This window comes from Uranotaenia lowii, chromosome 2 (genome assembly GCF_029784155.1).
Source record: "Uranotaenia lowii strain MFRU-FL chromosome 2, ASM2978415v1, whole genome shotgun sequence".
NCBI lineage: Eukaryota > Metazoa > Arthropoda > Insecta > Diptera > Culicidae > Uranotaenia > Uranotaenia lowii.
In genome coordinates, this window is record NC_073692.1 from 178,718,437 (window position 1) to 178,789,426 (window position 70,990).

Here is a 70,990-nt window from a genome sequence, read left to right on the forward strand (position 1 = left end):
TTGTGATCCCAAATTAAGCTCAGAATCCCGAAAAACGGCTTCTAAAGGCCAGAAAACGCATTTTAAAGTAGTGATCCCAAATTAAGCTCAGAATCCCGAAAAACGGCTTCTAAAGGCCAGAAAACGCATTTTAAAGTTGTGATCCCAAATTAAGCTCAGAATCCCGAAAAACGGCTTCTATAAGCCAGAAAACGCATTTTAAAGTTGTGATCCCAAATTAAGCTCAGAATCCCGAAAAACGGCTTCTAAAGGCCAGAAAACGCATTTTAAAGTTGTGATCCCAAATTAAGCTCAGAATCCCCAAAAACGGCTTCTAAAGGCCAGAAAACGCATTTTAAAGTTGTGATCCCAAATTAAGCTCAGAATCCCGAAAACGGCTTTTATAAGCCAGAAAACGCATTTTAAAGTTGTGATCCCAAATTAAGCTCAGAATCCCGAAAAACGGCTTCTAAAGGCCAGAAAACGCATTTTAAAGTTTGATCCCAAATTAAGCTTAGAATCCCCAAAAACGGCTTCTAAAGGCCTGAAAACGCATTTTAAAGTTGTGATCCCAAATTGAGCTCAGAATCCGGAAAAACGGCTTCTAAAGGCCAGAAAACGCATTTTAAAGTTGTGATCCCAAATTAAGCTCAGAATCCCGAAAAACGGCTTCTAAAGGCCAGAAAACGCATTTTAAAGTTGTGGTCCCAAATTAAGCTCAGAATCCGGAAAACGGCTTCTAAAGGCCAGAAAACGCATTTTAAAGTTGTGATCCCAAATTATGCTCAGAATCCGGAAAAACGGCTTCTAAAGGCCAGAAAACGCATTTTAAAGTTGTGATCCCAAATTAAGCTCAGAATCCCGAAAAACGGCTTCTAAAGGCCAGAAAACGCATTTTAAAGTTGTGATCCCAAATTAAGCTCAGAATCCCGAAAAACGGCTTCTAAAGGCCAGAAAACGCATTTTAAAGTTGTGATCCCAAATTAAGCTCAGAATCCCGAAAAACGGCTTCTAAAGGCCAGAAAACGCATTTCAAAGTTGTGATCCCAAATTAAGCTCAGAATCCCGAAAAACGGCTTCTAAAGGCCAGAAAACGCATTTTAAAGTTGTGATCCCAAATTAAGCTCAGAATCCCGAAAAACGGCTTCTAAAGGCCAGAAAACGCATTTTAAAGTAGTGATCCCAAATTAAGCTCAGAATCCCCAAAAACGGCTTCTAAAGGCCAGAAAACGCATTTTAAAGTTGTGATCCCAAATTAAGCTCAGAATCCCGAAAAACGGCTTCTAAAGGCCAGAAAACGCATTTTAAAGTTGTGATCCCAAATTAAGCTCAGAATCCCGAAAAACGGCTTCTATAAGCCAGAAAACGCATTTTAAAGTTGTGATCCCAAATTAAGCTCAGAATCCCGAAAAACGGCTTCTAAAGGCCAGAAAACGCATTTTAAAGTTGTGATCCCAAATTATGCTCAGAATCCGGAAAAACGGCTTCTAAAGGCCAGAAAACGCATTTTAAAGTTGTGATCCCAAATTAAGCTCAGAATCCCGAAAAACGGCTTCTAAAGGCCAGAAAACGCATTTTAAAGTTGTGATCCCAAATTAAGCTCAGAATCCCAAAAAACGGCTTCTAAAGGCCAGAAAACGCATTTTAAAGTTGTGATCCCAAATTAAGCTCAGAATCCCGAAAAACGGCTTCTATAAGCCAGAAAACGCATTTTAAAGTTGTGATCCCAAATTAAGCTCAGAATCCCGAAAAACGGCTTCTAAAGGCCAGAAAACGCATTTTAAAGTTGTGATCCCAAATTATGCTCAGAATCCGGAAAAACGGCTTCTAAAGGCCAGAAAACGCATTTTAAAGTTGTGATCCCAAATTAAGCTCAGAATCCCGAAAAACGGCTTTTAAAGGCCAGAAAACGCATTTCAAAGTTGTGATCCCAAATTAAGCTCAGAATCCCGAAAAACGGCTTCTAAAGGCCAGAAAACGCATTTTAAAGTTGTGGTCCCAAATTAAGCTCAGAATCCGGAAAAACGGCTTCTAAAGGCCAGAAAACGCATTTTAAAGTTGTGATCCCAAATTAATTCTAAAGGCCAGAAAACGCATTTTAAAGTTGTGGTCCCAAATTAAGCTCAGAATCCGGAAAAACGGCTTCTAAAGGCCAGAAAACGCATTTTAAAGTAGTGATCCCAAATTAAGCTCAGAATCCCCAAAAACGGCTTCTAAAGGCCAGAAAACGCATTTTAAAGTTGTGATCCCAAATTAAGCTTAGAATCCCCAAAAACGGCTTCTAAAGGCCAGAAAACGCATTTTAAAGTTGTGATCCCAAATAATGCTCAGAATCCGGAAAAACGGCCTCTAAAGGCCAGAAAACGCATTTTAAAGTTGTGATCCCAAATTAAGCTCAGAATCCCGAAAAACGGCTTCTAAAGGCCAGAAAACGCATTTCAAAGTTGTGATCCCAAATTATGCTCAGAATCCGGAAAAACGGCTTCTAAAGGCCAGAAAACGCATTTTAAAGTAGTGATCCCAAATTAAGCTCAGAATCCCCAAAAACGGCTTCTAAAGGCCAGAAAACGCATTTTAAAGTTGTGATCCCAAATAATGCTCAGAATCCGGAAAAACGGCCTCTAAAGGCCAGAAAACGCATTTTAAAGTTGTGATCCCAAATTAAGCTCAGAATCCCGAAAAACGGCTTCTAAAGGCCAGAAAACGCATTTCAAAGTTGTGATCCCAAATTAAGCTCAGAATCCCGAAAAACGGCTTCTAAAGGCCAGAAAACGCATTTCAAAGTTGTGATCCCAAATTAAGCTCAGAATCCCGAAAAACGGCTTCTAAAGGCCAGAAAACGCATTTTAAAGTTGTGGTCCCAAATTAAGCTCAGAATCCGGAAAAACGGCTTCTAAAGGCCAGAAAACGCATTTTAAAGTTGTGATCCCAAATTATGCTCAGAATCCGGAAAAACGGCTTCTAAAGGCCAGAAAACGCATTTTAAAGTTGTGATCCCAAATTAAGCTCAGAATCCCGAAAAACGGCTTCTAAAGGCCAGAAAACGCATTTTAAAGTTTGATCCCAAATTAAGCATAGAATCCCCAAAAACGGCTTCTAAAGGCCTGAAAACGCATTTTAAAGTTGTGATACCAAATTAAGCTCAGAATCCCGAAAAACGGCTTTTTAAGGCCAGAAAACGCATTTCAAAGTTGTGATCCCAAATTAAGCTCAGAATCCCGAAAAACGGCTTCTAAAGGCCAGAAAACGCATTTTAAAGTTGTGGTCCCAAATTAAGCTCAGAATCCGGAAAAACGGCTTCTAAAGGCCAGAAAACGCATTTTAAAGTTGTGATCCCAAATTAATTCTAAAGGCCAGAAAACGCATTTTAAAGTTGTGGTCCCAAATTAAGCTCAGAATCCGGAAAAACGGCTTCTAAAGGCCAGAAAACGCATTTTAAAGTAGTGATCCCAAATTAAGCTCAGAATCCCCAAAAACGGCTTCTAAAGGCCAGAAAACGCATTTTAAAGTTGTGATCCCAAATTAAGCTTAGAATCCCCAAAAACGGCTTCTAAAGGCCAGAAAACGCATTTTAAAGTTGTGATCCCAAATAATGCTCAGAATCCGGAAAAACGGCCTCTAAAGGCCAGAAAACGCATTTTAAAGTTGTGATCCCAAATTAAGCTCAGAATCCCGAAAAACGGCTTCTAAAGGCCAGAAAACGCATTTCAAAGTTGTGATCCCAAATTAAGCTCAGAATCCCGAAAAACGGCTTCTAAAGGCCAGAAAACGCATTTCAAAGTTGTGATCCCAAATTAAGCTCAGAATCCCGAAAAACGGCTTCTAAAGGCCAGAAAACGCATTTCAAAGTTGTGATCCCAAATTAAGCTCAGAATCCCGAAAAACGGCTTCTAAAGGCCAGAAAACGCATTTTAAAGTTGTGGTCCCAAATTAAGCTCAGAATCCGGAAAAACGGCTTCTAAAGGCCAGAAAACGCATTTTAAAGTTGTGATCCCAAATTATGCTCAGAATCCGGAAAAACGGCTTCTAAAGGCCAGAAAACGCATTTTAAAGTTGTGATCCCAAATTAAGCTCAGAATCCCGAAAAACGGCTTCTAAAGGCCAGAAAACGCATTTTAAAGTTGTGATCCCAAATAATGCTCAGAATCCGGAAAAACGGCCTCTAAAGGCCAGAAAACGCATTTTAAAGTTGTGATCCCAAATTAAGCTCAGAATCCCGAAAAACGGCTTCTAAAGGCCAGAAAACGCATTTCAAAGTTGTGATCCCAAATTATGCTCAGAATCCGGAAAAACGGCTTCTAAAGGCCAGAAAACGCATTTTAAAGTAGTGATCCCAAATTAAGCTCAGAATCCCCAAAAACGGCTTCTAAAGGCCAGAAAACGCATTTTAAAGTTGTGATCCCAAATAATGCTCAGAATCCGGAAAAACGGCCTCTAAAGGCCAGAAAACGCATTTTAAAGTTGTGATCCCAAATTAAGCTCAGAATCCCGAAAAACGGCTTCTAAAGGCCAGAAAACGCATTTCAAAGTTGTGATCCCAAATTAAGCTCAGAATCCCGAAAAACGGCTTCTAAAGGCCAGAAAACGCATTTCAAAGTTGTGATCCCAAATTAAGCTCAGAATCCCGAAAAACGGCTTCTAAAGGCCAGAAAACGCATTTTAAAGTTGTGGTCCCAAATTAAGCTCAGAATCCGGAAAAACGGCTTCTAAAGGCCAGAAAACGCATTTTAAAGTTGTGATCCCAAATTATGCTCAGAATCCGGAAAAACGGCTTCTAAAGGCCAGAAAACGCATTTTAAAGTTGTGATCCCAAATTAAGCTCAGAATCCCGAAAAACGGCTTCTAAAGGCCAGAAAACGCATTTCAAAGTTGTGATCCCAAATTAAGCTCAGAATCCCGAAAAACGGCTTCTAAAGGCCAGAAAACGCATTTTAAAGTTGTGGTCCCAAATTAAGCTCAGAATCCCCAAAAACGGCTTCTAAAGGCCAGAAAACGCATTTCAAAGTTGTGATCCCAAATTAAGCTCAGAATCCCGAAAAACGGCTTCTAAAGGCCAGAAAACGCATTTTAAAGTTGTGGTCCCAAATTAAGCTCAGAATCCGGAAAAACGGCTTCTAAAGGCCAGAAAACGCATTTTAAAGTAGTGATCCCAAATTAAGCTCAGAATCCCCAAAAACGGCTTCTAAAGGCCAGAAAACGCATTTTAAAGTTGTGATCCCAAATTAAGCTTAGAATCCCCAAAAACGGCTTCTAAAGGCCAGAAAACGCATTTTAAAGTTGTGATCCCAAATAATGCTCAGAATCCGGAAAAACGGCCTCTAAAGGCCAGAAAACGCATTTTAAAGTTGTGATCCCAAATTAAGCTCAGAATCCCGAAAAACGGCTTCTAAAGGCCAGAAAACGCATTTCAAAGTTGTGATCCCAAATTATGCTCAGAATCCGGAAAAACGGCTTCTAAAGGCCAGAAAACGCATTTTAAAGTTGTGATCCCAAATTATGCTCAGAATCCGGAAAAACGGCTTCTAAAGGCCAGAAAACGCATTTTAAAGTTGTGATCCCAAATTAAGCTCAGAATCCCGAAAAACGGCTTTTAAAGGCCAGAAAACGCATTTCAAAGTTGTGATCCCAAATTAAGCTCAGAATCCCGAAAAACGGCTTCTAAAGGCCAGAAAACGCATTTCAAAGTTGTGATCCCAAATTATGCTCAGAATCCGGAAAAACGGCTTCTAAAGGCCAGAAAACGCATTTTAAAGTAGTGATCCCAAATTAAGCTCAGAATCCCCAAAAACGGCTTCTAAAGGCCAGAAAACGCATTTTAAAGTTGTGGTCCCAAATTAAGCTTAGAATCCCGAAAAACGGCTTCTAAAGGCCAGAAAACGCATTTTAAAGTTGTGGTCCCAAATTAAGCTCAGAATCCGGAAAAACGGCTTCTAAAGGCCAGAAAACGCATTTTAAAGTTGTGATCCCAAATTAAGCTCAGAATCCCGAAAAACGGCTTTTAAAGGCCAGAAAACGCATTTCAAAGTTGTGATCCCAAATTAAGCTCAGAATCCCGAAAAACGGCTTCTAAAGGCCAGAAAACGCATTTTAAAGTTGTGGTCCCAAATTAAGCTCAGAATCCGGAAAAACGGCTTCTAAAGGCCAGAAAACGCATTTTAAAGTTGTGATCCCAAATTAATTCTAAAGGCCAGAAAACGCATTTTAAAGTTGTGGTCCCAAATTAAGCTCAGAATCCGGAAAAACGGCTTCTAAAGGCCAGAAAACGCATTTTAAAGTAGTGATCCCAAATTAAGCTCAGAATCCCCAAAAACGGCTTCTAAAGGCCAGAAAACGCATTTTAAAGTTGTGATCCCAAATTAAGCTTAGAATCCCCAAAAACGGCTTCTAAAGGCCAGAAAACGCATTTTAAAGTTGTGATCCCAAATAATGCTCAGAATCCGGAAAAACGGCCTCTAAAGGCCAGAAAACGCATTTTAAAGTTGTGATCCCAAATTAAGCTCAGAATCCCGAAAAACGGCTTCTAAAGGCCAGAAAACGCATTTCAAAGTTGTGATCCCAAATTAAGCTCAGAATCCCGAAAAACGGCTTCTAAAGGCCAGAAAACGCATTTCAAAGTTGTGATCCCAAATTAAGCTCAGAATCCCGAAAAACGGCTTCTAAAGGCCAGAAAACGCATTTCAAAGTTGTGATCCCAAATTAAGCTCAGAATCCCGAAAAACGGCTTCTAAAGGCCAGAAAACGCATTTTAAAGTTGTGGTCCCAAATTAAGCTCAGAATCCGGAAAAACGGCTTCTAAAGGCCAGAAAACGCATTTTAAAGTTGTGATCCCAAATTATGCTCAGAATCCGGAAAAACGGCTTCTAAAGGCCAGAAAACGCATTTTAAAGTTGTGATCCCAAATTAAGCTCAGAATCCCGAAAAACGGCTTCTAAAGGCCAGAAAACGCATTTTAAAGTTGTGATCCCAAATAATGCTCAGAATCCGGAAAAACGGCCTCTTAAGGCCAGAAAACGCATTTTAAAGTTGTGATCCCAAATTAAGCTCAGAATCCCGAAAAACGGCTTCTAAAGGCCAGAAAACGCATTTCAAAGTTGTGATCCCAAATTATGCTCAGAATCCGGAAAAACGGCTTCTAAAGGCCAGAAAACGCATTTCAAAGTTGTGATCCCAAATTAAGCTCAGAATCCCCAAAAACGGCTTCTAAAGGCCAGAAAACGCATTTTAAAGTTGTGATCCCAAATAATGCTCAGAATCCGGAAAAACGGCCTCTAAAGGCCAGAAAACGCATTTTAAAGTTGTGATCCCAAATTAAGCTCAGAATCCCGAAAAACGGCTTCTAAAGGCCAGAAAACGCATTTCAAAGTTGTGATCCCAAATTAAGCTCAGAATCCCGAAAAACGGCTTCTAAAGGCCAGAAAACGCATTTCAAAGTTGTGATCCCAAATTAAGCTCAGAATCCCGAAAAACGGCTTCTAAAGGCCAGAAAACGCATTTTAAAGTTGTGGTCCCAAATTAAGCTCAGAATCCGGAAAAACGGCTTCTAAAGGCCAGAAAACGCATTTTAAAGTTGTGATCCCAAATTATGCTCAGAATCCGGAAAAACGGCTTCTAAAGGCCAGAAAACGCATTTTAAAGTTGTGATCCCAAATTAAGCTCAGAATCCCGAAAAACGGCTTCTAAAGGCCAGAAAACGCATTTCAAAGTTGTGATCCCAAATTAAGCTCAGAATCCCGAAAAACGGCTTCTAAAGGCCAGAAAACGCATTTTAAAGTTGTGATCCCAAATTAAGCTCAGAATCCCGAAAAACGGCTTCTAAAGGCCAGAAAACGCATTTTAAAGTTTGATCCCAAATTAAGCATAGAATCCCCAAAAACGGCTTCTAAAGGCCTGAAAACGCATTTTAAAGTTGTGATACCAAATTAAGCTCAGAATCCCGAAAAACGGCTTTTAAAGGCCAGAAAACGCATTTCAAAGTTGTGATCCCAAATTAAGCTCAGAATCCCGAAAAACGGCTTCTAAAGGCCAGAAAACGCATTTTAAAGTTGTGGTCCCAAATTAAGCTCAGAATCCGGAAAAACGGCTTCTAAAGGCCAGAAAACGCATTTTAAAGTTGTGATCCCAAATTAATTCTAAAGGCCAGAAAACGCATTTTAAAGTTGTGGTCCCAAATTAAGCTCAGAATCCGGAAAAACGGCTTCTAAAGGCCAGAAAACGCATTTTAAAGTAGTGATCCCAAATTAAGCTCAGAATCCCCAAAAACGGCTTCTAAAGGCCAGAAAACGCATTTTAAAGTTGTGATCCCAAATTAAGCTTAGAATCCCCAAAAACGGCTTCTAAAGGCCAGAAAACGCATTTTAAAGTTGTGATCCCAAATAATGCTCAGAATCCGGAAAAACGGCCTCTAAAGGCCAGAAAACGCATTTTAAAGTTGTGATCCCAAATTAAGCTCAGAATCCCGAAAAACGGCTTCTAAAGGCCAGAAAACGCATTTCAAAGTTGTGATCCCAAATTATGCTCAGAATCCGGAAAAACGGCTTCTAAAGGCCAGAAAACGCATTTTAAAGTTGTGATCCCAAATTATGCTCAGAATCCGGAAAAACGGCTTCTAAAGGCCAGAAAACGCATTTTAAAGTTGTGATCCCAAATTAAGCTCAGAATCCCGAAAAACGGCTTTTAAAGGCCAGAAAACGCATTTCAAAGTTGTGATCCCAAATTAAGCTCAGAATCCCGAAAAACGGCTTCTAAAGGCCAGAAAACGCATTTCAAAGTTGTGATCCCAAATTATGCTCAGAATCCGGAAAAACGGCTTCTAAAGGCCAGAAAACGCATTTTAAAGTAGTGATCCCAAATTAAGCTCAGAATCCCCAAAAACGGCTTCTAAAGGCCAGAAAACGCATTTTAAAGTTGTGGTCCCAAATTAAGCTTAGAATCCCCAAAAACGGCTTCTAAAGGCCAGAAAACGCATTTCAAAGTTGTGATCCCAAATTATGCTCAGAATCCGGAAAAACGGCTTCTAAAGGCCAGAAAACGCATTTTAAAGTAGTGATCCCAAATTAAGCTCAGAATCCCCAAAAACGGCTTCTAAAGGCCAGAAAACGCATTTTAAAGTTGTGATCCCAAATAATGCTCAGAATCCGGAAAAACGGCCTCTAAAGGCCAGAAAACGCATTTTAAAGTTGTGATCCCAAATTAAGCTCAGAATCCCGAAAAACGGCTTCTAAAGGCCAGAAAACGCATTTCAAAGTTGTGATCCCAAATTAAGCTCAGAATCCCGAAAAACGGCTTCTAAAGGCCAGAAAACGCATTTCAAAGTTGTGATCCCAAATTAAGCTCAGAATCCCGAAAAACGGCTTCTAAAGGCCAGAAAACGCATTTCAAAGTTGTGATCCCAAATTATGCTCAGAATCCGGAAAAACGGCTTCTAAAGGCCAGAAAACGCATTTTAAAGTTGTGATCCCAAATTAAGCTCAGAATCCCGAAAAACGGCTTCTAAAGGCCAGAAAACGCATTTCAAAGTTGTGATCCCAAATTAAGCTCAGAATCCCGAAAAACGGCTTCTAAAGGCCAGAAAACGCATTTTAAAGTTTTGATCCCAAATTAAGCTCAGAATCCCGAAAAACGGCTTCTAAAGGCCAGAAAACGCATTTCAAAGTTTTGATCCCAAATTAAGCTCAGAATCCCGAAAACGGCTTTTATAAGCCAGAAAACGCATTTTAAAGTTGTGATCCCAAATTAAGCTCAGAATCCCGAAAAACGGCTTCTAAAGCCAGAAAACGCATTTTAAAGTTTTGATCCCAAATTAAGCTCAGAATCCCGAAAACGGCTTTTATAAGCCAGAAAACGCATTTTAAAGTTGTGGTCCCAAATTAAGCTCAGAATCCCGAAAACGGCTTTTATAAGCCAGAAAACGCATTTTAAAGTTTTGATCCCAAATTAAGCTCAGAATCCCGAAAAACGGCTTCTAAAGGCCAGAAAACGCATTTCAAAGTTTTGATCCCAAATTAAGCTCAGAATCCCGAAAACGGCTTTTATAAGCCAGAAAACGCATTTTAAAGTTGTGGTCCCAAATTAAGCTCAGAATCCCGAAAAACGGCTTCTAAAGGCCAGAAAACGCATTTCAAAGTTTTGATCCCAAATTAAGCTCAGAATCCCGAAAACGGCTTTTATAAGCCAGAAAACGCATTTTAAAGTTGTGGTCCCAAATTAAGCTCAGAATCCCGAAAAACGGCTTCTAAAGGCCAGAAAACGCATTTTAAAGTTTTGATCCCAAATTAAGCTCAGAATCCCGAAAAACGGCTTCTAAAGGCCAGAAAACGCATTTTAAAGTTTTGATCCCAAATTAAGCTCAGAATCCCGAAAAACGGCTTCTAAAGGCCAGAAAACGCATTTTAAAGTTTTGATCCCAAATTAAGCTCAGAATCCCGAAAACGGCTTTTATAAGCCAGAAAACGCATTTTAAAGTTGTGGTCCCAAATTAAGCTCAGAATCCCGAAAACGGCTTTTATAAGCCAGAAAACGCATTTTAAAGTTTTGATCCCAAATTAAGCTCAGAATCCCGAAAAACGGCTTCTAAAGGCCAGAAAACGCATTTCAAAGTTTTGATCCCAAATTAAGCTCAGAATCCCGAAAACGGCTTTTATAAGCCAGAAAACGCATTTTAAAGTTGTGGTCCCAAATTAAGCTCAGAATCCCGAAAAACGGCTTCTAAAGGCCAGAAAACGCATTTCAAAGTTTTGATCCCAAATTAAGCTCAGAATCCCGAAAACGGCTTTTATAAGCCAGAAAACGCATTTTAAAGTTGTGATCCCAAATTAAGCTCAGAATCCCGAAAAACGGCTTCTAAAGCCAGAAAACGCATTTTAAAGTTTTGATCCCAAATTAAGCTCAGAATCCCGAAAACGGCTTTTATAAGCCAGAAAACGCATTTTAAAGTTGTGGTCCCAAATTAAGCTCAGAATCCCGAAAACGGCTTTTATAAGCCAGAAAACGCATTTTAAAGTTTTGATCCCAAATTAAGCTCAGAATCCCGAAAAACGGCTTCTAAAGGCCAGAAAACGCATTTCAAAGTTTTGATCCCAAATTAAGCTCAGAATCCCGAAAACGGCTTTTATAAGCCAGAAAACGCATTTTAAAGTTGTGGTCCCAAATTAAGCTCAGAATCCCGAAAAACGGCTTCTAAAGGCCAGAAAACGCATTTCAAAGTTTTGATCCCAAATTAAGCTCAGAATCCCGAAAACGGCTTTTATAAGCCAGAAAACGCATTTTAAAGTTGTGGTCCCAAATTAAGCTCAGAATCCCGAAAAACGGCTTCTAAAGGCCAGAAAACGCATTTTAAAGTTTTGATCCCAAATTAAGCTCAGAATCCCGAAAAACGGCTTCTAAAGGCCAGAAAACGCATTTTAAAGTTTTGATCCCAAATTAAGCTCAGAATCCCGAAAAACGGCTTCTAAAGGCCAGAAAACGCATTTTAAAGTTTTGATCCCAAATTAAGCTCAGAATCCCGAAAACGGCTTTTATAAGCCAGAAAACGCATTTTAAAGTTTTGATCCCAAATTAAGCTCAGAATCCCGAAAAACGGCTTCTAAAGGCCAGAAAACGCATTTCAAAGTTTTGATCCCAAATTAAGCTCAGAATCCCGAAAACGGCTTTTATAAGCCAGAAAACGCATTTTAAAGTTGTGGTCCCAAATTAAGCTCAGAATCCCGAAAAACGGCTTCTAAAGGCCAGAAAACGCATTTTAAAGTTTTGATCCCAAATTAAGCTCAGAATCCCGAAAAACGGCTTCTAAAGGCCAGAAAACGCATTTTAAAGTTTTGATCCCAAATTAAGCTCAGAATCCCGAAAAAACGGCTTCTAAAGGCCAGAAAACGCATTTTAAAGTTTTGATCCCAAATTAAGCTCAGAATCCCGAAAAACGGCTTCTAAAGGCCAGAAAACGCATTTTAAAGTTTTGATCCCAAATTAAGCTCAGAATCCCGAAAACGGCTTTTATAAGCCAGAAAACGCATTTTAAAGTTTTGATCCCAAATTAAGCTCAGAATCCCGAAAAACGGCTTCTAAAGGCCAGAAAACGCATTTTAAAGTTGTGATCCCAAATTAAGCTCAGAATCCGGAAAAACGGCTTCTAAAGGCCAGAAAACGCATTTTAAAGTTGTGATCCCAAATTAAGCTCAGAATCCCGAAAAACGGCTTCTAAAGGCCAGAAAACGCATTTCAAAGTTTTGATCCCAAATTAAGCTCAGAATCCCGAAAACGGCTTTTATAAGCCAGAAAACGCATTTTAAAGTTGTGGTCCCAAATTAAGCTCAGAATCCCGAAAAACGGCTTCTAAAGGCCAGAAAACGCATTTTAAAGTTTTGATCCCAAATTAAGCTCAGAATCCCGAAAAACGGCTTCTAAAGGCCAGAAAACGCATTTTAAAGTTTTGATCCCAAATTAAGCTCAGAATCCCGAAAAACGGCTTCTAAAGGCCAGAAAACGCATTTTAAAGTTTTGATCCCAAATTAAGCTCAGAATCCCGAAAACGGCTTTTATAAGCCAGAAAACGCATTTTAAAGTTTTGATCCCAAATTAAGCTCAGAATCCCGAAAAACGGCTTCTAAAGGCCAGAAAACGCATTTTAAAGTTGTGATCCCAAATTAAGCTCAGAATCCGGAAAAACGGCTTCTAAAGGCCAGAAAACGCATTTTAAAGTTGTGATCCCAAATTAAGCTCAGAATCCCGAAAAACGGCTTCTAAAGGCCAGAAAACGCATTTCAAAGTTGTGATCCCAAATTAAGCTCAGAATCCCGAAAAATGGCTTCTAAAGGCCAGAAAACGCATTTTAAAGTTGTGATCCCAAATTAAGCTCAGAATCCGGAAAAACGGCTTCTAAAGGCCAGAAAACGCATTTTAAAGTTGTGATCCCAAATTAAGCTCAGAATCCCCAAAAACGGCTTCTAAAGGCCAGAAAACGCATTTTAAAGTTGTGATCCCAAATTAAGCTCAGAATCCGGAAAAACGGCTTCTAAAGGCCAGAAAACGCATTTCAAAGTTGTGATCCCAGATTGAGCTCAGAATCCCGAAAAATGGCTTCTAAAGGCCAGAAAACGCATTTTAAAGCTGTGATCCCAAATTAAGCTCAGAATCCCGAAAAACGGCTTCTATAAGCCAGAAAACGCATTTTAAAGTTGTGATCCCAAATTAAGCTCAGAATCCCGAAAAACGGCTTCTAAAGGCCAGAAAACGCATTTTAAAGCTGTGATCCCAAATTAAGCTCAGAATCCCGAAAAACGGCTTCTATAAGCCAGAAAACGCATTTTAAAGTTGTGATCCCAAATTAAGCTCAGAATCCCGAAAAACGGCTTCTAAAGGCCAGAAAACGCATTTTAAAGTTGTGATCCCAAATTAAGCTCAGAATCCCGAAAAACGGCTTCTATAAGCCAGAAAACGCATTTTAAAGTTGTGATCCCAAATTAAGCTCAGAATCCCGAAAAACGGCTTCTAAAGGCCAGAAAACGCATTTTAAAGTTGTGATCCCAAATTATGCTCAGAATCCGGAAAAACGGCTTCTAAAGGCCAGAAAACGCATTTTAAAGTTGTGATCCCAAATTAAGCTCAGAATCCCGAAAAACGGCTTCTAAAGGCCAGAAAACGCATTTTAAAGTTGTGATCCCAAATTATGCTCAGAATCCGGAAAAACGGCTTCTAAAGGCCAGAAAACGCATTTTAAAGTTGTGATCCCAAATTAAGCTCAGAATCCCGAAAAACGGCTTCTAAAGGCCAGAAAACGCATTTCAAAGTTGTGATCCCAAATTAAGCTCAGAATCCCGAAAAACGGCTTCTAAAGGCCAGAAAACGCATTTTAAAGTTTTGATCCCAAATTAAGCTCAGAATCCCGAAAAACGGCTTCTAAAGGCCAGAAAACGCATTTTAAAGTTGTGATCCCAAATTATGCTCAGAATCCGGAAAAACGGCTTCTAAAGGCCAGAAAACGCATTTTAAAGTTGTGATCCCAAATTAAGCTCAGAATCCCGAAAAACGGCTTCTAAAGGCCAGAAAACGCATTTTAAAGTTGTGATCCCAAATTAAGCTCAGAATCCCGAAAAACGGCTTCAATAAGCCAGAAAACGCATTTTAAAGTTGTGATCCCAAATTAAGCTCAGAATCCCGAAAAACGGCTTCTAAAGGCCAGAAAACGCATTTTAAAGTTGTGATCCCAAATTAAGCTCAGAATCCCCAAAAACGGCTTCTAAAGGCCAGAAAACGCATTTCAAAGTTGTGATCCCAAATTAAGCTCAGAATCCCGAAAAACGGCTTCTAAAGGCCAGAAAACGCATTTTAAAGTTGTGATCCCAAATTAAGCTCAGAATCCCGAAAAACGGCTTCTAAAGGCCAGAAAACGCATTTCAAAGTTGTGATCCCAAATTAAGCTCAGAATCCCCAAAAACGGCTTCTATAAGCCAGAAAACGCATTTTAAAGTTGTGATCCCAAATTAAGCTCAGAATCCCGAAAAACGGCTTCTAAAGGCCAGAAAACGCATTTTAAAGTTTTGATCCCAAATTAAGCTCAGAATCCCGAAAAACGGCTTCTAAAGGCCAGAAAACGCATTTTAAAGTTGTGATCCCAAATTAAGCTCAGAATCCCCAAAAACGGCTTCTATAAGCCAGAAAACGCATTTTAAAGTTGTGATCCCAAATTAAGCTCAGAATCCGGAAAAACGGCCTCTAAAGGCCAGAAAACGCATTTTAAAGTTGTGATCCCAAATTAAGCTCAGAATCCCGAAAAACGGCTTCTATAAGCCAGAAAACGCATTTTAAAGTTGTGATCCCAAATTAAGCTCAGAATCCCGAAAAACGGCTTCTAAAGGCCAGAAAACGCATTTTAAAGTTGTGATCCCAAATTAAGCTCAGAATCCCGAAAAACGGCTTCTAAAGGCCAGAAAACGCATTTCAAAGTTGTGATCCCAAATTAAGCTCAGAATCCCGAAAAACGGCTTCTAAAGGCCAGAAAACGCATTTCAAAGTTGTGATCCCAAATTAAGCTCAGAATCCCGAAAAACGGCTTCTAAAGGCCAGAAAACGCATTTTAAAGTTTTGATCCCAAATTAAGCTCAGAATCCCGAAAACGGCTTTTATAAGCCAGAAAACGCATTTTAAAGTTGTGGTCCCAAATTAAGCTCAGAATCCCGAAAAACGGCTTCTAAAGGCCAGAAAACGCATTTTAAAGTTTTGATCCCAAATTAAGCTCAGAATCCCGAAAAACGGCTTCTAAAGGCCAGAAAACGCATTTTAAAGTTGTGATCCCAAATTAAGCTCAGAATCCCCAAAAACGGCTTCTATAAGCCAGAAAACGCATTTTAAAGTTGTGATCCCAAATTAAGCTCAGAATCCGGAAAAACGGCCTCTAAAGGCCAGAAAACGCATTTTAAAGTTGTGATCCCAAATTAAGCTCAGAATCCCGAAAAACGGCTTCTATAAGCCAGAAAACGCATTTTAAAGTTGTGATCCCAAATTAAGCTCAGAATCCCGAAAAACGGCTTCTAAAGGCCAGAAAACGCATTTTAAAGTTGTGATCCCAAATTAAGCTCAGAATCCCGAAAAACGGCTTCTAAAGGCCAGAAAACGCATTTTAAAGTTGTGATCCCAAATTAAGCTCAGAATCCCGAAAAACGGCTTCTAAAGGCCAGAAAACGCATTTTAAAGTTTTGATCCCAAATTAAGCTCAGAATCCCGAAAACGGCTTTTATAAGCCAGAAAACGCATTTTAAAGTTGTGGTCCCAAATTAAGCTCAGAATCCCGAAAAACGGCTTCTAAAGGCCAGAAAACGCATTTTAAAGTTTTGATCCCAAATTAAGCTCAGAATCCCGAAAAACGGCTTCTAAAGGCCAGAAAACGCATTTTAAAGTTGTGATCCCAAATTAAGCTCAGAATCCCCAAAAACGGCTTCTATAAGCCAGAAAACGCATTTTAAAGTTGTGATCCCAAATTAAGCTCAGAATCCGGAAAAACGGCCTCTATAGGCCAGAAAACGCATTTTAAAGTTGTGATCCCAAATTAAGCTCAGAATCCCGAAAAACGGCTTCTAAAGGCCAGAAAACGCATTTCAAAGTTGTGATCCCAAATTAAGCTCAGAATCCCGAAAAACGGCTTCTAAAGGCCAGAAAACGCATTTTAAAGTTGTGATCCCAAATTATGCTCAGAATCCGGAAAAACGGCTTCTAAAGGCCAGAAAACGCATTTTAAAGTTGTGATCCCAAATTAAGCTCAGAATCCCGAAAAACGGCTTCTAAAGGCCAGAAAACGCATTTCAAAGTTGTGATCCCAAATTAAGCTCAGAATCCCGAAAAACGGCTTCTAAAGGCCAGAAAACGCATTTTAAAGTTTTGATCCCAAATTAAGCTCAGAATCCCGAAAACGGCTTTTATAAGCCAGAAAACGCATTTTAAAGTTGTGGTCCCAAATTAAGCTCAGAATCCCGAAAAACGGCTTCTAAAGGCCAGAAAACGCATTTTAAAGTTTTGATCCCAAATTAAGCTCAGAATCCCGAAAAACGGCTTCTAAAGGCCAGAAAACGCATTTTAAAGTTGTGATCCCAAATTAAGCTCAGAATCCGGAAAAACGGCCTCTAAAGGCCAGAAAACGCATTTTAAAGTTGTGATCCCAAATTAAGCTCAGAATCCCGAAAAACGGCTTCTATAAGCCAGAAAACGCATTTTAAAGTTGTGATCCCAAATTAAGCTCAGAATCCCGAAAAACGGCTTCTAAAGGCCAGAAAACGCATTTTAAAGTTGTGATCCCAAATTAAGCTCAGAATCCCGAAAAACGGCTTCTATAAGCCAGAAAACGCATTTTAAAGTTGTGATCCCAAATTAAGCTCAGAATCCCGAAAAACGGCTTCTAAAGGCCAGAAAACGCATTTTAAAGTTGTGATCCCAAATTATGCTCAGAATCCGGAAAAACGGCTTCTAAAGGCCAGAAAACGCATTTTAAAGTTGTGATCCCAAATTAAGCTCAGAATCCCGAAAAACGGCTTCTAAAGGCCAGAAAACGCATTTCAAAGTTGTGATCCCAAATTAAGCTCAGAATCCCGAAAAACGGCTTCTAAAGGCCAGAAAACGCATTTTAAAGTTTTGATCCCAAATTAAGCTCAGAATCCCGAAAAACGGCTTCTATAAGCCAGAAAACGCATTTTAAAGTTGTGATCCCAAATTAAGCTCAGAATCCCGAAAAACGGCTTCTAAAGGCCTGAAAACGCATTTTAAAGTTTTGATCCCAAATTAAGCTCAGAATCCGGAAAAACGACTTCTATAAGCCAGAAAACGCATTTTAAAGTTGTGATCCCAAATTAAGCTCAGAATCCCCAAAAACGGCTTCTAAAGGCCTGAAAACGCATTTTAAAGTTGTGATCCCAAATTAAGCTCAGAATCCCCAAAAACGGCTTCTAAAGGCCAGAAAACGCATTTTAAAGTTGTTAAGCTCAGAATCCCGAAAAACGGCTTCTAAAGGCCAGAAAACGCATTTCAAAGTTGTGATCCCAAATTAAGCTCAGAATCCCGAAAAACGGCTTCTAAAGGCCAGAAAACGCATTTTAAAGTTGTGATCCCAAATTATGCTCAGAATCCGGAAAAACGGCTTCTAAAGGCCAGAAAACGCATTTTAAAGTTGTGATCCCAAATTAAGCTCAGAATCCCGAAAAACGGCTTCTAAAGGCCAGAAAACGCATTTCAAAGTTGTGATCCCAAATTAAGCTCAGAATCCCGAAAAACGGCTTCTAAAGGCCAGAAAACGCATTTTAAAGTTTTGATCCCAAATTAAGCTCAGAATCCCGAAAACGGCTTTTATAAGCCAGAAAACGCATTTTAAAGTTGTGGTCCCAAATTAAGCTCAGAATCCCGAAAAACGGCTTCTAAAGGCCAGAAAACGCATTTTAAAGTTTTGATCCCAAATTAAGCTCAGAATCCCGAAAAACGGCTTCTAAAGGCCAGAAAACGCATTTTAAAGTTGTGATCCCAAATTAAGCTCAGAATCCCCAAAAACGGCTTCTAAAGGCCAGAAAACGCATTTCAAAGTTGTGATCCCAAATTAAGCTCAGAATCCGGAAAAACGGCCTCTAAAGGCCAGAAAACGCATTTTAAAGTTGTGATCCCAAATTAAGCTCAGAATCCCGAAAAACGGCTTCTAAAGGCCAGAAAACGCATTTTGAAGTTTGATCCCAAATTAAGCTTAGAATCCCCAAAAACGGCTTCTAAAGGCCTGAAAACGCATTTTAAAGTTGTGATACCAAATTGAGCTCAGAATCCGGAAAAACGGCTTCTAAAGGCCAGAAAACGCATTTTAAAGTTGTGATCCCAAATTAAGCTCAGAATCCCCAAAAACGGCTTCTAAAGGCCAGAAAACGCATTTTAAAGTTGTGATCCCAAATTAAGCTCAGAATCCCGAAAAACGGCTTCTAAAGGCCAGAAAACGCATTTTAAAGTTGTGATCCCAAATTAAGCTCAGAATCCCGAAAAACGGCTTCTAAAGGCCAGAAAACGCATTTTAAAGTTGTGATCCCAAATTAAGCTCAGAATCCCGAAAAACGGCTTCTAAAGGCCAGAAAACGCATTTTAAAGTTGTGATACCAAATTGAGCTCAGAATCCCGAAAAACGGCTTCTAAAGGCCAGAAAACGCATTTTGAAGTTTGATCCCAAATTAAGCTTAGAATCCCCAAAAACGGCTTCTAAAGGCCTGAAAACGCATTTTAAAGTTGTGATACCAAATTGAGCTCAGAATCCGGAAAAACGGCTTCTAAAGGCCAGAAAACGCATTTTAAAGTTGTGATCCCAAATTAAGCTCAGAATCCCCAAAAACGGCTTCTAAAGGCCAGAAAACGCATTTTAAAGTTGTGATCCCAAATTAAGCTCAGAATCCCGAAAAACGGCTTCTAAAGGCCAGAAAACGCATTTTAAAGTTGTGATCCCAAATTAAGCTCAGAATCCCGAAAAACGGCTTCTAAAGGCCAGAAAACGCATTTTAAAGTTTGATCCCAAATTAAGCTTAGAATCCCCAAAAACGGCTTCTAAAGGCCTGAAAACGCATTTTAAAGTTGTGATCCCAAATTGAGCTCAGAATCCGGAAAAACGGCTTCTAAAGGCCAGAAAACGCATTTTAAAGTTGTGGTCCCAAATTAAGCTCAGAATCCGGAAAACGGCTTCTAAAGGCCAGAAAACGCATTTTAAAGTTGTGATCCCAAATTATGCTCAGAATCCGGAAAAACGGCTTCTAAAGGCCAGAAAACGCATTTTAAAGTTGTGATCCCAAATTAAGCTCAGAATCCCGAAAAACGGCTTCTAAAGGCCAGAAAACGCATTTTAAAGTTGTGATCCCAAATTAAGCTCAGAATCCCGAAAAACGGCTTCTAAAGGCCAGAAAACGCATTTCAAAGTTGTGATCCCAAATTAAGCTCAGAATCCCGAAAAACGGCTTCTAAAGGCCTGAAAACGCATTTTAAATTTGTGATACCAAATTGAGCTCAGAATCCGGAAAAACGGCTTCTAAAGGCCAGAAAACGCATTTTAAAGTTGTGATCCCAAATTAAGCTCAGAATCCCCAAAAACGGCTTCTAAAGGCCAGAAAACGCATTTTAAAGTTGTGATCCCAAATTAAGCTCAGAATCCCGAAAACGGCTTTTATAAGCCAGAAAACGCATTTTAAAGTTGTGATCCCAAATTAAGCTCAGAATCCCGAAAAACGGCTTCTAAAGGCCAGAAAACGCATTTTAAAGTTTGATCCCAAATTAAGCTTAGAATCCCCAAAAACGGCTTCTAAAGGCCTGAAAACGCATTTTAAAGTTGTGATCCCAAATTGAGCTCAGAATCCGGAAAAACGGCTTCTAAAGGCCAGAAAACGCATTTTAAAGTTGTGATCCCAAATTAAGCTCAGAATCCCGAAAAACGGCTTCTAAAGGCCAGAAAACGCATTTTAAAGTTGTGATCCCAAATTAAGCTCAGAATCCCGAAAAACGGCTTCTAAAGGCCAGAAAACGCATTTTAAAGTTGTGATCCCAAATTAAGCTCAGAATCCCGAAAAACGGCTTCTAAAGGCCAGAAAACGCATTTCAAAGTTGTGATCCCAAATTAAGCTCAGAATCCCGAAAAACGGCTTCTAAAGGCCAGAAAACGCATTTTAAAGTTGTGATCCCAAATTAAGCTCAGAATCCGGAAAAACGGCTTCTAAAGGCCAGAAAACGCATTTTAAAGTTGTGATCCCAAATTAAGCTCAGGATCCCGAAAAACGGCTTCTAAAGGCCAGAAAACGCATTTTAAAGTTGTGATCCCAAATTAATTCTAAAGGCCAGAAAACGCATTTTAAAGTTGTGGTCCCAAATTAAGCTCAGAATCCGGAAAAACGGCTTCTAAAGGCCAGAAAACGCATTTTAAAGTAGTGATCCCAAATTAAGCTCAGAATCCCCAAAAACGGCTTCTAAAGGCCAGAAAACGCATTTTAAAGTTGTGATCCCAAATTAAGCTTAGAATCCCCAAAAACGGCTTCTAAAGGCCAGAAAACGCATTTTTAAGTTGTGATCCCAAATAATGCTCAGAATCCGGAAAAACGGCTTCTAAAGGCCAGAAATCGCATTTTAAAGTTGTGATCCCAAATTAAGCTCAGAATCCCGAAAAACGGCTTCTAAAGGCCAGAAAACGCATTTCAAAGTTGTGATCCCAAATTAAGCTCAGAATCCCGAAAAACGGCTTCTAAAGGCCAGAAAACGCATTTTAAAGTTGTGATCCCAAATTAAGCTCAGAATCCCCAAAAACGGCTTCTAAAGGCCAGAAAACGCATTTTAAAGTTGTGATCCCAAATTAAGCTCAGAATCCCGAAAAACGGCTTCTAAAGGCCAGAAAACGCATTTTAAAGTTGTGATCCCAAATTAAGCTCAGAATCCCGAAAAACGGCTTCTAAAGGCCAGAAAACGCATTTTAAAGTTGTGATCCCAAATTAAGCTCAGAATCCCGAAAAACGGCTTCTAAAGGCCAGAAAACGCATTTTAAAGTTGTGATCCCAAATTAAGCTCAGAATCCCGAAAAACGGCTTCTAAAGGCCAGAAAACGCATTTTAAAGTTGTGATACCAAATTGAGCTCAGAATCCCGAAAAACGGCTTCTAAAGGCCAGAAAACGCATTTTGAAGTTTGATCCCAAATTAAGCTTAGAATCCCCAAAAACGGCTTCTAAAGGCCTGAAAACGCATTTTAAAGTTGTGATACCAAATTGAGCTCAGAATCCGGAAAAACGGCTTCTAAAGGCCAGAAAACGCATTTTAAAGTTGTGATCCCAAATTAAGCTCAGAATCCCCAAAAACGGCTTCTAAAGGCCAGAAAACGCATTTTAAAGTTGTGATCCCAAATTAAGCTCAGAATCCCGAAAAACGGCTTCTAAAGGCCAGAAAACGCATTTTAAAGTTGTGATCCCAAATTAAGCTCAGAATCCCGAAAAACGGCTTCTAAAGGCCAGAAAACGCATTTTAAAGTTTGATCCCAAATTAAGCTTAGAATCCCCAAAAACGGCTTCTAAAGGCCAGAAAACGCATTTTAAAGTTGTGATACCAAATTGAGCTCAGAATCCGGAAAAACGGCTTCTAAAGGCCAGAAAACGCATTTTAAAGTTGTGATCCCAAATTAAGCTCAGAATCCCGAAAAACGGCTTCTAAAGGCCAGAAAACGCATTTTAAAGTTGTGATCCCAAATTAAGCTCAGAATCCCGAAAAACGGCTTCTAAAGGCCAGAAAACGCATTTTAAAGTTTGATCCCAAATTAAGCTTAGAATCCCCAAAAACGGCTTCTAAAGGCCTGAAAACGCATTTTAAAGTTGTGATCCCAAATTGAGCTCAGAATCCGGAAAAACGGCTTCTAAAGGCCAGAAAACGCATTTCAAAGTTGTGATCCCAAATTAAGCTCAGAATCCCGAAAAACGGCTTCTAAAGGCCTGAAAACGCATTTTAAATTTGTGATACCAAATTGAGCTCAGAATCCGGAAAAACGGCTTCTAAAGGCCAGAAAACGCATTTTAAAGTTGTGATCCCAAATTAAGCTCAGAATCCCCAAAAACGGCTTCTAAAGGCCAGAAAACGCATTTTAAAGTTGTGATCCCAAATTAAGCTCAGAATCCCGAAAACGGCTTTTATAAGCCAGAAAACGCATTTTAAAGTTGTGATCCCAAATTAAGCTCAGAATCCCGAAAAACGGCTTCTAAAGGCCAGAAAACGCATTTTAAAGTTTGATCCCAAATTAAGCTTAGAATCCCCAAAAACGGCTTCTAAAGGCCTGAAAACGCATTTTAAAGTTGTGATCCCAAATTGAGCTCAGAATCCGGAAAAACGGCTTCTAAAGGCCAGAAAACGCATTTTAAAGTTGTGATCCCAAATTAAGCTCAGAATCCCGAAAAACGGCTTCTAAAGGCCAGAAAACGCATTTTAAAGTTGTGATCCCAAATTAAGCTCAGAATCCCGAAAAACGGCTTCTAAAGGCCAGAAAACGCATTTTAAAGTTGTGATCCCAAATTAAGCTCAGAATCCCGAAAAACGGCTTCTAAAGGCCAGAAAACGCATTTCAAAGTTGTGATCCCAAATTAAGCTCAGAATCCCGAAAAACGGCTTCTAAAGGCCAGAAAACGCATTTTAAAGTTGTGATCCCAAATTAAGCTCAGAATCCCGAAAAACGGCTTCTAAAGGCCAGAAAACGCATTTTAAAGTTGTGATCCCAAATTAAGCTCAGAATCCCGAAAAACGGCTTCTATAAGCCAGAAAACGCATTTTAAAGTTGTGATCCCAAATTAAGCTCAGAATCCCGAAAAACGGCTTCTAAAGGCCAGAAAACGCATTTTAAAGTTGTGATCCCAAATTAAGCTTAGAATCCCCAAAAACGGCTTCTAAAGGCCAGAAAACGCATTTTTAAGTTGTGATCCCAAATAATGCTCAGAATCCGGAAAAACGGCTTCTAAAGGCCAGAAATCGCATTTTAAAGTTGTGATCCCAAATTAAGCTCAGAATCCCGAAAAACGGCTTCTAAAGGCCAGAAAACGCATTTCAAAGTTGTGATCCCAAATTAAGCTCAGAATCCCGAAAAACGGCTTCTAAAGGCCAGAAAACGCATTTTAAAGTTGTGATCCCAAATTATGCTCAGAATCCGGAAAAACGGCTTCTAAAGGCCAGAAAACGCATTTTAAAGTTGTGATCCCAAATTAAGCTCAGAATCCCGAAAAACGGCTTCTAAAGGCCAGAAAACGCATTTCAAAGTTGTGATCCCAAATTAAGCTCAGAATCCCGAAAAACGGCTTCTAAAGGCCAGAAAACGCATTTTAAAGTTTTGATCCCAAATTAAGCTCAGAATCCCGAAAAACGGCTTCTAAAGGCCAGAAAACGCATTTTAAAGTTGTGATACCAAATTGAGCTCAGAATCCGGAAAAACGGCTTCTAAAGGCCAGAAAACGCATTTTAAAGTTGTGATCCCAAATTAAGCTCAGAATCCCCAAAAACGGCTTCTAAAGGCCAGAAAACGCATTTTAAAGTTGTGATCCCAAATTAAGCTCAGAATCCCGAAAAACGGCTTCTAAAGGCCAGAAAACGCATTTTAAAGTTGTGATCCCAAATTAAGCTCAGAATCCCGAAAAACGGCTTCTAAAGGCCAGAAAACGCATTTTAAAGTTGTGATCCCAAATAATGCTCAGAATCCCGAAAAACGGCTTCTAAAGGCCAGAAAACGCATTTTAAAGTTTTGATCCCAAATTAAGCTCAGAATCCCGAAAACGGCTTTTATAAGCCAGAAAACGCATTTTAAAGTTGTGGTCCCAAATTAAGCTCAGAATCCCGAAAAACGGCTTCTAAAGGCCAGAAAACGCATTTTAAAGTTTTGATCCCAAATTAAGCTCAGAATCCCGAAAAACGGCTTCTAAAGGCCAGAAAACGCATTTTAAAGTTGTGATACCAAATTGAGCTCAGAATCCGGAAAAACGGCTTCTAAAGGCCAGAAAACGCATTTTAAAGTTGTGATCCCAAATTAAGCTCAGAATCCCCAAAAACGGCTTCTAAAGGCCAGAAAACGCATTTTAAAGTTGTGATCCCAAATTAAGCTCAGAATCCCGAAAAACGGCTTCTAAAGGCCAGAAAACGCATTTTAAAGTTGTGATCCCAAATTAAGCTCAGAATCCCGAAAAACGGCTTCTAAAGGCCAGAAAACGCATTTTAAAGTTGTGATCCCAAATTAAGCTCAGAATCCCGAAAAACGGCTTCTAAAGGCCAGAAAACGCATTTTAAAGTTGTGATCCCAAATTAAGCTCAGAATCCCGAAAAACGGCTTCTAAAGGCCAGAAAACGCATTTTAAAGTTGTGGTCCCAAATTAAGCTCAGAATCCCGAAAAACGGCTTCTAAAGGCCAGAAAACGCATTTTAAAGTTTTGATCCCAAATTAAGCTCAGAATCCCGAAAAACGGCTTCTAAAGGCCAGAAAACGCATTTTAAAGTTGTGATACCAAATTGAGCTCAGAATCCGGAAAAACGGCTTCTAAAGGCCAGAAAACGCATTTTAAAGTTGTGATCCCAAATTAAGCTCAGAATCCCCAAAAACGGCTTCTAAAGGCCAGAAAACGCATTTTAAAGTTGTGATCCCAAATTAAGCTCAGAATCCCGAAAAACGGCTTCTAAAGGCCAGAAAACGCATTTTAAAGTTGTGATCCCAAATTAAGCTCAGAATCCCGAAAAACGGCTTCTAAAGGCCAGAAAACGCATTTTAAAGTTGTGATCCCAAATTAAGCTCAGAATCCCGAAAAACGGCTTCTAAAGGCCAGAAAACGCATTTTAAAGTTGTGATCCCAAATTAAGCTCAGAATCCCGAAAAACGGCTTCTAAAGGCCAGAAAACGCATTTTAAAGTTGTGATACCAAATTGAGCTCAGAATCCCGAAAAACGGCTTCTAAAGGCCAGAAAACGCATTTTGAAGTTTGATCCCAAATTAAGCTTAGAATCCCCAAAAACGGCTTCTAAAGGCCTGAAAACGCATTTTAAAGTTGTGATACCAAATTGAGCTCAGAATCCGGAAAAACGGCTTCTAAAGGCCAGAAAACGCATTTTAAAGTTGTGATCCCAAATTAAGCTCAGAATCCCCAAAAACGGCTTCTAAAGGCCAGAAAACGCATTTTAAAGTTGTGATCCCAAATTAAGCTCAGAATCCCGAAAAACGGCTTCTAAAGGCCAGAAAACGCATTTTAAAGTTGTGATCCCAAATTAAGCTCAGAATCCCGAAAAACGGCTTCTAAAGGCCAGAAAACGCATTTTAAAGTTTGATCCCAAATTAAGCTTAGAATCCCCAAAAACGGCTTCTAAAGGCCAGAAAACGCATTTTAAAGTTGTGATACCAAATTGAGCTCAGAATCCGGAAAAACGGCTTCTAAAGGCCAGAAAACGCATTTTAAAGTTGTGATCCCAAATTAAGCTCAGAATCCCGAAAAACGGCTTCTAAAGGCCAGAAAACGCATTTTAAAGTTGTGATCCCAAATTAAGCTCAGAATCCCGAAAAACGGCTTCTAAAGGCCAGAAAACGCATTTTAAAGTTTGATCCCAAATTAAGCTTAGAATCCCCAAAAACGGCTTCTAAAGGCCTGAAAACGCATTTTAAAGTTGTGATCCCAAATTGAGCTCAGAATCCGGAAAAACGGCTTCTAAAGGCCAGAAAACGCATTTCAAAGTTGTGATCCCAAATTAAGCTCAGAATCCCGAAAAACGGCTTCTAAAGGCCTGAAAACGCATTTTAAATTTGTGATACCAAATTGAGCTCAGAATCCGGAAAAACGGCTTCTAAAGGCCAGAAAACGCATTTTAAAGTTGTGATCCCAAATTAAGCTCAGAATCCCCAAAAACGGCTTCTAAAGGCCAGAAAACGCATTTTAAAGTTGTGATCCCAAATTAAGCTCAGAATCCCGAAAACGGCTTTTATAAGCCAGAAAACGCATTTTAAAGTTGTGATCCCAAATTAAGCTCAGAATCCCGAAAAACGGCTTCTAAAGGCCAGAAAACGCATTTTAAAGTTTGATCCCAAATTAAGCTTAGAATCCCCAAAAACGGCTTCTAAAGGCCTGAAAACGCATTTTAAAGTTGTGATCCCAAATTGAGCTCAGAATCCGGAAAAACGGCTTCTAAAGGCCAGAAAACGCATTTTAAAGTTGTGATCCCAAATTAAGCTCAGAATCCCGAAAAACGGCTTCTAAAGGCCAGAAAACGCATTTTAAAGTTGTGATCCCAAATTAAGCTCAGAATCCCGAAAAACGGCTTCTAAAGGCCAGAAAACGCATTTTAAAGTTGTGATCCCAAATTAAGCTCAGAATCCCGAAAAACGGCTTCTAAAGGCCAGAAAACGCATTTCAAAGTTGTGATCCCAAATTAAGCTCAGAATCCCGAAAAACGGCTTCTAAAGGCCAGAAAACGCATTTTAAAGTTGTGATCCCAAATTAAGCTCAGAATCCCGAAAAACGGCTTCTAAAGGCCAGAAAACGCATTTTAAAGTTGTGATCCCAAATTAAGCTCAGAATCCCGAAAAACGGCTTCTATAAGCCAGAAAACGCATTTTAAAGTTGTGATCCCAAATTAAGCTCAGAATCCCGAAAAACGGCTTCTAAAGGCCAGAAAACGCATTTTAAAGTTGTGATCCCAAATTAAGCTTAGAATCCCCAAAAACGGCTTCTAAAGGCCAGAAAACGCATTTTTAAGTTGTGATCCCAAATAATGCTCAGAATCCGGAAAAACGGCTTCTAAAGGCCAGAAATCGCATTTTAAAGTTGTGATCCCAAATTAAGCTCAGAATCCCGAAAAACGGCTTCTAAAGGCCAGAAAACGCATTTCAAAGTTGTGATCCCAAATTAAGCTCAGAATCCCGAAAAACGGCTTCTAAAGGCCAGAAAACGCATTTTAAAGTTGTGATCCCAAATTATGCTCAGAATCCGGAAAAACGGCTTCTAAAGGCCAGAAAACGCATTTTAAAGTTGTGATCCCAAATTAAGCTCAGAATCCCGAAAAACGGCTTCTAAAGGCCAGAAAACGCATTTCAAAGTTGTGATCCCAAATTAAGCTCAGAATCCCGAAAAACGGCTTCTAAAGGCCAGAAAACGCATTTTAAAGTTTTGATCCCAAATTAAGCTCAGAATCCCGAAAAACGGCTTCTAAAGGCCAGAAAACGCATTTTAAAGTTGTGATACCAAATTGAGCTCAGAATCCGGAAAAACGGCTTCTAAAGGCCAGAAAACGCATTTTAAAGTTGTGATCCCAAATTAAGCTCAGAATCCCCAAAAACGGCTTCTAAAGGCCAGAAAACGCATTTTAAAGTTGTGATCCCAAATTAAGCTCAGAATCCCGAAAAACGGCTTCTAAAGGCCAGAAAACGCATTTTAAAGTTGTGATCCCAAATTAAGCTCAGAATCCCGAAAAACGGCTTCTAAAGGCCAGAAAACGCATTTTAAAGTTGTGATCCCAAATAATGCTCAGAATCCCGAAAAACGGCTTCTAAAGGCCAGAAAACGCATTTTAAAGTTTTGATCCCAAATTAAGCTCAGAATCCCGAAAACGGCTTTTATAAGCCAGAAAACGCATTTTAAAGTTGTGGTCCCAAATTAAGCTCAGAATCCCGAAAAACGGCTTCTAAAGGCCAGAAAACGCATTTTAAAGTTTTGATCCCAAATTAAGCTCAGAATCCCGAAAAACGGCTTCTAAAGGCCAGAAAACGCATTTTAAAGTTGTGATACCAAATTGAGCTCAGAATCCGGAAAAACGGCTTCTAAAGGCCAGAAAACGCATTTTAAAGTTGTGATCCCAAATTAAGCTCAGAATCCCCAAAAACGGCTTCTAAAGGCCAGAAAACGCATTTTAAAGTTGTGATCCCAAATTAAGCTCAGAATCCCGAAAAACGGCTTCTAAAGGCCAGAAAACGCATTTTAAAGTTGTGATCCCAAATTAAGCTCAGAATCCCGAAAAACGGCTTCTAAAGGCCAGAAAACGCATTTTAAAGTTGTGATCCCAAATTAAGCTCAGAATCCCGAAAAACGGCTTCTAAAGGCCAGAAAACGCATTTTAAAGTTGTGATCCCAAATTAAGCTCAGAATCCCGAAAAACGGCTTCTAAAGGCCAGAAAACGCATTTTAAAGTTGTGATACCAAATTGAGCTCAGAATCCCGAAAAACGGCTTCTAAAGGCCAGAAAACGCATTTTGAAGTTTGATTCCAAATTAAGCTTAGAATCCCCAAAAACGGCTTCTAAAGGCCTGAAAACGCATTTTAAAGTTGTGATACCAAATTGAGCTCAGAATCCGGAAAAACGGCTTCTAAAGGCCAGAAAACGCATTTTAAAGTTGTGATCCCAAATTAAGCTCAGAATCCCCAAAAACGGCTTCTAAAGGCCAGAAAACGCATTTTAAAGTTGTGATCCCAAATTAAGCTCAGAATCCCGAAAAACGGCTTCTAAAGGCCAGAAAACGCATTTTAAAGTTGTGATCCCAAATTAAGCTCAGAATCCCGAAAAACGGCTTCTAAAGGCCAGAAAACGCATTTTAAAGTTTGATCCCAAATTAAGCTTAGAATCCCCAAAAACGGCTTCTAAAGGCCTGAAAACGCATTTTAAAGTTGTGATACCAAATTGAGCTCAGAATCCGGAAAAACGGCTTCTAAAGGCCAGAAAACGCATTTTAAAGTTGTGATCCCAAATTAAGCTCAGAATCCCGAAAAACGGCTTCTAAAGGCCAGAAAACGCATTTTAAAGTTGTGATCCCAAATTAAGCTCAGAATCCCGAAAAACGGCTTCTAAAGGCCAGAAAACGCATTTTAAAGTTTGATCCCAAATTAAGCTTAGAATCCCGAAAAACGGCTTCTAAAGGCCTGAAAACGCATTTTAAAGTTGTGATCCCAAATTGAGCTCAGAATCCGGAAAAACGGCTTCTAAAGGCCAGAAAACGCATTTTAAAGTTGTGGTCCCAAATTAAGCTCAGAATCCGGAAAACGGCTTCTAAAGGCCAGAAAACGCATTTTAAAGTTGTGATCCCAAATTATGCTCAGAATCCGGAAAAACGGCTTCTAAAGGCCAGAAAACGCATTTTAAAGTTGTGATCCCAAATTAAGCTCAGAATCCCGAAAAACGGCTTCTAAAGGCCAGAAAACGCATTTTAAAGTTGTGATCCCAAATTAAGCTCAGAATCCCGAAAAACGGCTTCTAAAGGCCAGAAAACGCATTTCAAAGTTGTGATCCCAAATTAAGCTCAGAATCCCGAAAAACGGCTTCTAAAGGCCTGAAAACGCATTTTAAATTTGTGATACCAAATTGAGCTCAGAATCCGGAAAAACGGCTTCTAAAGGCCAGAAAACGCATTTTAAAGTTGTGATCCCAAATTAAGCTCAGAATCCCCAAAAACGGCTTCTAAAGGCCAGAAAACGCATTTTAAAGTTGTGATCCCAAATTAAGCTCAGAATCCCGAAAACGGCTTTTATAAGCCAGAAAACGCATTTTAAAGTTGTGATCCCAAATTAAGCTCAGAATCCCGAAAAACGGCTTCTAAAGGCCAGAAAACGCATTTTAAAGTTTGATCCCAAATTAAGCTTAGAATCCCCAAAAACGGCTTCTAAAGGCCTGAAAACGCATTTTAAAGTTGTGATCCCAAATTGAGCTCAGAATCCGGAAAAACGGCTTCTAAAGGCCAGAAAACGCATTTTAAAGTTGTGATCCCAAATTAAGCTCAGAATCCCGAAAAACGGCTTCTAAAGGCCAGAAAACGCATTTTAAAGTTGTGATCCCAAATTAAGCTCAGAATCCCGAAAAACGGCTTCTAAAGGCCAGAAAACGCATTTTAAAGTTGTGATCCCAAATTAAGCTCAGAATCCCGAAAAACGGCTTCTAAAGGCCAGAAAACGCATTTCAAAGTTGTGATCCCAAATTAAGCTCAGAATCCCGAAAAACGGCTTCTAAAGGCCAGAAAACGCATTTTAAAGTTGTGATCCCAAATTAAGCTCAGAATCCCGAAAAACGGCTTCTAAAGGCCAGAAAACGCATTTTAAAGTTGTGATCCCAAATTAAGCTCAGAATCCCGAAAAACGGCTTCTATAAGCCAGAAAACGCATTTTAAAGTTGTGATCCCAAATTAAGCTCAGAATCCCGAAAAACGGCTTCTAAAGGCCAGAAAACGCATTTTAAAGTTGTGATCCCAAATTATGCTCAGAATCCGGAAAAACGGCTTCTAAAGGCCAGAAAACGCATTTTAAAGTTGTGATCCCAAATTAAGCTCAGAATCCCGAAAAACGGCTTTTAAAGGCCAGAAAACGCATTTCAAAGTTGTGATCCCAAATTAAGCTCAGAATCCCGAAAAACGGCTTCTAAAGGCCAGAAAACGCATTTTAAAGTTGTGATCCCAAATTAATTCTAAAGGCCAGAAAACGCATTTTAAAGTTGTGGTCCCAAATTAAGCTCAGAATCCGGAAAAACGGCTTCTAAAGGCCAGAAAACGCATTTTAAAGTAGTGATCCCAAATTAAGCTCAGAATCCCCAAAAACGGCTTCTAAAGGCCAGAAAACGCATTTTAAAGTTGTGATCCCAAATTAAGCTTAGAATCCCCAAAAACGGCTTCTAAAGGCCAGAAAACGCATTTTTAAGTTGTGATCCCAAATAATGCTCAGAATCCGGAAAAACGGCTTCTAAAGGCCAGAAATCGCATTTTAAAGTTGTGATCCCAAATTAAGCTCAGAATCCCGAAAAACGGCTTCTAAAGGCCAGAAAACGCATTTCAAAGTTGTGATCCCAAATTAAGCTCAGAATCCCGAAAAACGGCTTCTAAAGGCCAGAAAACGCATTTTAAAGTTGTGATCCCAAATTATGCTCAGAATCCGGAAAAACGGCTTCTAAAGGCCAGAAAACGCATTTTAAAGTTGTGATCCCAAATTAAGCTCAGAATCCCGAAAAACGGCTTCTAAAGGCCAGAAAACGCATTTCAAAGTTGTGATCCCAAATTAAGCTCAGAATCCCGAAAAACGGATTCTAAAGGCCAGAAAACGCATTTTAAAGTTTTGATCCCAAATTAAGCTCAGAATCCCGAAAAACGGCTTCTAAAGGCCAGAAAACGCATTTTAAAGTTGTGATACCAAATTGAGCTCAGAATCCGGAAAAACGGCTTCTAAAGGCCAGAAAACGCATTTTAAAGTTGTGATCCCAAATTAAGCTCAGAATCTCCAAAAACGGCTTCTAAAGGCCAGAAAACGCATTTTAAAGTTGTGATCCCAAATTAAGCTCAGAATCCCGAAAAACGGCTTCTAAAGGCCAGAAAACGCATTTTAAAGTTGTGATCCCAAATTAAGCTCAGAATCCCGAAAAACGGCTTCTAAAGGCCAGAAAACGCATTTTAAAGTTGTGATCCCAAATAATGCTCAGAATCCCGAAAAACGGCTTCTAAAGGCCAGAAAACGCATTTTAAAGTTTTGATCCCAAATTAAGCTCAGAATCCCGAAAACGGCTTTTATAAGCCAGAAAACGCATTTTAAAGTTGTGGTCCCAAATTAAGCTCAGAATCCCGAAAAACGGCTTCTAAAGGCCAGAAAACGCATTTTAAAGTTTTGATCCCAAATTAAGCTCAGAATCCCGAAAAACGGCTTCTAAAGGCCAGAAAACGCATTTTAAAGTTGTGATACCAAATTGAGCTCAGAATCCGGAAAAACGGCTTCTAAAGGCCAGAAAACGCATTTTAAAGTTGTGATCCCAAATTAAGCTCAGAATCCCCAAAAACGGCTTCTAAAGGCCAGAAAACGCATTTTAAAGTTGTGATCCCAAATTAAGCTCAGAATCCCGAAAAACGGCTTCTAAAGGCCAGAAAACGCATTTTAGAGTTGTGATCCCAAATTAAGCTCAGAATCCCGAAAAACGGCTTCTAAAGGCCAGAAAACGCATTTTAAAGTTGTGATCCCAAATTAAGCTCAGAATCCCGAAAAACGGCTTCTAAAGGCCAGAAAACGCATTTTAAAGTTGTGATCCCAAATTAAGCTTAGAATCCCCAAAAACGGCTTCTAAAGGCCAGAAAACGCATTTTTAAGTTGTGATCCCAAATAATGCTCAGAATCCCGAAAAACGGCTTCTAAAGGCCAGAAAACGCATTTTAAAGTTTTGATCCCAAATTAAGCTCAGAATCCCGAAAACGGCTTTTATAAGCCAGAAAACGCATTTTAAAGTTGTGGTCCCAAATTAAGCTCAGAATCCCGAAAAACGGCTTCTAAAGGCCAGAAAACGCATTTTAAAGTTTTGATCCCAAATTAAGCTCAGAATCCCGAAAAACGGCTTCTAAAGGCCAGAAAACGCATTTTAAAGTTGTGATCCCAAATTAAGCTCAGAATCCCGAAAAACGGCTTCTAAAGGCCAGAAAACGCATTTTAAAGTTGTGATCCCAAATTAAGCTCAGAATCCCGAAAAACGGCTTCTAAAGGCCAGAAAACGCATTTTAAAGTTGTGATCCCAAATTAAGCTCAGAATCCCGAAAAACGGCTTCTAAAGGCCAGAAAACGCATTTTAAAGTTGTGATCCCAAATTAAGCTTAGAATCCCCAAAAACGGCTTCTAAAGGCCAGAAAACGCATTTTTAAGTTGTGATCCCAAATAATGCTCAGAATCCCGAAAAACGGCTTCTAAAGGCCAGAAAACGCATTTTAAAGTTTTGATCCCAAATTAAGCTCAGAATCCCGAAAACGGCTTTTATAAGCCAGAAAACGCATTTTAAAGTTGTGGTCCCAAATTAAGCTCAGAATCCCGAAAAACGGCTTCTAAAGGCCAGAAAACGCATTTTAAAGTTGTGATCCCAAATTAAGCTCAGAATCCCGAAAAACGGCTTCTAAAGGCCAGAAAACGCATTTTAAAGTTGTGATACCAAATTGAGCTCAGAATCCCGAAAAACGGCTTCTAAAGGCCAGAAAACGCATTTTGAAGTTTGATCCCAAATTAAACTTAGAATCCCCAAAAACGGCTTCTAAAGGCCTGAAAACGCATTTTAAAGTTGTGATACCAAATTGAGCTCAGAATCCGGAAAAACGGCTTCTAAAGGCCAGAAAACGCATTTTAAAGTTGTGATCCCAAATTAAGCTCAGAATCCCCAAAAACGGCTTCTAAAGGCCAGAAAACGCATTTTAAAGTTGTGATCCCAAATTAAGCTCAGAATCCCGAAAAACGGCTTCTAAAGGCCAGAAAACGCATTTTAAAGTTGTGATCCCAAATTAAGCTCAGAATCCCGAAAAACGGCTTCTAAAGGCCAGAAAACGCATTTTAAAGTTGTGATCCCAAATTAAGCTCAGAATCCCGAAAAACGGCTTCTAAAGGCCAGAAAACGCATTTTAAAGTTGTGATCCCAAATTAAGCTCAGAATCCCGAAAAACGGCTTCTAAAGGCCAGAAAACGCATTTTAAAGTTGTGATACCAAATTGAGCTCAGAATCCCGAAAAACGGCTTCTAAAGGCCAGAAAACGCATTTTGAAGTTTGATCCCAAATTAAGCTTAGAATCCCCAAAAACGGCTTCTAAAGGCCTGAAAACGCATTTTAAAGTTGTGATACCAAATTGAGCTCAGAATCCGGAAAAACGGCTTCTAAAGGCCAGAAAACGCATTTTAAAGTTGTGATCCCAAATTAAGCTCAGAATCCCCAAAAACGGCTTCTAAAGGCCAGAAAACGCATTTTAAAGTTGTGATCCCAAATTAAGCTCAGAATCCCGAAAAACGGCTTCTAAAGGCCAGAAAACGCATTTTAAAGTTGTGATCCCAAATTAAGCTCAGAATCCCGAAAAACGGCTTCTAAAGGCCAGAAAACGCATTTTAAAGTTGTGATCCCAAATTAAGCTCAGAATCCCCAAAAACGGCTTCTAAAGGCCAGAAAACGCATTTTAAAGTTGTGATCCCAAATTAAGCTCAGAATCCCGAAAAACGGCTTCTAAAGGCCAGAAAACGCATTTTAAAGTTGTGATCCCAAATTAAGCTCAGAATCCCGAAAAACGGCTTCTAAAGGCCAGAAAACGCATTTTAAAGTTGTGATCCCAAATTAAGCTCAGAATCCCGAAAAACGGCTTCTAAAGGCCAGAAAACGCATTTTAAAGTTGTGATCCCAAATTAAGCTTAGAATCCCGAAAAACGGCTTCTAAAGGCCAGAAAACGCATTTTAAAGTTTGATCCCAAATTAAGCTTAGAATCCCCAAAAACGGCTTCTAAAGGCCTGAAAACGCATTTTAAAGTTGTGATCCCAAATTGAGCTCAGAATCCGGAAAAACGGCTTCTAAAGGCCAGAAAACGCATTTTAAAGTTGTGATCCCAAATTAAGCTCAGAATCCCGAAAAACGGCTTCTAAAGGCCAGAAAACGCATTTTAAAGTTGTGATCCCAAATTAAGCTCAGAATCCCGAAAAACGGCTTCTAAAGGCCAGAAAACGCATTTTAAAGTTGTGATCCCAAATTAAGCTCAGAATCCCGAAAAACGGCTTCTAAAGGCCAGAAAACGCATTTTAAAGTTGTGATCCCAAATTAAGCTCAGAATCCCCAAAAACGGCTTCTAAAGGCCTGAAAACGCATTTTAAAGTTGTGATACCAAATTGAGCTCAGAATCCGGAAAAACGGCTTCTAAAGGCCAGAAAACGCATTTTAAAGTTGTGATCCCAAATTAAGCTCAGAATCCCCAAAAACGGCTTCTAAAGGCCAGAAAACGCATTTTAAAGTTGTGATCCCAAATTAAGCTCAGAATCCCGAAAAACGGCTTCTAAAGGCCAGAAAACGCATTTTAAAGTTGTGATCCCAAATTAAGCTCAGAATCCCGAAAAACGGCTTCTAAAGGCCAGAAAACGCATTTTAAAGTTGTGATCCCAAATTAAGCTCAGAATCCCGAAAAACGGCTTCTAAAGGCCAGAAAACGCATTTTAAAGTTGTGATCCCAAATTAAGCTTAGAATCCCGAAAAACGGCTTCTAAAGGCCAGAAAACGCATTTTAAAGTTTGATCCCAAATTAAGCTTAGAATCCCCAAAAACGGCTTCTAAAGGCCTGAAAACGCATTTTAAAGTTGTGATCCCAAATTGAGCTCAGAATCCGGAAAAACGGCTTCTAAAGGCCAGAAAACGCATTTTAAAGTTGTGATCCCAAATTAAGCTCAGAATCCCGAAAAACGGCTTCTAAAGGCCAGAAAACGCATTTTAAAGTTGTGATCCCAAATTAAGCTCAGAATCCCGAAAAACGGCTTCTAAAGGCCAGAAAACGCATTTTAAAGTTTGATCCCAAATTAAGCTTAGAATCCCCAAAAACGGCTTCTAAAGGCCTGAAAACGCATTTTAAAGTTGTGATCCCAAATTGAGCTCAGAATCCGGAAAAACGGCTTCTAAAGGCCAGAAAACGCATTTTAAAGTTGTGGTCCCAAATTAAGCTCAGAATCCGGAAAACGGCTTCTAAAGGCCAGAAAACGCATTTTAAAGTTGTGATCCCAAATTATGCTCAGAATCCGGAAAAACGGCTTCTAAAGGCCAGAAAACGCATTTTAAAGTTGTGATCCCAAATTAAGCTCAGAATCCCGAAAAACGGCTTCTAAAGGCCAGAAAACGCATTTTAAAGTTGTGATCCCAAATTAAGCTCAGAATCCCGAAAAACGGCTTCTAAAGGCCAGAAAACGCATTTTAAAGTTGTGATCCCAAATTAAGCTCAGAATCCCGAAAAACGGCTTCTAAAGGCCAGAAAACGCATTTCAAAGTTGTGATCTCAAATTAAGCTCAGAATCCCGAAAAACGGCTTCTAAAGGCCAGAAAACGCATTTTAAAGTTGTGATCCCAAATTAAGCTCAGAATCCCGAAAAACGGCTTCTAAAGGCCAGAAAACGCATTTTAAAGTTGTGATCCCAAATTAAGCTCAGAATCCCGAAAAACGGCTTCTAAAGGCCAGAAAACGCATTTTAAAGTTGTGATCCCAAATTAAGCTCAGAATCCCGAAAAACGGCTTCTATAAGCCAGAAAACGCATTTTAAAGTTGTGATCCCAAATTAAGCTCAGAATCCCGAAAAACGGCTTCTAAAGGCCAGAAAACGCATTTTAAAGTTGTGATCCCAAATTAAGCTCAGAATCCCGAAAAACGGCTTCTAAAGGCCAGAAAACGCATTTTAAAGTTGTGATCCCAAATTAAGCTCAGAATCCCGAAAAACGGCTTCTAAAGGCCAGAAAACGCATTTTAAAGTTGTGATCCCAAATTAAGCTCAGAATCCCGAAAAACGGCTTCTAAAGGCCAGAAAACGCATTTTAAAGTTGTGATCCCAAATTAAGCTCAGAATCCCGAAAAACGGCTTTTAAAGGCCAGAAAACGCATTTCAAAGTTGTGATCCCAAATTAAGCTCAGAATCCCGAAAAACGGCTTCTAAAGGCCAGAAAACGCATTTTAAAGTTGTGATCCCAAATTAATTCTAAAGGCCAGAAAACGCATTTTAAAGTTGTGGTCCCAAATTAAGCTCAGAATCCGGAAAAACGGCTTCTAAAGGCCAGAAAACGCATTTTAAAGTAGTGATCCCAAATTAAGCTCAGAATCCCCAAAAACGGCTTCTAAAGGCCAGAAAACGCATTTTAAAGTTGTGATCCCAAATAATGCTCAGAATCCGGAAAAACGGCCTCTAAAGGCCAGAAAACGCATTTTAAAGTTGTGATCCCAAATTAAGCTCAGAATCCCGAAAAACGGCTTCTAAAGGCCAGAAAACGCATTTTAAAGTAGTGATCCCAAATTAAGCTCAGAATCCCCAAAAACGGCTTCTAAAGGCCAGAAAACGCATTTTAAAGTTGTGATCCCAAATAATGCTCAGAATCCGGAAAAACGGCCTCTAAAGGCCAGAAAACGCATTTTAAAGTTGTGATCCCAAATTAAGCTCAGAATCCCGAAAAACGGCTTCTAAAGGCCAGAAAACGCATTTCAAAGTTGTGATCCCAAATTAAGCTCAGAATCCCGAAAAACGGCTTCTAAAGGCCAGAAAACGCATTTCAAAGTTGTGATCCCAAATTAAGCTCAGAATCCCGAAAAACGGCTTCTAAAGGCCAGAAAACGCATTTCAAAGTTGTGATCCCAAATTAAGCTCAGAATCCCGAAAAACGGCTTCTAAAGGCCAGAAAACGCATTTCAAAGTTGTGATCCCAAATTAAGCTCAGAATCCCGAAAAACGGCTTCTAAAGGCCAGAAAACGCATTTCAAAGTTGTGATCCCAAATTAAGCTCAGAATCCCGAAAAACGGCTTCTAAAGGCCAGAAAACGCATTTTAAAGTTGTGGTCCCAAATTAAGCTCAGAATCCGGAAAAACGGCTTCTAAAGGCCAGAAAACGCATTTTAAAGTTGTGATCCCAAATTAAGCTCAGAATCCCGAAAAACGGCTTCTAAAGGCCAGAAAACGCATTTTAAAGTTGTGATCCCAAATTAAGCTCAGAATCCCGAAAAACGGCTTCTAAAGGCCAGAAAACGCATTTTAAAGTTGTGATCCCAAATTAAGCTCAGAATCCCGAAAAACGGCTTCTATAAGCCAGAAAACGCATTTTAAAGTTGTGATCCCAAATTAAGCTCAGAATCCCGAAAAACGGCTTCTAAAGGCCAGAAAACGCATTTTAAAGTTGTGATCCCAAATTAAGCTCAGAATCCCGAAAAACGGCTTCTAAAGGCCAGAAAACGCATTTTAAAGTTGTGATCCCAAATTAAGCTCAGAATCCCGAAAAACGGCTTCTAAAGGCCAGAAAACGCATTTTAAAGTTGTGATCCCAAATTAAGCTCAGAATCCCGAAAAACGGCTTCTAAAGGCCAGAAAACGCATTTTAAAGTTGTGATCCCAAATTAAGCTCAGAATCCCGAAAAACGGCTTTTAAAGGCCAGAAAACGCATTTCAAAGTTGTGATCCCAAATTAAGCTCAGAATCCCGAAAAACGGCTTCTAAAGGCCAGAAAACGCATTTTAAAGTTGTGATCCCAAATTAATTCTAAAGGCCAGAAAACGCATTTTAAAGTTGTGGTCCCAAATTAAGCTCAGAATCCGGAAAAACGGCTTCTAAAGGCCAGAAAACGCATTTTAAAGTAGTGATCCCAAATTAAGCTCAGAATCCCCAAAAACGGCTTCTAAAGGCCAGAAAACGCATTTTAAAGTTGTGATCCCAAATAATGCTCAGAATCCGGAAAAACGGCCTCTAAAGGCCAGAAAACGCATTTTAAAGTTGTGATCCCAAATTAAGCTCAGAATCCCGAAAAACGGCTTCTAAAGGCCAGAAAACGCATTTCAAAGTTGTGATCCCAAATTATGCTCAGAATCCGGAAAAACGGCTTCTAAAGGCCAGAAAACGCATTTTAAAGTAGTGATCCCAAATTAAGCTCAGAATCCCGAAAAACGGCTTCTAAAGGCCAGAAAACGCATTTCAAAGTTGTGATCCCAAATTAAGCTCAGAATCCCGAAAAACGGCTTCTAAAGGCCAGAAAACGCATTTCAAAGTTGTGATCCCAAATTAAGCTCAGAATCCCGAAAAACGGCTTCTAAAGGCCAGAAAACGCATTTTAAAGTTGTGATCCCAAATAAAGCTCAGAATCCGGAAAAACGGCCTCTAAAGGCCAGAAAACACATTTTAAAGTTGTGATCCCAAATTAAGCTCAGAATCCCGAAAAACGGCTTCTAAAGGCCAGAAAACGCATTTCAAAGTTGTGATCCCAAATTAAGCTCAGAATCCCGAAAAACGGCTTCTAAAGGCCAGAAAACGCATTTCAAAGTTGTGATCCCAAATTAAGCTCAGAATCCGGAAAAACGGCTTCTAAAGGCCAGAAAACGCATTTTAAAGTTGTGATCCCAAATTATGCTCAGAATCCGGAAAAACGGCTTCTAAAGGCCAGAAAACGCATTTTAAAGTTGTGATCCCAAATTAAGCTCAGAATCCCGAAAAACGGCTTCTAAAGGCCAGAAAACGCATTTCAAAGTTGTGATCCCAAATTAAGCTCAGAATCCCGAAAAACGGCTTCGAAAGGCCAGAAAACGCATTTTAAAGTTGTGATCCCAAATTAAGCTCAGAATCCCGAAAAACGGCTTCTAAAGGCCAGAAAACGCATTTTAAAGTTTGATCCCAAATTAAGCATAGAATCCCCAAAAACGGCTTCTAAAGGCCTGAAAACGCATTTTAAAGTTGTGATCCCAAATTAAGCTCAGAATCCCGAAAACGGCTTTTATAAGCCAGAAAACGCATTTTAAAGTTGTGATCCCAAATTAAGCTCAGAATCCCGAAAAACGGCTTCTAAAGGCCAGAAAACGCATTTCAAAGTTTTGATCCCAAATTAAGCTCAGAATCCCGAAAAACGGCTTCTATAAGCCAGAAAACGCATTTTAAAGTTGTGATCCCAAATTAAGCTCAGAATCCCGAAAAACGGCTTCTAAAGCCAGAAAACGCATTTTAAAGTTGTGATCCCAAATTAAGCTCAGAATCCCGAAAAACGGCTTCTAAAGGCCAGAAAACGCATTTTAAAGTTGTGATCCCAAATTAAGCTCAGAATCCCGAAAAACGGCTTCTAAAGGCCAGAAAACGCATTTCAAAGTTTTGATCCCAAATTAAGCTCAGAATCCCGAAAACGGCTTTTATAAGCCAGAAAACGCATTTTAAAGTTGTGATCCCAAATTAAGCTCAGAATCCCGAAAAACGGCTTCTAAAGGCCAGAAAACGCATTTTAAAGTTGTGATCCCAAATTAAGCTCAGAATCCCGAAAAACGGCTTCTAAAGGCCAGAAAACGCATTTCAAAGTTTTGATCCCAAATTAAGCTCAGAATCCCGAAAAACGGCTTCTATAAGCCAGAAAACGCATTTTAAAGTTGTGATCCCAAATTAAGCTCAGAATCCCGAAAAACGGCTTCTAAAGCCAGAAAACGCATTTTAAAGTTGTGATCCCAAATTAAGCTCAGAATCCCGAAAAACGGCTTCTAAAGGCCAGAAAACGCATTTTAAAGTTGTGATCCCAAATTAAGCTCAGAATCCCGAAAAACGGCTTCTAAAGGCCAGAAAACGCATTTCAAAGTTTTGATCCCAAATTAAGCTCAGAATCCCGAAAACGGCTTTTATAAGCCAGAAAACGCATTTTAAAGTTGTGGTCCCAAATTAAGCTCAGAATCCCGAAAAACGGCTTCTAAAGGCCAGAAAACGCATTTTAAAGTTTTGATCCCAAATTAAGCTCAGAATCCCGAAAAACGGCTTCTAAAGGCCAGAAAACGCATTTTAAAGTTTTGATCCCAAATTAAGCTCAGAATCCCGAAAAACGGCTTCTAAAGGCCAGAAAACGCATTTTAAAGTTTTGATCCCAAATTAAGCTCAGAATCCCGAAAACGGCTTTTATAAGCCAGAAAACGCATTTTAAAGTTTTGATCCCAAATTAAGCTCAGAATCCCGAAAAACGGCTTCTAAAGGCCAGAAAACGCATTTCAAAGTTTTGATCCCAAATTAAGCTCAGAATCCCGAAAACGGCTTTTATAAGCCAGAAAACGCATTTTAAAGTTGTGGTCCCAAATTAAGCTCAGAATCCCGAAAAACGGCTTCTAAAGGCCAGAAAACGCATTTTAAAGTTTTGATCCCAAATTAAGCTCAGAATCCCGAAAAACGGCTTCTAAAGGCCAGAAAACGCATTTTAAAGTTTTGATCCCAAATTAAGCTCAGAATCCCGAAAAACGGCTTCTAAAGGCCAGAAAACGCATTTTAAAGTTTTGATCCCAAATTAAGCTCAGAATCCCGAAAACGGCTTTTATAAGCCAGAAAACGCATTTTAAAGTTTTGATCCCAAATTAAGCTCAGAATCCCGAAAAACGGCTTCTAAAGGCCAGAAAACGCATTTTAAAGTTGTGATCCCAAATTAAGCTCAGAATCCGGAAAAACGGCTTCTAAAGGCCAGAAAACGCATTTTAAAGTTTTGATCCCAAATTAAGCTCAGAATCCCGAAAAACGGCTTCTAAAGGCCAGAAAACGCATTTTAAAGTTTTGATCCCAAATTAAGCTCAGAATCCCGAAAACGGCTTTTATAAGCCAGAAAACGCATTTTAAAGTTGTGATCCCAAATTAAGCTCAGAATCCCGAAAAACGGCTTCTAAAGGCCAGAAAACGCATTTTAAAGTTGTGATCCCAAATTAAGCTCAGAATCCCGAAAACGGCTTTTATAAGCCAAAAAACGCATTTTAAAGTTTTGATCCCAAATTAAGCTCAGAATCCCGAAAAACGGCTTCTAAAGGCCAGAAAACGCATTTTAAAGTTTTGATCCCAAATTAAGCTCAGAATCCCGAAAAACGGCTTCTAAAGGCCAGAAAACGCATTTTAAAGTTTTGATCCCAAATTAAGCTCAGAATCCCGAAAACGGCTTTTATAAGCCAGAAAACGCATTTTAAAGTTTTGATCCCAAATTAAGCTCAGAATCCCGAAAAACGGCTTCTAAAGGCCAGAAAACGCATTTTAAAGTTTTGATCCCAAATTAAGCTCAGAATCCCGAAAAACGGCTTCTAAAGGCCAGAGCATTTTAAAGTTGTGATCCCAAATTAAGCTCAGAATCCGGAAAAACGGCTTCTAAAGGCCAGAAAACGCATTTTAAAGTTGTGATCCCAAATTAAGCTCAGAATCCCGAAAAACGGCTTCTAAAGGCCAGAAAACGCATTTCAAAGTTGTGATCCCAAATTAAGCTCAGAATCCCGAAAAACGGCTTCTAAAAGCCAGAAAACGCATTTTAAAGTTGTGATCCCAAATTAAGCTCAGAATCCCGAAAAACGGCTTCTAAAGGCCAGAAAACGCATTTTAAAGTTGTGATCCCAAATTAAGCTCAGAATCCCGAAAAACGGCTTCTAAAAGCCAGAAAACGCATTTTAAAGTTGTGATCCCAAATTAAGCTCAGAATCCCGAAAAACGGCTTCTATAAGCCAGAAAACGCATTTTAAAGTTGTGATCCCAAATTAAGCTCAGAATCCCGAAAAACGGCTTCTAAAGGCCAGAAAACGCATTTTAAAGTTGTGATCCCAAATTATGCTCAGAATCCGGAAAAACGGCTTCTAAAGGCCAGAAAACGCATTTTAAAGTTGTGATCCCAAATTAAGCTCAGAATCCCGAAAAACGGCTTCTAAAGGCCAGAAAACGCATTTTAAAGTTGTGATCCCAAATTAAGCTCAGAATCCCGAAAAACGGCTTCTAAAGGCCAGAAAACGCATTTTAAAGTTTTGATCCCAAATTAAGCTCAGAATCCCGAAAAACGGCTTCTAAAGGCAAGAAAACGCATATTAAAGTTTTGATCCCAAATTAAGCTCAGAATCCCGAAAAACGGCTTCTAAAGGCCAGAAAACGCATTTCAAAGTTTTGATCCCAAATTAAGCTCAGAATCCCGAAAACGGCTTTTATAAGCCAGAAAACGCATTTTAAAGTTGTGATCCCAAATTAAGCTCAGAATCCCGAAAAACGGCTTCTAAAGGCCAGAAAACGCATTTCAAAGTTGTGATCCCAAATTAAGCTCAGAATCCCGAAAAACGGCTTCTAAAGGCCAGAAAACGCATTTTAAAGTTGTGATCCCAAATTAAGCTCAGAATCCCGAAAAACGGCTTCTAAAGGCCAGAAAACGCATTTTAAAGTTGTGATCCCAAATTAAGCTCAGAATCCCGAAAAACGGCTTCTAAAGGCCAGAAAACGCATTTTAAAGTTTTGATCCCAAATTAAGCTCAGAATCCCGAAAAACGGCTTCTAAAGGCAAGAAAACGCATTTTAAAGTTTTGATCCCAAATTAAGCTCAGAATCCCGAAAAACGGCTTCTAAAGGCCAGAAAACGCATTTTAAAGTTGTGATCCCAAATTAAGCTCAGAATCCCGAAAAACGGCTTTTAAAGGCCAGAAAACGCATTTCAAAGTTGTGATCCCAAATTAAGCTCAGAATCCCGAAAAACGGCTTCTAAAGGCCAGAAAACGCATTTTAAAGTTGTGATCCCAAATTAATTCTAAAGGCCAGAAAACGCATTTTAAAGTTGTGGTTCCAAATTAAGCTCAGAATCCGGAAAAACGGCTTCTAAAGGCCAGAAAACGCATTTTAAAGTAGTGATCCCAAATTAAGCTCAGAATCCCCAAAAACGGCTTCTAAAGGCCAGAAAACGCATTTTAAAGTTGTGATCCCAAATTAAGCTTAGAATCCCCAAAAACGGCTTCTAAAGGCCAGAAAACGCATTTTAAAGTTGTGATCCCAAATAATGCTCAGAATCCGGAAAAACGGCCTCTAAAGGCCAGAAAACGCATTTTAAAGTTGTGATCCCAAATTAAGCTCAGAATCCCGAAAAACGGCTTCTAAAGGCCAGAAAACGCATTTCAAAGTTGTGATCCCAAATTATGCTCAGAATCCGGAAAAACGGCTTCTAAAGGCCAGAAAACGCATTTTAAAGTAGTGATCCCAAATTAAGCTCAGAATCCCCAAAAACGGCTTCTAAAGGCCAGAAAACGCATTTTAAAGTTGTGATCCCAAATAATGCTCAGAATCCGGAAAAACGGCCTCTAAAGGCCAGAAAACGCATTTTAAAGTTGTGATCCCAAATTAAGCTCAGAATCCCGAAAAACGGCTTCTAAAGGCCAGAAAACGCATTTCAAAGTTGTGATCCCAAATTAAGCTCAGAATCCCGAAAAACGGCTTCTAAAGGCCAGAAAACGCATTTCAAAGTTGTGATCCCAAATTAAGCTCAGAATCCCGAAAAACGGCTTCTAAAGGCCAGAAAACGCATTTCAAAGTTGTGATCCCAAATTAAGCTCAGAATCCCGAAAAACGGCTTCTAAAGGCCAGAAAACGCATTTTAAAGTTGTGGTCCCAAATTAAGCTCAGAATCCGGAAAAACGGCTTCTAAAGGCCAGAAAACGCATTTTAAAGTTGTGATCCCAAATTAAGCTCAGAATCCCGAAAAACGGCTTCTAAAGGCCAGAAAACGCATTTTAAAGTTGTGATCCCAAATAATGCTCAGAATCCGGAAAAACGGCCTCTAAAGGCCAGAAAACGCATTTTAAAGTTGTGATCCCAAATTAAGCTCAGAATCCCGAAAAACGGCTTCTAAAGGCCAGAAAACGCATTTCAAAGTTGTGATCCCAAATTAAGCTCAGAATCCCGAAAAACGGCTTCTAAAGGCCAGAAAACGCATTTCAAAGTTGTGATCCCAAATTAAGCTCAGAATCCCGAAAAACGGCTTCTAAAGGCCAGAAAACGCATTTCAAAGTTGTGATCCCAAATTAAGCTCAGAATCCCGAAAAACGGCTTCTAAAGGCCAGAAAACGCATTTTAAAGTTGTGGTCCCAAATTAAGCTCAGAATCCGGAAAAACGGCTTCTAAAGGCCAGAAAACGCATTTTAAAGTTGTGATCCCAAATTATGCTCAGAATCCGGAAAAACGGCTTCTAAAGGCCAGAAAACGCATTTTAAAGTTGTGATCCCAAATTAAGCTCAGAATCCCGAAAAACGGCTTCTAAAGGCCAGAAAACGCATTTTAAAGTTGTGATCCCAAATTATGCTCAGAATCCGGAAAAACGGCTTCTAAAGGCCAGAAAACGCATTTTAAAGTTGTGATCCCAAATTAAGCTCAGAATCCGGAAAAACGGCCTCTAAAGGCCAGAAAACGCATTTTAAAGTTGTGATCCCAAATTAAGCTCAGAATCCCGAAAAACGGCTTCTAAAGGCCAGAAAACGCATTTCAAAGTTGTGATCCCAAATTATGCTCAGAATCCGGAAAAACGGCTTCTAAAGGCCAGAAAACGCATTTTAAAGTAGTGATCCCAAATTAAGCTCAGAATCCCGAAAAACGGCTTCTAAAGGCCAGAAAACGCATTTCAAAGTTGTGATCCCAAATTAAGCTCAGAATCCCGAAAAACGGCTTCTAAAGGCCAGAAAACGCATTTTAAAGTTGTGATCCCAAATAAAGCTCAGAATCCGGAAAAACGGCCTCTAAAGGCCAGAAAACGCATTTTAAAGTTGTGATCCCAAATTAAGCTCAGAATCCCGAAAAACGGCTTCTAAAGGCCAGAAAACGCATTTCAAAGTTGTGATCCCAAATTAAGCTCAGAATCCCGAAAAACGGCTTCTAAAGGCCAGAAAACGCATTTTAAAGTTGTGATCCCAAATAAAGCTCAAAATCCGGAAAAACGGCCTCTAAAGGCCAGAAAACACATTTTAAAGTTGTGATCCCAAATTAAGCTCAGAATCCCGAAAAACGGCTTCTAAAGGCCAGAAAACGCATTTCAAAGTTGTGATCCCAAATTAAGCTCAGAATCCCGAAAAACGGCTTCTAAAGGCCAGAAAACGCATTTCAAAGTTGTGATCCCAAATTAAGCTCAGAATCCGGAAAAACGGCTTCTAAAGGCCAGAAAACGCATTTTAAAGTTGTGATCCCAAATTATGCTCAGAATCCGGAAAAACGGCTTCTAAAGGCCAGAAAACGCATTTTAAAGTTGTGATCCCAAATTAAGCTCAGAATCCCGAAAAACGGCTTCTAAAGGCCAGAAAACGCATTTCAAAGTTGTGATCCCAAATTAAGCTCAGAATCCCGAAAAACGGCTTCGAAAGGCCAGAAAACGCATTTTAAAGTTGTGATCCCAAATTAAGCTCAGAATCCCGAAAAACGGCTTCTAAAGGCCAGAAAACGCATTTTAAAGTTTGATCCCAAATTAAGCATAGAATCCCCAAAAACGGCTTCTAAAGGCCTGAAAACGCATTTTAAAGTTGTGATCCCAAATTAAGCTCAGAATCCCGAAAACGGCTTTTATAAGCCAGAAAACGCATTTTAAAGTTGTGATCCCAAATTAAGCTCAGAATCCCGAAAAACGGCTTCTAAAGGCCAGAAAACGCATTTCAAAGTTTTGATCCCAAATTAAGCTCAGAATCCCGAAAAACGGCTTCTATAAGCCAGAAAACGCATTTTAAAGTTGTGATCCCAAATTAAGCTCAGAATCCCGAAAAACGGCTTCTAAAGCCAGAAAACGCATTTTAAAGTTGTGATCCCAAATTAAGCTCAGAATCCCGAAAAACGGCTTCTAAAGGCCAGAAAACGCATTTTAAAGTTGTGATCCCAAATTAAGCTCAGAATCCCGAAAAACGGCTTCTAAAGGCCAGAAAACGCATTTCAAAGTTTTGATCCCAAATTAAGCTCAGAATCCCGAAAACGGCTTTTATAAGCCAGAAAACGCATTTTAAAGTTGTGATCCCAAATTAAGCTCAGAATCCCGAAAAACGGCTTCTAAAGGCCAGAAAACGCATTTTAAAGTTGTGATCCCAAATTAAGCTCAGAATCCCGAAAAACGGCTTCTAAAGGCCAGAAAACGCATTTCAAAGTTTTGATCCCAAATTAAGCTCAGAATCCCGAAAAACGGCTTCTATAAGCCAGAAAACGCATTTTAAAGTTGTGATCCCAAATTAAGCTAAGAATCCCGAAAAACGGCTTCTAAAGCCAGAAAACGCATTTTAAAGTTGTGATCCCAAATTAAGCTCAGAATCCCGAAAAACGGCTTCTAAAGGCCAGAAAACGCATTTTAAAGTTGTGATCCCAAATTAAGCTCAGAATCCCGAAAAACGGCTTCTAAAGGCCAGAAAACGCATTTCAAAGTTTTGATCCCAAATTAAGCTCAGAATCCCGAAAACGGCTTTTATAAGCCAGAAAACGCATTTTAAAGTTGTGGTCCCAAATTAAGCTCAGAATCCCGAAAAACGGCTTCTAAAGGCCAGAAAACGCATTTTAAAGTTTTGATCCCAAATTAAGCTCAGAATCCCGAAAAACGGCTTCTAAAGGCCAGAAAACGCATTTTAAAGTTTTGATCCCAAATTAAGCTCAGAATCCCGAAAAACGGCTTCTAAAGGCCAGAAAACGCATTTTAAAGTTTTGATCCCAAATTAAGCTCAGAATCCCGAAAACGGCTTTTATAAGCCAGAAAACGCATTTTAAAGTTTTGATCCCAAATTAAGCTCAGAATCCCGAAAAACGGCTTCTAAAGGCCAGAAAACGCATTTCAAAGTTTTGATCCCAAATTAAGCTCAGAATCCCGAAAACGGCTTTTATAAGCCAGAAAACGCATTTTAAAGTTGTGGTCCCAAATTAAGCTCAGAATCCCGAAAAACGGCTTCTAAAGGCCAGAAAACGCATTTTAAAGTTTTGATCCCAAATTATGCTCAGAATCCCGAAAAACGGCTTCTAAAGGCCAGAAAACGCATTTTAAAGTTTTGATCCCAAATTAAGCTCAGAATCCCGAAAAACGGCTTCTAAAGGCCAGAAAACGCATTTTAAAGTTTTGATCCCAAATTAAGCTCAGAATCCCGAAAACGGCTTTTATAAGCCAGAAAACGCATTTTAAAGTTTTGATCCCAAATTAAGCTCAGAATCCCGAAAAACGGCTTCTAAAGGCCAGAAAACGCATTTTAAAGTTGTGATCCCAAATTAAGCTCAGAATCCGGAAAAACGGCTTCTAAAGGCCAGAAAACGCATTTTAAAGTTTTGATCCCAAATTAAGCTCAGAATCCCGAAAAACGGCTTCTAAAGGCCAGAAAACGCATTTTAAAGTTTTGATCCCAAATTAAGCTCAGAATCCCGAAAACGGCTTTTATAAGCCAGAAAACGCATTTTAAAGTTGTGATCCCAAATTAAGCTCAGAATCCCGAAAAACGGCTTCTAAAGGCCAGAAAACGCATTTTAAAGTTGTGATCCCAAATTAAGCTCAGAATCCCGAAAACGGCTTTTATAAGCCAGAAAACGCATTTTAAAGTTTTGATCCCAAATTAAGCTCAGAATCCCGAAAAACGGCTTCTAAAGGCCAGAAAACGCATTTTAAAGTTTTGATCCCAAATTAAGCTCAGAATCCCGAAAAACGGCTTCTAAAGGCCAGAAAACGCATTTTAAAGTTTTGATCCCAAATTAAGCTCAGAATCCCGAAAACGGCTTTTATAAGCCAGAAAACGCATTTTAAAGTTTTGATCCCAAATTAAGCTCAGAATCCCGAAAAACGGCTTCTAAAGGCCAGAAAACGCATTTTAAAGTTTTGATCCCAAATTAAGCTCAGAATCCCGAAAAACGGCTTCTAAAGGCCAGAGCATTTTAAAGTTGTGATCCCAAATTAAGCTCAGAATCCGGAAAAACGGCTTCTAAAGGCCAGAAAACGCATTTTAAAGTTGTGATCCCAAATTAAGCTCAGAATCCCGAAAAACGGCTTCTAAAGGCCAGAAAACGCATTTCAAAGTTGTGATCCCAAATTAAGCTCAGAATCCCGAAAAACGGCTTCTAAAAGCCAGAAAACGCATTTTAAAGTTGTGATCCCAAATTAAGCTCAGAATCCCGAAAAACGGCTTCTAAAGGCCAGAAAACGCATTTTAAAGTTGTGATCCCAAATTAAGCTCAGAATCCCGAAAAACGGCTTCTAAAAGCCAGAAAACGCATTTTAAAGTTGTGATCCCAAATTAAGCTCAGAATCCCGAAAAACGGCTTCTATAAGCCAGAAAACGCATTTTAAAGTTGTGATCCCAAATTAAGCTCAGAATCCCGAAAAACGGCTTCTAAAGGCCAGAAAACGCATTTTAAAGTTGTGATCCCAAATTATGCTCAGAATCCGGAAAAACGGCTTCTAAAGGCCAGAAAACGCATTTTAAAGTTGTGATCCCAAATTAAGCTCAGAATCCCGAAAAACGGCTTCTAAAGGCCAGAAAACGCATTTCAAAGTTGTGATCCCAAATTAAGCTCAGAATCCCGAAAAACGGCTTCTAAAGGCAAGAAAACGCATTTTAAAGTTTTGATCCCAAATTAAGCTCAGAATCCCGAAAAACGGCTTCTAAAGGCCAGAAAACGCATTTCAAAGTTTTGATCCCAAATTAAGCTCAGAATCCCGAAAACGGCTTTTATAAGCCAGAAAACGCATTTTAAAGTTGTGATCCCAAATTAAGCTCAGAATCCCGAAAAACGGCTTCTAAAGGCCAGAAAACGCATTTCAAAGTTGTGATCCCAAATTAAGCTCAGAATCCCGAAAAACGGCTTCTAAAGGCCAGAAAACGCATTTTAAAGTTGTGATCCCAAATTAAGCTCAGAATCCCGAAAAACGGCTTCTAAAGGCCAGAAAACGCATTTTAAAGTTGTGATCCCAAATTAAGCTCAGAATCCCGAAAAACGGCTTCTAAAGGCCAGAAAACGCATTTTAAAGTTTTGATCCCAAATTAAGCTCAGAATCCCGAAAAACGGCTTCTAAAGGCAAGAAAACGCATTTTAAAGTTTTGATCCCAAATTAAGCTCAGAATCCCGAAAAACGGCTTCTAAAGGCCAGAAAACGCATTTTAAAGTTGTGATCCCAAATTAAGCTCAGAATCCCGAAAAACGGCTTCTATAAGCCAGAAAACGCATTTTAAAGTTGTGATCCCAAATTAAGCTCAGAATCCCGAAAAACGGCTTCTAAAGGCCAGAAAACGCATTTTAAAGTTGTGATCCCAAATTAAGCTCAGAATCCCGAAAAACGGCTTTTAAAGGCCAGAAAACGCATTTCAAAGTTGTGATCCCAAATTAAGCTCAGAATCCCGAAAAACGGCTTCTAAAGGCCAGAAAACGCATTTTAAAGTTGTGATCCCAAATTAATTCTAAAGGCCAGAAAACGCATTTTAAAGTTGTGGTTCCAAATTAAGCTCAGAATCCGGAAAAACGGCTTCTAAAGGCCAGAAAACGCATTTTAAAGTAGTGATCCCAAATTAAGCTCAGAATCCCCAAAAACGGCTTCTAAAGGCCAGAAAACGCATTTTAAAGTTGTGATCCCAAATTAAGCTTAGAATCCCCAAAAACGGCTTCTAAAGGCCAGAAAACGCATTTTAAAGTTGTGATCCCAAATAATGCTCAGAATCCGGAAAAACGGCCTCTAAAGGCCAGAAAACGCATTTTAAAGTTGTGATCCCAAATTAAGCTCAGAATCCCGAAAAACGGCTTCTAAAGGCCAGAAAACGCATTTCAAAGTTGTGATCCCAAATTATGCTCAGAATCCGGAAAAACGGCTTCTAAAGGCCAGAAAACGCATTTTAAAGTAGTGATCCCAAATTAAGCTCAGAATCCCCAAAAACGGCTTCTAAAGGCCAGAAAACGCATTTTAAAGTTGTGATCCCAAATAATGCTCAGAATCCGGAAAAACGGCCTCTAAAGGCCAGAAAACGCATTTTAAAGTTGTGATCCCAAATTAAGCTCAGAATCCCGAAAAACGGCTTCTAAAGGCCAGAAAACGCATTTCAAAGTTGTGATCCCAAATTAAGCTCAGAATCCCGAAAAACGGCTTCTAAAGGCCAGAAAACGCATTTCAAAGTTGTGATCCCAAATTAAGCTCAGAATCCCGAAAAACGGCTTCTAAAGGCCAGAAAACGCATTTCAAAGTTGTGATCCCAAATTAAGCTCAGAATCCCGAAAAACGGCTTCTAAAGGCCAGAAAACGCATTTTAAAGTTGTGGTCCCAAATTAAGCTCAGAATCCGGAAAAACGGCTTCTAAAGGCCAGAAAACGCATTTTAAAGTTGTGATCCCAAATTATGCTCAGAATCCGGAAAAACGGCTTCTAAAGGCCAGAAAACGCATTTTAAAGTTGTGATCCCAAATTAAGCTCAGAATCCCGAAAAAACGGCTTCTAAAGGCCAGAAAACGCATTTTAAAGTTGTGATCCCAAATAATGCTCAGAATCCGGAAAAACGGCCTCTAAAGGCCAGAAAACGCATTTTAAAGTTGTGATCCCAAATTAAGCTCAGAATCCCGAAAAACGGCTTCTAAAGGCCAGAAAACGCATTTCAAAGTTGTGATCCCAAATTATGCTCAGAATCCGGAAAAACGGCTTCTAAAGGCCAGAAAACGCATTTTAAAGTAGTGATCCCAAATTAAGCTCAGAATCCCCAAAAACGGCTTCTAAAGGCCAGAAAACGCATTTTAAAGTTGTGATCCCAAATAAAGCTCAGAATCCGGAAAAACGGCCTCTAAAGGCCAGAAAACGCATTTTAAAGTTGTGATCCCAAATTAAGCTCAGAATCCCGAAAAACGGCTTCTAAAGGCCAGAAAACGCATTTCAAAGTTGTGATCCCAAATTAAGCTCAGAATCCCGAAAAACGGCTTCTAAAGGCCAGAAAACGCATTTCAAAGTTGTGATCCCAAATTAAGCTCAGAATCCCGAAAAACGGCTTCTAAAGGCCAGAAAACGCATTTTAAAGTTGTGATCCCAAATTAAGCTCAGAATCCCGAAAAACGGCTTCTAAAGGCCAGAAAACGCATTTTAAAGTTGTGATCCCAAATTAAGCTCAGAATCCCCAAAAATTGCTTCTAAAGGCCAGAAAACGCATTTTAAAGTTGTGATCCCAAATTAAGCTCAGAATCCCCAAAAACGGCTTCTAAAGGCCAGAAAACGCATTTTAAAGTTGTGATCCCAAATTAAGCTCAGAATCCCCAAAAACGGCTTATAAAGGCCAGAAAACGCATTTTAAAGTTGTGATCCCAAATTAAGCTCAGAATCCCCAAAAACGGCTTCTAAAGGCCAGAAAACGCATTTTAAAGTTGTGATCCCAAATTAAGCTCAGAATCCCGAAAAACGGCTTCTAAAGGCCAGAAAACGCATTTTAAAGTTGTGATCCCAAATTAAGCTCAGAATCCCCAAAAACGGCTTCTAAAGGCCAGAAAACGCATTTTAAAGTTGTGATCCCAAATTAAGCTCAGAATCCCCAAAAACGGCTTCTAAAGGCCAGAAAACGCATTTTAAAGTTGTGATCCCAAATTAAGCTCAGAATCCCGAAAAACGGCTTCTAAAGGCCAGAAAACGCATTTTAAAGTTGTGATCCCAAATTAAGCTCAGAATCCCCAAAAATTGCTTCTAAAGGCCAGAAAACGCATTTTAAAGTTGTGATCCCAAATTAAGCTCAGAATCCCCAAAAACGGCTTCTAAAGGCCAGAAAACGCATTTTAAAGTTGTGATCCCAAATTAAGCTCAGAATCCCCAAAATCGGCTTCTAAAGGCCAGAAAACGCATTTTAAAGTTGTGATCCCAAATTAAGCTCAGAATCCCCAAAAACGGCTTCTAAAGGCCAGAAAACGCATTTTAAAGTTGTGATCCCAAATTAAGCTCAGAATCCCCAAAATCGGCTTCTAAAGGCCAGAAAACGCATTTTAAAGTTGTGATCCCAAATTAAGCTCAGAATCCCCAAAAACGGCTTCTAAAGGCCAGAAAACGCATTTTAAAGTTGTGATCCCAAATTAAGCTCAGAATCCCCAAAAACGGCTTCTAAAGGCCAGAAAACGCATTTTAAAGTTGTGATCCCAAATTAAGCTCAGAATCCCCAAAATCGGCTTCTAAAGGCCAGAAAACGCATTTTAAAGTTGTGATCCCAAATTAAGCTCAGAATCCCCAAAAACGGCTTCTAAAGGCCAGAAAACGCATTTTAAAGTTGTGATCCCAAATTAAGCTCAGAATCCCCAAAAACGGCTTCTAAAGGCCAGAAAACGCATTTTAAAGTTGTGATCCCAAATTAAGCTCAGAATCCCCAAAAACGGCTTCTAAAGGCAAAAAAACGCATTTTAAAGTTGTGATCCCAAATTAAGCTCAGAATCCCGAAAAACGGCTTCTAAAGGCCAGAAAACGCATTTTAAAGTTGTGATCCCAAATTAAGCTCAGAATCCCGAAAAACGGCTTCTAAAGGCCAGAAAACGCATTTTAAAGTTGTGATCCCAAATTAAGCTCAGAATCCCGAAAAACGGCTTCTAAAGGCCAGAAAACGCATTTTAAAGTTGTGATCCCAAATTAAGCTCAGAATCCCCAAAAACGGCTTCTAAAGGCCAGAAAACGCATTTTAAAGTTGTGATCCCAAATTAAGCTCAGAATCCCGAAAAACGGCTTCTAAAGGCCAGAAAACGCATTTTAAAGTTGTGATCCCAAAATAATCTCAGAATCCCGAAAAACGGCTTCTAAAGGCCAGAAAACGCATTTTAAAGTTGTGATCCCAAATTAAGCTCAGAATCCCGAAAAACGGCTTCTAAAGGCCAGAAAACGCATTTTAAAGTTGTGATCCCAAATTAAGCTCAGAATCCCCAAAATCGGCTTCTAAAGGCCAGAAAACGCATTTTAAAGTTGTGATCCCAAATTAAGCTCAGAATCCCCAAAAACGGCTTCTAAAGGCCAGAAAACGCATTTTAAAGTTGTGATCCCAAATTAAGCTCAGAATCCCCAAAAACGGCTTCTAAAGGCCAGAAAACGCATTTTAAAGTTGTGATCCCAAATTAAGCTCAGAGTCCCGAAAAACGGCTTCTAAAGGCCAGAAAACGCATTTTAAAGTTGTGATCCCAAATTAAGCTCAGAGTCCCGAAAAACGGCTTCTAAAGGCCAGAAAACGCATTTTAAAGTTGTGATCCCAAATTAAGCTCAGAATCCCGAAAAACGGCTTCTAAAGGCCAGAAAACGCATTTTAAAGTTGTGATCCCAAATTAAGCTCAGAATCCCGAAAAACGGCTTCTAAAGGCCAGAAAACGCATTTTAAAGTTGTGATCCCAAATTAAGCTCAGAGTCCCGAAAAACGGCTTCTAAAGGCCAGAAAACGCATTTTAAAGTTGTGATCCCAAATTAAGCTCAGAATCCCGAAAAACGGCTTCTAAAGGCCAGAAAACGCATTTTAAAGTTGTGATCCCAAATTAAGCTCAGAATCCCGAAAAACGGCTTCTAAAGGCCAGAAAACGCATTTTAAAGTTGTGATCCCAAATTAAGCTCAGAATCCCCAAAAACGGCTTCTAAAGGCCAGAAAACGCATTTTAAAGTTGTGATCCCAAATTAAGCTCAGAATCCCCAAAAACGGCTTCTAAAGGCCAGAAAACGCATTTTAAAGTTGTGATCCCAAATTAAGCTCAGAATCCCCAAAAACGGCTTCTAAAGGCCAGAAAACGCATTTTAAAGTTGTGATCCCAAATTAAGCTCAGAATCCCGAAAAACGGCTTCTAAAGGCCAGAAAACGCATTTTAAAGTTGTGATCCCAAATTAAGCTCAGAATCCCGAAAAACGGCTTCTAAAGGCCAGAAAACGCATTTTAAAGTTGTGATCCCAAATTAAGCTCAGAATCCCCAAAAACGGCTTCTAAAGGCCAGAAAACGCATTTTAAAGTTGTGATCCCAAATTAAGCTCAGAATCCCGAAAAACGGCTTCTAAAGGCCAGAAAACGCATTTTAAAGTTGTGATCCCAAATTAAGCTCAGAATCCCCAAAAACGGCTTCTAAAGGCCAGAAAACGCATTTTAAAGTTGTGATCCCAAATTAAGCTCAGAATCCCGAAAAACGGCTTCTAAAGGCCAGAAAACGCATTTTAAAGTTGTGATCCCAAAATAAGCTCAGAATCCCGAAAAACGGCTTCTAAAGGCCAGAAAACGCATTTTAAAGTTGTGATCCCAAATTAAGCTCAGAATCCCGAAAAACGGCTTCTAAAGGCCAGAAAACGCATTTTAAAGTTGTGATCCCAAATTAAGCTCAGAATCCCCAAAATCGGCTTCTAAAGGCCAGAAAACGCATTTTAAAGTTGTGATCCCAAATTAAGCTCAGAATCCCCAAAAACGGCTTCTAAAGGCCAGAAAACGCATTTTAAAGTTGTGATCCCAAATTAAGCTCAGAATCCCGAAAAAACGGCTTCTAAAGGCCAGAAAACGCATTTTAAAGTTGTGATCCCAAATTAAGCTCAGAATCCCGAAAAACGGCTTCTAAAGGCCAGAAAACGCATTTTAAAGTTGTGATCCCAAAATAAGCTCAGAATCCCGAAAAACGGCTTCTAAAGGCCAGAAAACGCATTTTAAAGTTGTGATCCCAAATTAAGCTCCGGATCCCGAAAAAACGGCTTCTAAAGGCCAGAAAACGCATTTTAAAGTTGTGATCCCAAATTAAGCTCAGAATCCCCAAAAACGGCTTCTAAAGGCCAGAAAACGCATTTTAAAGTTGTGATCCCAAATTAAGCTCAGAATCCCCAAAAACGGCTTCTAAAGGCCAGAAAACGCATTTTAAAGTTGTGATCCCAAATTAAGCTCAGAGTCCCGAAAAACGGCTTCTAAAGGCCAGAAAACGCATTTTAAAGTTGTGATCCCAAATTAAGCTCAGAATCCCGAAAAAACGGCTTCTAAAGGCCAGAAAACGCATTTTAAAGTTGTGATCCCAAATTAAGCTCAGAATCCCGAAAAAACGGCTTCTAAAGGCCAGAAAACGCATTTTAAAGTTGTGATCCCAAATTAAGCTCAGAGTCCCGAAAAAACGGCTTCTAAAGGCCAGAAAACGCATTTTAAAGTTGTGATCCCAAATTAAGCTCAGAATCCCCAAAAACGGCTTCAAAGGCCAGAAAACGCATTTTAAAGTTGTGATCCCAAATTAAGCTCAGAATCCCCAAAAACGGCTTCTAAAGGCCAGAAAACGCATTTTAAAGTTGTGATCCCAAATTAAGCTCAGAGTCCCGAAAAACGGCTTCTAAAGGCCAGAAAACGCATTTTAAAGTTGTGATCCCAAATTAAGCTCAGAATCCCGAAAAACGGCTTCTAAAGGCCAGAAAACGCATTTTAAAGTTGTGATCCCAAATTAAGCTCAGAATCCCGAAAAACGGCTTCTAAAGGCCAGAAAACGCATTTTAAAGTTGTGATCCCAAATTAAGCTCAGAATCCCGAAAAACGGCTTCTAAAGGCCAAAAAACGCATTTTAAAGTTGTGATCCCAAATTAAGCTCAGAATCCCGAAAAACGGCTTCTAAAGGCCAGAAAACGCATTTTAAAGTTGTGATCCCAAATTAAGCTCAGAATCCCCAAAATCGGCTTCTAAAGGCCAGAAAACGCATTTTAAAGTTGTGATCCCAAATTAAGCTCAGAATCCCCAAAAACGGCTTCTAAAGGCCAGAAAACGCATTTTAAAGTTGTGATCCCAAATTAAGCTCAGAATCCCCAAAATCGGCTTCTAAAGGCCAGAAAACGCATTTTAAAGTTGTGATCCCAAATTAAGCTCAGAATCCCGAAAAACGGCTTCTAAAGGCCAGAAAACGCATTTTAAAGTTGTGATCCCAAATTAAGCTCAGAATCCCCAAAATCGGCTTCTAAAGGCCAGAAAACGCATTTTAAAGTTGTGATCCCAAATTAAGCTCAGAATCCCGAAAAACGGCTTCTAAAGGCCAGAAAACGCATTTTAAAGTTGTGATCCCAAATTAAGCTCAGAATCCCCAAAATCGGCTTCTAAAGGCCAGAAAACGCATTTTAAAGTTGTGATCCCAAATTAAGCTCAGAATCCCCAAAAACGGCTTCTAAAGGCCAGAAAACGCATTTTAAAGTTGTGATCCCAAATTAAGCTCAGAATCCCCAAAAACGGCTTCTAAAGGCCAGAAAACGCATTTTAAAGTTGTGATCCCAAATTAAGCTCAGAATCCCCAAAAACGGCTTATAAAGGCCAGAAAACGCATTTTAAAGTTGTGATCCCAAATTAAGCTCAGAATCCCGAAAAACGGCTTCTAAAGGCCAGAAAACGCATTTTAAAGTTGTGATCCCAAATTAAGCTCAGAATCCCCAAAAACGGCTTCTAAAGGCCAGAAAACGCATTTTAAAGTTGTGATCCCAAATTAAGCTCAGAATCCCCAAAATCGGCTTCTAAAGGCCAGAAAACGCATTTTAAAGTTGTGATCCCAAATTAAGCTCAGAATCCCCAAAAACGGCTTATAAAGGCCAGAAAACGCATTTTAAAGTTGTGATCCCAAATTAAGCTCAGAATCCCCAAAAACGGCTTTTAAAGGCCAGAAAACGCATTTTAAAGTTGTGATCCCAAATTAAGCTCAGAATCCCGAAAAACGGCTTCTAAAGGCCAGAAAACGCATTTTAAAGTTGTGATCCCAAATTAAGCTCAGAATCCCCAAAAACGGCTTCTAAAGGCCAGAAAACGCATTTTAAAGTTGTGATCGCAAATTAAGCTCAGAATCCCCAAAAACGGCTTATAAAGGCCAGAAAACGCATTTTAAAGTTGTGATCCCAAATTAAGCTCAGAATCCCGAAAAACGGCTTCTAAAGGCCAGAAAACGCATTTTAAAGTTGTGATCCCAAAATAAGCTCAGAATCCCCAAAATCGGCTTCTAAAGGCCAGAAAACGCATTTTAAAGTTGTGATCCCAAATTAAGCTCAGAATCCCCAAAATCGGCTTCTAAAGGCCAGAAAACGCATTTTAAAGTTGTGATCCCAAATTAAGCTCAGAATCCCCAAAAACGGCTTATAAAGGCCAGAAAACGCATTTTAAAGTTGTGATCCCAAATTAAGCTCAGAATCCCCAAAAACGGCTTTTAAAGGCCAGAAAACGCATTTTAAAGTTGTGATCCCAAATTAAGCTCAGAATCCCCAAAAACGGCTTCTAAAGGCCAAAAAACGCATTTTAAAGTTGTGATCCCAAATTAAGCTCAGAATCCCGAAAAACGGCTTCTAAAGGCCAGAAAACGCATTTTAAAGTTGTGATCCCAAATTAAGCTCAGAATCCCCAAAAATTGCTTCTAAAGGCCAGAAAACGCATTTTAAAGTTGTGATCCCAAATTAAGCTCAGAATCCCCAAAAACGGCTTCTAAAGGCCAGAAAACGCATTTTAAAGTTGTGATCCCAAATTAAGCTCAGAATCCCCAAAAACGGCTTCTAAAGGCCAGAAAACGTATTTTAAAGTTGTGATCCCAAATTAAGCTCAGAATCCCCAAAAACGGTTTCTAAAGGCCAGAAAACGCATTTTAAAGTTGTGATCCCAAATTAAGCTCAGAATCCCCAAAAACGGCTTATAAAGGCCAGAAAACGCATTTTAAAGTTGTGATCCCAAATTAAGCTCAGAATCCCCAAAAACGGCTTCTAAAGGCCAAAAAACGCATTTTAAAGTTGTGATCCCAAATTAAGCTCAGAATCCCGAAAAACGGCTTCTAAAGGCCAGAAAACGCATTTTAAAGTTGTGATCCCAAATTAAGCTCAGAATCCCCAAAAATTGCTTCTAAAGGCCAGAAAACGCATTTTAAAGTTGTGATCCCAAATTAAGCTCAGAATCCCCAAAAACGGCTTCTAAAGGCCAGAAAACGCATTTTAAAGTTGTGATCCCAAATTAAGCTCAGAATCCCCAAAAACGGCTTATAAAGGCCAGAAAACGCATTTTAAAGTTGTGATCCCAAATTAAGCTCAGAATCCCGAAAAACGGCTTCTAAAGGCCAGAAAACGCATTTTAAAGTTGTGATCCCAAATTAAGCTCAGAATCCCCAAAAATTGCTTCTAAAGGCCAGAAAACGCATTTTAAAGTTGTGATCCCAAATTAAGCTCAGAATCCCCAAAAACGGCTTCTAAAGGCCAGAAAATCCCGGCCAGTGATCCCAAATTAAGCTCAGAATCCCGAAAAACGGCTTCTAAAGGCCAGAAAACGCATTTTAAAGTTGTGATCCCAAATTAAGCTCAGAATCCCGAAAAACGGCTTCTAAAGGCCAGAAAACGCATTTTAAAGTTGTGATCCCAAATTAAGCTCAGAATCCCCAAAAACGGCTTCTAAAGGCCAGAAAACGCATTTTAAAGTTGTGATCCCAAATTAAGCTCAGAATCCCCAAAAACGGCTTCTAAAGGCCAGAAAACGTATTTTAAAGTTGTGATCCCAAATTAAGCTCAGAATCCCCAAAAACGGTTTCTAAAGGCCAGAAAACGCATTTTAAAGTTGTGATCCCAAATTAAGCTCAGAATCCCGAAAAACGGCTTCTAAAGGCCAGAAAACACATTTTAAAGTTGTGATCCCAAATTAAGCTCAGAATCCCGAAAAACGGCTTCTAAAGGCCAGAAAACGCATTTTAAAGTTGTGATCCCAAATTAAGCTCAGAATCCCGAAAAACGGCTTCTAAAGGCCAGAAAACGCATATTAAAGTTGTGATCCCAAATTAAGCTCAGAATCCCCAAAAACGGCTTCTAAAGGCCAGAAAACGCATTTTAAAGTTGTGATCCCAAATTAAGCTCAGAATCCCCAAAAACGGCTTCTAAAGGCCAGAAAACGCATTTTAAAGTTGTGATCCCAAATTAAGCTCAGAATCCCCAAAATCGGCTTCTAAAGGCCAGAAAACGCATTTTAAAGTTGTGATCCCAAATTAAGCTCAGAATCCCGAAAACGGCTTCTAAAGGCCAGAAAACGCATTTTAAAGTTGTGATCCCAAATTAAGCTCAGAATCCCCAAAAACGGCTTCTAAAGGCCAAAAAACGCATTTTAAAGTTGTGATCCCAAATTAAGCTCAGAATCCCGAAAAACGGCTTCTAAAGGCCAGAAAACGCATTTTAAAGTTGTGATCCCAAATTAAGCTCAGGATCCCGAAAAACGGCTTCTAAAGGCCAGAAAACGCATTTTAAAGTTGTGATCCCAAATTAAGCTCAGAATCCCCAAAAACGGCTTCTAAAGGCCAAAAAACGCATTTTAAAGTTGTGATCCCAAATTAAGCTCAGAATCCCCAAAAACGGCTTCTAAAGGCCAGAAAACGCATTTTAAAGTTGTGATCCCAAATTAAGCTCAGAATCCCCAAAATCGGCTTCTAAAGGCCAGAAAACGCATTTTAAAGTTGTGATCCCAAATTAAGCTCAGAATCCCCAAAAACGGCTTCTGAAGGCCAGAAAACGCATTTTAAAGTTGTGATCCCAAATTAAGCTCAGAATCCCCAAAAACGGCTTATAAAGGCCAGAAAACGCATTTTAAAGTTGTGATCCCAAATTAAGCTCAGGATCCCGAAAAACGGCTTCTAAAGGCCAGAAAACGCATTTTAAAGTTGTGATCCCAAATTAAGCTCAGAATCCCCAAAAACGGCTTCTAAAGGCCAGAAAACGCATATTAAAGTTGTGATCCCAAATTAAGCTCAGAATCCCCAAAAACGGCTTCTAAAGGCCAGAAAACGCATTTTAAAGTTGTGATCCCAAATTAAGCTCAGAATCCCCAAAAACGGCTTCTAAAGGCCAGAAAACGCATTTTAAAGTTGTGATCCCAAATTAAGCTCAGAATCCCCAAAATCGGCTTCTAAAGGCCAGAAAACGCATTTTAAAGTTGTGATCCCAAATTAAGCTCAGAATCCCGAAAACGGCTTCTAAAGGCCAGAAAACGCATTTTAAAGTTGTGATCCCAAATTAAGCTCAGAATCCCCAAAAACGGCTTCTAAAGGCCAAAAAACGCATTTTAAAGTTGTGATCCCAAATTAAGCTCAGAATCCCGAAAAACGGCTTCTAAAGGCCAGAAAACGCATTTTAAAGTTGTGATCCCAAATTAAGCTCAGGATCCCGAAAAACGGCTTCTAAAGGCCAGAAAACGCATTTTAAAGTTGTGATCCCAAATTAAGCTCAGAATCCCCAAAAACGGCTTCTAAAGGCCAAAAAACGCATTTTAAAGTTGTGATCCCAAATTAAGCTCAGAATCCCCAAAAACGGCTTCTAAAGGCCAGAAAACGCATTTTAAAGTTGTGATCCCAAATTAAGCTCAGAATCCCCAAAAACGGCTTCTAAAGGCCAGAAAACGCATTTTAAAGTTGTGATCCCAAATTAAGCTCAGAATCCCCAAAAACGGCTTCTAAAGGCCAAAAAACGCATTTTAAAGTTGTGATCCCAAATTAAGCTCAGAATCCCGAAAAACGGCTTCTAAAGGCCAGAAAACGCATTTTAAAGTTGTGATCCCAAATTAAGCTCAGGATCCCGAAAAACGGCTTCTAAAGGCCAGAAAACGCATTTTAAAGTTGTGATCCCAAATTAAGCTCAGAATCCCCAAAAACGGCTTCTGAAGGCCAGAAAACGCATTTTAAAGTTGTGATCCCAAATTAAGCTCAGAATCCCCAAAAACGGCTTCTAAAGGCCAGAAAACGCATTTTAAAGTTGTGATCCCAAATTAAGCTCAGAATCCCCAAAAACGGCTTCTAAAGGCCAGAAAACGTATTTTAAAGTTGTGATCCCAAATTAAGCTCAGAATCCCCAAAATCGGCTTCTAAAGGCCAGAAAACGCATTTTAAAGTTGTGATCCCAAATTAAGCTCAGAATCCCGAAAAACGGCTTCTAAAGGCCAGAAAACGCATTTTAAAGTTGTGATCCCAAATTAAGCTCAGAATCCCGAAAAACGGCTTCTAAAGGCCAGAAAACGCATTTTAAAGTTGTGATCCCAAATTAAGCTCAGAATCCCGAAAAACGGCTTCTAAAGGCCAAAAAACGCATTTTAAAGTTGTGATCCCAAATTAAGCTCAGAATCCCCAAAAACGGCTTATAAAGGCCAGAAAACGCATTTTAAAGTTGTGATCCCAAATTAAGCTCAGAATCCCGAAAAACGGCTTCTAAAGGCCAGAAAACACATTTTAAAGTTGTGATCCCAAATTAAGCTCAGAATCCCCAAAAACGGCTTCTAAAGGCCAGAAAACGCATTTTAAAGTTGTGATCCCAAATTAAGCTCAGAATCCCCAAAATCGGCTTCTAAAGGCCAGAAAACGCATTTTAAAGTTGTGATCCCAAATTAAGCTCAGAATCCCCAAAAACGGCTTCTGAAGGCCAGAAAACGCATTTTAAAGTTGTGATCCCAAATTAAGCTCAGAATCCCCAAAAACGGCTTCTAAAGGCCAGAAAACGCATTTTAAAGTTGTGATCCCAAATTAAGCTCAGAATCCCGAAAAACGGCTTCTAAAGGCCAGAAAACGCATTTTAAAGTTGTGATCCCAAATTAAGCTCAGAATCCCCAAAATCGGCTTCTAAAGGCCAGAAAACGCATTTTAAAGTTGTGATCCCAAATTAAGCTCAGAATCCCCAAAAACGGCTTCTAAAGGCCAGAAAACGCATTTTAAAGTTGTGATCCCAAATTAAGCTCAGAATCCCCAAAAACGGCTTCTAAAGGCCAGAAAACGCATTTTAAAGTTGTGATCCCAAATTAAGCTCAGAATCCCCAAAAACGGCTTCTAAAGGCCAGAAAACGCATTTTAAAGTTGTGATCCCAAATTAAGCTCAGAATCCCCAAAAACGGCTTATAAAGGCCAGAAAACGCATTTTAAAGTTGTGATCCCAAATTAAGCTCAGAATCCCCAAAAACGGCTTCTAAAGGCCAGAAAACGCATTTTAAAGTTGTGATCCCAAATTAAGCTCAGAATCCCCAAAAACGGCTTCTAAAGGCCAAAAAACGCATTTTAAAGTTGTGATCCCAAATTAAGCTCAGAATCCCGAAAATCGGCTTCTAAAGGCCAGAAAACGCATTTTAAAGTTGTGATCCCAAATTAAGCTCAGAATCCCCAAAATCGGCTTCTAAAGGCCAGAAAACGCATTTTAAAGTTGTGATCCCAAATTAAGCTCAGAATCCCCAAAAACGGCTTCTAAAGGCCAGAAAACGCATTTTAAAGTTGTGATCCCAAATTAAGCTCAGAATCCCCAAAATCGGCTTCTAAAGGCCAGAAAACGCATTTTAAAGTTGTGATCCCAAATTAAGCTCAGAATCCCCAAAAACGGCTTATAAAGGCCAGAAAACGCATTTTAAAGTTGTGATCCCAAATTAAGCTCAGAATCCCCAAAAACGGCTTTTAAAGGCCAGAAAACGCATTTTAAAGTTGTGATCCCAAATTAAGCTCAGAATCCCCAAAAACGGCTTCTAAAGGCCAAAAAACGCATTTTAAAGTTGTGATCCCAAATTAAGCTCAGAATCCCGAAAAACGGCTTCTAAAGGCCAGAAAACGCATTTTAAAGTTGTGATCCCAAATTAAGCTCAGAATCCCCAAAAATTGCTTCTAAAGGCCAGAAAACGCATTTTAAAGTTGTGATCCCAAATTAAGCTCAGAATCCCCAAAAACGGCTTCTAAAGGCCAGAAAACGCATTTTAAAGTTGTGATCCCAAATTAAGCTCTGAATCCCCAAAAACGGCTTATAAAGGCCAGAAAACGCATTTTAAAGTTGTGATCCCAAATTAAGCTCAGAATCCCGAAAAACGGCTTCTAAAGGCCAGAAAACGCATTTTAAAGTTGTGATCCCAAATTAAGCTCAGAATCCCCAAAAATTGCTTCTAAAGGCCAGAAAACGCATTTTAAAGTTGTGATCCCAAATTAAGCTCAGAATCCCCAAAAACGGCTTCTAAAGGCCAGAAAACGCATTTTAAAGTTGTGATCCCAAATTAAGCTCAGAATCCCCAAAAACGGCTTCTAAAGGCCAGAAAACGCATTTTAAAGTTGTGATCCCAAATTAAGCTCAGAATCCCCAAAAACGGCTTCTAAAGGCCAAAAAACGCATTTTAAAGTTGTGATCCCAAATTAAGCTCAGAATCCCGAAAAACGGCTTCTAAAGGCCAGAAAACGCATTTTAAAGTTGTGATCCCAAATTAAGCTCAGAATCCCGAAAAACGGCTTCTAAAGGCCAGAAAACGCATTTTAAAGTTGTGATCCCAAATTAAGCTCAGAATCCCGAAAAACGGCTTCTAAAGGCCAGAAAACGCATTTTAAAGTTGTGATCCCAAATTAAGCTCAGAATCCCGAAAAACGGCTTCTAAAGGCCAGAAAACGCATTTTAAAGTTGTGATCCCAAATTAAGCTCAGAATCCCGAAAAACGGCTTCTAAAGGCCAGAAAACGCATTTTAAAGTTGTGATCCCAAATTAAGCTCAGAATCCCCAAAAATTGCTTCTAAAGGCCAGAAAACGCATTTTAAAGTTGTGATCCCAAATTAAGCTCAGAATCCCCAAAATCGGCTTCTAAAGGCCAGAAAACGCATTTTAAAGTTGTGATCCCAAATTAAGCTCAGAATCCCGAAAAACGGCTTCTAAAGGCCAGAAAACGCATTTTAAAGTTGTGATCCCAAATTAAGCTCAGAATCCCGAAAAACGGCTTCTAAAGGCCAGAAAACGCATTTTAAAGTTGTGATCCCAAATTAAGCTCAGAATCCCGAAAAACGGCTTCTAAAGGCCAGAAAACGCATTTTAAAGTTGTGATCCCAAATTAAGCTCAGAATCCCCAAAAACGGCTTATAAAGGCCAGAAAACGCATTTTAAAGTTGTGATCCCAAATTAAGCTCAGAATCCCGAAAAACGGCTTCTAAAGGCCAGAAAACGCATTTTAAAGTTGTGATCCCAAATTAAGCTCAGAATCCCCAAAAATTGCTTCTAAAGGCCAGAAAACGCATTTTAAAGTTGTGATCCCAAATTAAGCTCAGAATCCCCAAAATCGGCTTCTAAAGGCCAGAAAACGCATTTTAAAGTTGTGATCCCAAATTAAGCTCAGAATCCCCAAAAACGGCTTCTAAAGGCCAAAAAACGCATTTTAAAGTTGTGATCCCAAATTAAGCTCAGAATCCCGAAAAACGGCTTCTAAAGGCCAGAAAACGCATTTTAAAGTTGTGATCCCAAATTAAGCTCAGAATCCCCAAAAACGGCTTCTAAAGGCCAGAAAACGTATTTTAAAGTTGTGATCCCAAATTAAGCTCAGAATCCCCAAAAACGGCTTCTAAAGGCCAGAAAACGCATATTAAAGTTGTGATCCCAAATTAAGCTCAGAATCCCGAAAAACGGCTTCTAAAGGCCAGAAAACGCATTTTAAAGTTGTGATCCCAAATTAAGCTCAGAATCCCCAAAAACGGCTTCTAAAGGCCAGAAAACGCATTTTAAAGTTGTGATCCCAAATTAAGCTCAGAATCCCCAAAATCGGCTTCTTAAGGCCAGAAAACGCATTTTAAAGTTGTGATCCCAAATTAAGCTCAGAATCCCGAAAAACGGCTTCTAAAGGCCAGAAAACGCATTTTAAAGTTGTGATCCCAAATTAAGCTCAGAATCCCGAAAAACGGCTTCTAAAGGCCAGAAAACGCATTTTAAAGTTGTGATCCCAAATTAAGCTCAGAATCCCCAAAAACGGCTTCTAAAGGCCAAAAAACGCATTTTAAAGTTGTGATCCCAAATTAAGCTCAGAATCCCGAAAAACGGCTTCTAAAGGCCAGAAAACGCATTTTAAAGTTGTGATCCCAAATTAAGCTCAGAATCCCCAAAAATTGCTTCTAAAGGCCAGAAAACGCATTTTAAAGTTGTGATCCCAAATTAAGCTCAGAATCCCGAAAAACGGCTTCTAAAGGCCAGAAAACGCATTTTAAAGTTGTGATCCCAAATTAAGCTCAGAATCTCCAAAATCGGCTTCTAAAGGCCAGAAAACGCATTTTAAAGTTGTGATCCCAAATTAAGCTCAGAATCCCCAAAAACGGCTTCTAAAGGCCAAAAAACGCATTTTAAAGTTGTGATCCCAAATTAAGCTCAGAATCCCGAAAAACGGCTTCTAAAGGCCAGAAAACGCATTTTAAAGTTGTGATCCCAAATTAAGCTCAGAATCCCCAAAAACGGCTTCTAAAGGCCAGAAAACGTATTTTAAAGTTGTGATCCCAAATTAAGCTCAGAATCCCGAAAAACGGCTTCTAAAGGCCAGAAAACGTATTTTAAAGTTGTGATCCCAAATTAAGCTCAGAATCCCCAAAAACGGCTTCTAAAGGCCAGAAAACGCATATTAAAGTTGTGATCCCAAATTAAGCTCAGAATCCCGAAAAACGGCTTCTAAAGGCCAGAAAACGCATTTTAAAGTTGTGATCCCAAATTAAGCTCAGAATCCCGAAAAACGGCTTCTAAAGGCCAGAAAACGCATTTTAAAGTTGTGATCCCAAATTAAGCTCAGAATCCCCAAAAACGGCTTCTAAAGGCCAGAAAACGCATTTTAAAGTTGTGATCCCAAATTAAGCTCTGAATCCCCAAAAACGGCTTATAAAGGCCAGAAAACGCATTTTAAAGTTGTGATCCCAAATTAAGCTCAGAATCCCGAAAAACGGCTTCTAAAGGCCAGAAAACGCATTTTAAAGTTGTGATCCCAAATTAAGCTCAGAATCCCCAAAAATTGCTTCTAAAGGCCAGAAAACGCATTTTAAAGTTGTGATCCCAAATTAAGCTCAGAATCCCCAAAAACGGCTTCTAAAGGCCAGAAAACGCATTTTAAAGTTGTGATCCCAAATTAAGCTCAGAATCCCCAAAAACGGCTTCTAAAGGCCAGAAAACGCATTTTAAAGTTGTGATCCCAAATTAAGCTCAGAATCCCCAAAAACGGCTTCTAAAGGCCAAAAAACGCATTTTAAAGTTGTGATCCCAAATTAAGCTCAGAATCCCGAAAAACGGCTTCTAAAGGCCAGAAAACGCATTTTAAAGTTGTGATCCCAAATTAAGCTCAGAATCCCGAAAAACGGCTTCTAAAGGCCAGAAAACGCATTTTAAAGTTGTGATCCCAAATTAAGCTCAGAATCCCGAAAAACGGCTTCTAAAGGCCAGAAAACGCATTTTAAAGTTGTGATCCCAAATTAAGCTCAGAATCCCGAAAAACGGCTTCTAAAGGCCAGAAAACGCATTTTAAAGTTGTGATCCCAAATTAAGCTCAGAATCCCGAAAAACGGCTTCTAAAGGCCAGAAAACGCATTTTAAAGTTGTGATCCCAAATTAAGCTCAGAATCCCCAAAAATTGCTTCTAAAGGCCAGAAAACGCATTTTAAAGTTGTGATCCCAAATTAAGCTCAGAATCCCCAAAATCGGCTTCTAAAGGCCAGAAAACGCATTTTAAAGTTGTGATCCCAAATTAAGCTCAGAATCCCGAAAAACGGCTTCTAAAGGCCAGAAAACGCATTTTAAAGTTGTGATCCCAAATTAAGCTCAGAATCCCGAAAAACGGCTTCTAAAGGCCAGAAAACGCATTTTAAAGTTGTGATCCCAAATTAAGCTCAGAATCCCGAAAAACGGCTTCTAAAGGCCAGAAAACGCATTTTAAAGTTGTGATCCCAAATTAAGCTCAGAATCCCCAAAAACGGCTTATAAAGGCCAGAAAACGCATTTTAAAGTTGTGATCCCAAATTAAGCTCAGAATCCCGAAAAACGGCTTCTAAAGGCCAGAAAACGCATTTTAAAGTTGTGATCCCAAATTAAGCTCAGAATCCCCAAAAATTGCTTCTAAAGGCCAGAAAACGCATTTTAAAGTTGTGATCCCAAATTAAGCTCAGAATCCCCAAAATCGGCTTCTAAAGGCCAGAAAACGCATTTTAAAGTTGTGATCCCAAATTAAGCTCAGAATCCCCAAAAACGGCTTCTAAAGGCCAAAAAACGCATTTTAAAGTTGTGATCCCAAATTAAGCTCAGAATCCCGAAAAACGGCTTCTAAAGGCCAGAAAACGCATTTTAAAGTTGTGATCCCAAATTAAGCTCAGAATCCCCAAAAACGGCTTCTAAAGGCCAGAAAACGTATTTTAAAGTTGTGATCCCAAATTAAGCTCAGAATCCCCAAAAACGGCTTCTAAAGGCCAGAAAACGCATATTAAAGTTGTGATCCCAAATTAAGCTCAGAATCCCGAAAAACGGCTTCTAAAGGCCAGAAAACGCATTTTAAAGTTGTGATCCCAAATTAAGCTCAGAATCCCGAAAAACGGCTTCTAAAGGCCAGAAAACGCATTTTAAAGTTGTGATCCCAAATTAAGCTCAGAATCTCCAAAATCGGCTTCTAAAGGCCAGAAAACGCATTTTAAAGTTGTGATCCCAAATTAAGCTCAGAATCCCCAAAAACGGCTTCTAAAGGCCAAAAAACGCATTTTAAAGTTGTGATCCCAAATTAAGCTCAGAATCCCGAAAAACGGCTTCTAAAGGCCAGAAAACGCATTTTAAAGTTGTGATCCCAAATTAAGCTCAGAATCCCCAAAAACGGCTTCTAAAGGCCAGAAAACGTATTTTAAAGTTGTGATCCCAAATTAAGCTCAGAATCCCGAAAAACGGCTTCTAAAGGCCAGAAAACGTATTTTAAAGTTGTGATCCCAAATTAAGCTCAGAATCCCCAAAAACGGCTTCTAAAGGCCAGAAAACGCATATTAAAGTTGTGATCCCAAATTAAGCTCAGAATCCCGAAAAACGGCTTCTAAAGGCCAGAAAACGCATTTTAAAGTTGTGATCCCAAATTAAGCTCAGAATCCCGAAAAACGGCTTCTAAAGGCCAGAAAACGTATTTTAAAGTTGTGATCCCAAATTAAGCTCAGAATCCCCAAAAACGGCTTCTAAAGGCCAGAAAACGCATATTAAAGTTGTGATCCCAAATTAAGCTCAGAATCCCGAAAAACGGCTTCTAAAGGCCAGAAAACGCATTTTAAAGTTGTGATCCCAAATTAAGCTCAGAATCCCCAAAAACGGCTTCTAAAGGCCAGAAAACGCATATTAAAGTTGTGATCCCAAATTAAGCTCAGAATCCCCAAAAACGGCTTCTAAAGGCCAGAAAACGCATATTAAAGTTGTGATCCCAAATTAAGCTCAGAATCCCGAAAAACGGCTTCTAAAGGCCAGAAAACGCATTTTAAAGTTGTGATCCCAAATTAAGCTCAGAATCCCCAAAAACGGCTTCTAAAGGCCAGAAAACGCATATTAAAGTTGTGATCCCAAATTAAGCTCAGAATCCCGAAAAACGGCTTCTAAAGGCCAGAAAACGTATTTTAAAGTTGTGATCCCAAATTAAGCTCAGAATCCCCAAAAACGGCTTCTAAAGGCCAGAAAACGCATATTAAAGTTGTGATCCCAAATTAAGCTCAGAATCCCGAAAAACGGCTTCTAAAGGCCAGAAAACGCATTTTAAAGTTGTGATCCCAAATTAAGCTCAGAATCCCGAAAAACGGCTTCTAAAGGCCAGAAAACGTATTTTAAAGTTGTGATCCCAAATTAAGCTCAGAATCCCCAAAAACGGCTTCTAAAGGCCAGAAAACGCATATTAAAGTTGTGATCCCAAATTAAGCTCAGAATCCCGAAAAACGGCTTCTAAAGGCCAGAAAACGCATTTTAAAGTTGTGATCCCAAATTAAGCTCAGAATCCCGAAAAACGGCTTCTAAAGGCCAGAAAACGCATTTTAAAGTTGTGATCCCAAATTAAGCTCAGAATCCCGAAAAACGGCTTCTAAAGGCCAGAAAACGCATTTTAAAGTTGTGATCCCAAATTAAGCTCAGAATCCCGAAAAACGGCTTCTAAAGGCCAGAAAACACATTTTAAAGTTGTGATCCCAAATTAAGCTCAGAATCCCGAAAAACGGCTTCTAAAGGCCAGAAAACGCATTTTAAAGTTGTGATCCCAAATTAAGCTCAGAATCCCCAAAAACGGCTTCTAAAGGCCAGAAAACGCATTTTAAAGTTGTGATCCCAAATTAAGCTCAGAATCCCCAAAAACGGCTTCTAAAGGCCAGAAAACGTATTTTAAAGTTGTGATCCCAAATTAAGCTCAGAATCCCCAAAAACGGCTTCTAAAGGCCAGAAAACGCATATTAAAGTTGTGATCCCAAATTAAGCTCAGAATCCCGAAAAACGGCTTCTAAAGGCCAGAAAACGCATTTTAAAGTTGTGATCCCAAATTAAGCTCAGAATCCCGAAAAACGGCTTCTAAAGGCCAGAAAACGCATTTTAAAGTTGTGATCCCAAATTAAGCTCAGAATCTCCAAAATCGGCTTCTAAAGGCCAGAAAACGCATTTTAAAGTTGTGATCCCAAATTAAGCTCAGAATCCCCAAAAACGGCTTCTAAAGGCCAAAAAACGCATTTTAAAGTTGTGATCCCAAATTAAGCTCAGAATCCCGAAAAACGGCTTCTAAAGGCCAGAAAACGCATTTTAAAGTTGTGATCCCAAATTAAGCTCAGAATCCCCAAAAACGGCTTCTAAAGGCCAGAAAACGTATTTTAAAGTTGTGATCCCAAATTAAGCTCAGAATCCCGAAAAACGGCTTCTAAAGGCCAGAAAACGTATTTTAAAGTTGTGATCCCAAATTAAGCTCAGAATCCCCAAAAACGGCTTCTAAAGGCCAGAAAACGCATATTAAAGTTGTGATCCCAAATTAAGCTCAGAATCCCGAAAAACGGCTTCTAAAGGCCAGAAAACGCATTTTAAAGTTGTGATCCCAAATTAAGCTCAGAATCCCGAAAAACGGCTTCTAAAGGCCAGAAAACGTATTTTAAAGTTGTGATCCCAAATTAAGCTCAGAATCCCCAAAAACGGCTTCTAAAGGCCAGAAAACGCATATTAAAGTTGTGATCCCAAATTAAGCTCAGAATCCCGAAAAACGGCTTCTAAAGGCCAGAAAACGCATTTTAAAGTTGTGATCCCAAATTAAGCTCAGAATCCCCAAAAACGGCTTCTAAAGGCCAGAAAACGCATATTAAAGTTGTGATCCCAAATTAAGCTCAGAATCCCCAAAAACGGCTTCTAAAGGCCAGAAAACGCATATTAAAGTTGTGATCCCAAATTAAGCTCAGAATCCCGAAAAACGGCTTCTAAAGGCCAGAAAACGCATTTTAAAGTTGTGATCCCAAATTAAGCTCAGAATCCCCAAAAACGGCTTCTAAAGGCCAGAAAACGCATATTAAAGTTGTGATCCCAAATTAAGCTCAGAATCCCGAAAAACGGCTTCTAAAGGCCAGAAAACGTATTTTAAAGTTGTGATCCCAAATTAAGCTCAGAATCCCCAAAAACGGCTTCTAAAGGCCAGAAAACGCATATTAAAGTTGTGATCCCAAATTAAGCTCAGAATCCCGAAAAACGGCTTCTAAAGGCCAGAAAACGCATTTTAAAGTTGTGATCCCAAATTAAGCTCAGAATCCCGAAAAACGGCTTCTAAAGGCCAGAAAACGTATTTTAAAGTTGTGATCCCAAATTAAGCTCAGAATCCCCAAAAACGGCTTCTAAAGGCCAGAAAACGCATATTAAAGTTGTGATCCCAAATTAAGCTCAGAATCCCGAAAAACGGCTTCTAAAGGCCAGAAAACGCATTTTAAAGTTGTGATCCCAAATTAAGCTCAGAATCCCGAAAAACGGCTTCTAAAGGCCAGAAAACGCATTTTAAAGTTGTGATCCCAAATTAAGCTCAGAATCCCGAAAAACGGCTTCTAAAGGCCAGAAAACGCATTTTAAAGTTGTGATCCCAAATTAAGCTCAGAATCCCGAAAAACGGCTTCTAAAGGCCAGAAAACACATTTTAAAGTTGTGATCCCAAATTAAGCTCAGAATCCCGAAAAACGGCTTCTAAAGGCCAGA